General features: G+C 36.9%; 1 protein-coding gene across 1 annotated transcript; it reads right to left on the reverse strand.

The window, feature by feature from the left end:
• Positions 1-815: 815 nt before the first annotated feature.
• SNX2 (sorting nexin 2) lies at positions 816-59,571 on the reverse strand. The gene is given in 15 exon segments (NM_001038519.1): positions 816-1,299; positions 2,804-2,875; positions 2,999-3,079; positions 4,196-4,339; positions 10,540-10,745; positions 12,145-12,238; positions 12,491-12,604; positions 13,560-13,635; positions 19,752-19,830; positions 22,622-22,763; positions 24,170-24,213; positions 24,559-24,625; positions 25,915-26,078; positions 29,934-30,051; positions 59,417-59,571. Coding segments are annotated over 15 exon segments (1,560 nt in total). The 5' UTR covers positions 59,525-59,571; the 3' UTR covers positions 816-1,248.
• Between the last annotated feature and the right edge of the window lie 12,518 nt (positions 59,572-72,089).

The following is a 72,089-nucleotide window of genomic DNA, read 5'->3' on the forward strand; positions in this document are numbered from 1 at the left end:
GCTAAAAATTTCAACTAAAAGAAGTGCACAAACATCGCCTGAGGAGACTCTGCTACGTTAACTGTGTTCAGTAAGCTGTTAGAAAAGACTCAGTTACACATACATCTTACCCTTCCAGAAGGGAGACACAACTGAGGAGCATCTTTAAGAAAAGTCTGATGCTAGTCACAACTTAAATTTTCATCAACATCAAGGATTATATAACTGCCATGTAAACATGATACAGAAATAGGTGAGATGGTTGCCAAAGACAAATTTCACTTTACTTCAAATTTGCTTTGTACCATCATTGGCTATTCATCAAATCACTGGGTATTTTAGCACAGCACTTTTCTCTGTCAACGATGACCACAGATGATCTTTTAGCTTAAAACAACAAAAAAAAGGCAAGGTAAGGAATAAATTAAATATATGCAAAGTCTTAGACTTTGAAGGTAATAGAAGATGAGCAAAATCCATAGGACCTGTAACAGAAACAGATAAATATTTTTTTAATTGTTAAATTGGGCACTTATAATAGGAAAGGATAAAAAACAAGACAACTATTTACTCCTTTACTCAAGACAAAAAGCATCTCTCAAAGATGAACCAAGAGATAAATGTTCTTTGGTTTATGATGATTTTGCAAAAACAAACCTTAATTAACCTTCATTTAGTGACTTAGTAATGAAAGAGTTCAGCTTTTTTGGTCAATTAAAAAATTAATGATCATAGCATCACCTAAATACATCTAAAAGAAAAAGTTTCTTTGTATTAAAATGCTTTCAAAAGACTTCTAATATGTTTACATACCCAAATAATTTGTTACTAATACTTCACAAGGAATATAATTTTATTACTGTAATCACAAAATCATAATTTCTGTACAGGAATGTATAAGTGAACATTAATCAATGCATTGATAATTCACTTCATAAAGAGGGTGAACACACTACAGAACATACTGTAAAGAAAAAATATTGTAAAATTTTCTGGCCTCGCAGTGCACTTTTTAGTGCAAGTATTTAAGACACAATAGTGTTCAATTCAGCAAAGTATTGCAGAATGTCATGCCACAGTCCACTTAATTCAAAGACGGTCAGGACATGCAGCTTGTAATAAAATGTCAGAATATATATTTATAAAAAACCACATGTAATTCATAAAATATATAGTGGTTTATTTAGATGGTTTTTAATGATTTCACTATGGAATTCTGCATAACTGGAACAAGCATCCAAGATCTTCTTAACAGGAATAATCTTCTTGCTAGGCAATGGCTTTGGCCTCAGGTAGGAATGCCTCCCAGTATTTTATCAGCTGTGGATGATAATAAAACATATTCTTATAATCTGTCATATATATATTTCATGAAGCATTAAAAAAATCTAGCTAATAATAAATAACATTTACTAAAGTCTGATTCTTAAAGGGACCATCTAAATTCCCTTATACAGCTTATCAATATAATTAGTTTATAAATTACTTAAAAATATTAACTATTCATGGCTAATTTCAATTTCTGTAATAAAAAACACAATTTAAAAAATACCTAAAAAGTTACGATTAATTTATGCAAAACTGTATATATAAAAAGTTTTGCTAGTGTAAACTATATAAGATTACCTTAAATAATAAAACTGCAATGAGCTTTTCCAATATAAAGTGATAACATCTCCTAATTCAGAGAATATTCACATTTTATGTTATTGCCAGCCAAAAAGAGTGATAAAGAAGGAAGAAAAGAAAACATCCAAGCAAGAAAGGGAAAAGGACACTGGAAAGAATTAGCTGTCGGTCTTTTCTGGATAGTCCAGAAAATAGTACAGATTGACATAAAAAGTAACATTAAGTTTAAAACAATTCTTTTAAAGACAAGCTTATATAAACTAATTTTTCCATTTAAAAAATCTGATTTTATGAACTAAGTACTTAAAATATATTAAAAAAATTGAAGATACAATGTTATCACCTAATTTAAAATTTTATTATATAGTTTTAAAAGAACTGGGGGAAGAAATCCTTCTGTTCAAGATATTAAATAATTTGACATACTACTCAAAGTTACATTAAAGTACACAGGGGAAAAAAATCTCTATTATCTTGTTACAAACTTTTCTTTACTATAATGAAAACCCATGGTTTTCTCTATTTAAGGAGACAAATGCCACTTGTGGTATACAATCAACATGAAACCCAAACTAAAGCAAAAACAATATTCTTTAAAAAACCTTCAAAACTTAGTTTTTAGTTTAAGTTCTAGCTAGTATGAAAGAGAACTTACTATAAGAATATATTTAAACATCTGCAATCAATAGAGAAATAAAACTGGGAAGACAGAGAAAAAAGGAAAAATAGTACAGCATGTTTCTCTAAAGTCTAAAATTGAGAAACCTCTCTCTCTCCTAGGGGTTAGGAGTAGAGGCAAAAAGAACTTCAAAGTGAGTGTTAAGTTGCTCAGTCATGGCCCACTCTCTGTGACCCCATGGTCTGTCCATGGGATTCTCCAGGCAACAATACTGGAGTGGATTGCCATTTCCTTCTCCAGGGGATCTTCCCGACTCAGAATCGAACCTGCATCTCCTGCATTGCAGACTGTTTACCACCTGAGCTACCAGGGGAGCCCCAAGAAGGACTTGAGGATTTCCAGTTACTTTTACTGTACCATTTTATTTTCCCTTTGCTAGCTTTGTTTTTTCTACTCCATTTATTGCTTCTCAAGTTTAAAAGCTCATTTCATTGGTTATCATCTTTAAAATAAAAAAGTATATCAAAAACAAGTTCTAGAAGTCTGTAAGTTATAAAAAAAAAAAAATTACCTTACCTGTTGTTGTGTTTGTACTAATGATTCTAAGTACTTGATAATAACAGTTTTAAAATCTTTCACTCGTTCTTTCTGTTGAAATATAATAAATGGGGGAAAAAGCTCCATTAGTACAGAACTAAATTTGATTTTACCACAGTATCACAGCAAAATGTGACCCCGTTGTCAAGAAAAGTGTAAAATTATTATACTTGCCTCAAATCTTCCCACTTCTTTTCGAATTGTTTTAGAGATCTGTTCAAAATCTCTTTCTCCTTGTTGTACTTTTGCCTCCCACTGACAAAAACAAAAGATAAGATTTTTAACTCTTGCCTGGGAAGAATCATTAGAACTAGTTGTTATGACCACTCATTTAATTTATGCCTAAAAATCCTGAAAGCTCACCACTGGCAAGACCCAGTTTGGCATCACTCAAACTTGTATCTAACTTTCCAGTACTGGAAGTGCATTATCAGCTTAATTTCCATTAATATTTTACTATCAGATATACTCAAGATCAGGATATTATAGTGCTTAATGAATTATAATCTCCACATCTTAATTTAGATGAAAAGATTTTGAATATAAAGTTCACCATCAAATAATTCAGCAATGCTAAGAGTATAATCCTCTCATTTCTTTATACAACTTTAAATTATTTCAAAATATATCAATAATATTTGCCTAATTTCAAGAAAACATGTTCACAATTTATATGCCCATGGAAATAATTAGAAAAATTATATGACATACATTTAGAAAACATTTTTGTAATGGTGTAATGTCCAGATTAAAAAAAAAATGCAATTATGGTCTATTGAAGAGCTATTAGTAAACATTAAACTCACTACAGAAACAATGAACGTTGTGATTAGTGACCAATGGAACAGCTAAAAATAAAATAAATCAAGATTTAAGCAATGGAATGATATTTTCCCACTATGTAACCGAAACATTGGTACATACTCTTCAAAGAGCAGGTACATTTACTTTAAGTAATATAAAGGTTGTCCTACCTCTTCAATTTCCTTATTGAAGCATGGCAAAAGAAGTGTATAAATTATAATAAACTTATACAAATTTACTAAAATACCATATATAATACATATATATGGGGGATAATATATAAGTAATTATCTGAAATCAAATTATCTCAAAAGAAAGGTTAATTTAAATGTTTTCCTTGTATGCTTCTTTATCCATTCCATAATTATGTGAAAGTAACAAAGGCTGCTGGAGATTTTTACGATGATCAAAATGTTAAAGTAATTCTAAAACAGTTTACAAATTATGAAAAAAACTGCTAAGTGTTGAATGGTTCAGAAAAAAATTCATGAAAAATTATGCATATATGAATGACTTAATGGAAAACTTGGGTAAAAGAGATAAGTAAAAGCATTTTGTATTAATCACCTCTCTTATTTCATTTTTAGCTTGCTGTATTTTATCTGGTTTGTTAGCAACCATCATTTTTGCTTCAGTTTCACGTTTTTTGAGCAAAGTAATTTGGGCATCTTCCCATTTCTGCCAGCATTTCACTCGATGGTCAAATACACCCTATAAGTGAATGACATAATAATTATTAACTGGGAGCTAACACTGAAATTCTTTTAAAATACCAGAAGTGCTACATACTGAAAACAATAAAACCAAGTATTTATATGCTATTCTTTATACTAAGATACTGAAAATAAACATGCTAATATCAAAAGAAGTAGATTTCCATACTCATTTACATAAAAATAAAAACCCACCCATAACTGGATGAAATATACAAAATCCATTTCACTAGCCTTTAGGGTTTAAAATCTGGCCTATAACAAGGTTTCTAACAGAGTTTTATGCTTTGAAGAAAGACTTTTTAATAGGAAAATGCTGGTATCCATATCTACAATTGAAAGTTTTCCTACTAAAATATCAAAAGCAGATTTAAGTTTTGGAAATATGTCAGAAAATTGAAAATAGGAAATTGGAAAAGCTGTAAGATAACAAAGTAAAGTAAAAATGTGGTGGAAGACATTATCAATAGCAAATAAAAGAAAAGCCAAACAATTTAAAGGTATAACAAAATGGGGAATGGGGGAAAGAGAGAGAGTCTTATACAAGATGAAAAGGGCAAATGGATGTACATATCTAGTATGCAGAACCTAATGAAGAAATAGACAAAAAAAAAAAGAACAGAAAAATCCAACCAACTCCATGACTTCTTTCAAGGGGTTTGGCAGAGCAAGAACAAGTTACTAGAAGACAGTAATTAGAGATTTCTTTAAAAAAAACAAAAAAACAAAAAGCTGATGGACAGGATGGAATACAACAGTAATCCCTTTTCTAACTTGATGTTGAGGATATATTCATATTTTTTTAGTATTTATTAATTGAATAAATGAATCAAACATTAATAGGTGAAACAGTTATCTTCATTTATTCCAAGTAAAGTGTTCTGGATCAAGAAACAGTAAATTAATAAATGTTCTTATAAGAACTTGATGAAGAAGAAAGCACCTAGATTGTGTATTTTCAAAATGTAGGCTTTGGAAAAAATGAAATTTGGATTCGAACACTAGTTTTGTCGCTTAAAACTTTGAGTAAATTCCCAAAATACCCAAAAAATTGGGTAAATTACCCAAAGTCACTTGACTTTGGGTAAATTCATTTAATTTCTATAATCCACAGTTCTCTCAAATATAAAAGAGGACAATGAGATCTAGATTTATGCACTGGAAATAAAATGAAAAAAGTATACAGCATGCACAGTGACTTAACCTACCAGATGTTTAATAATTAGAAGATACTATTACAGCTTACATATAAGTAACATACACACATAAATGTAGTTGATTAACTAGATATCTACTAGAAGTGCACATAATAATAATTTAGTAGGGAAAAAATAATTGGACTGTATTCAGAAAAATACTAGTTCTGTATTTGTGTATTATAAAAATGTGGGCAATAATATTAAAAATTCCAAGTCAACAGATAGTTCTTAAAGACAATACACATTTTAATTAACCAGGACAAGAGACATACTAGACAAGTGGGGTCGCACAGAGTCAGACACGACTGAAGCGACTTAGCAGCAGACAAGTAAGTTAAAAACACTCTTATCTATAGGCACTGAAATCCGTTTTACTAGATTTGTCATCTCATATCATTTCTCTTCTCTCAGTAGTGAGTCCTAGTGTCCTCTTTGCTTTTCCTGTTTAAAAGACCATATCAGCCTTAAAACATTTCTCATTATGAATTAATTTTGCTTCAGCCAAATTAAAGTGGGCCAAAATCACAAAAGTAACAAATCTAACACAAATACATTCCCAAAGTCACTATCCTTTAAAAGAAGCAATCCCTGAGCCTTACCATATACACAAATTTTAAAAGTAATTTAAGATTTTTAGGCCTAGTTTCCCTTTAAATGGACAGAGCCATATCAGCTCTTTATTTATAAATTCCTCTGTTCAATAACTAAATTTATTATTTAAAATATTTACCAATACAGGGCAGAAACGAACTAAAATGCCCTTTAATTTTAATATTTGCTTAAGTTCTTAACATGTATCAACGGGCCTTTTCAGTGACATACTACCTGAAACTAATTTGGTCTCTGCCCAGTTTATTTCATAATATTCCAGAACCATCACATGTTTACTGTGGTACAGATACAGGAACAATTTTAAAGGCAAAATGATAAAAGTCTGGTTATGTTAGAAAAAAAAAATTAATCTTAACTCCATAAAAATTAACTTTTTCTTCATTTGTCTTTCTACCCTTGTAACACTAGAATATAAAGAGAAAATCAGAACCACACTTAATCTTCTAAAAATGTGATCTTAAAAATCAAATTATTGTTGAGGTTTGACAGAAACCAACAAAATTCTGTAAAGCAATTATCCTTCAATTAAAAAAAATCAAATTATAATGTAATGTAAGCCTCTGCATGGCAAGATACTAATCCACTCTGGTATAAACAGTTTCATCTGTAAGAGGGAAACATTTAGACTGGTGATTCACTTTAGACTCCATACCCCTGGCGATTTTGTGGTACCTATCTGTATGCAAGCTAGTCTAAATTAGATAAGGCTGCAGTTGTAGAGCAGTTTTCCTAGCCAACCAGGAAATTTGAGGCTATAATTTTAATTTTTTCCTATTGTAATTTAATTAATACCATATTCTACTTCAGTGAATCTGAAAGTATGTGGCCCAGATTCCTGGAGTCCTGAAAGAATGCTGATTATACAGACAGACAATGAAGATGCTAAACTTCTTGGGGAATCCATCTATTGATTTTTTTAAAAAATCACATTTTATATATTTTATACATTTACTTTCAGAGCAAGAATTCCTTATAAAGAATTCTAGTGCTGAAAACACTGAAAACTACTACCTCAATTCCTGACCCTACTCAAGAGGTTCATAGGAGGCCAACACATGAAAATGTATGTAACGAGTTTACCATTTAATACATGTCAGTTAACAGTACTACCCAAAATGTGGAGTCCCAGATGTCAGAGGCTGTACAAAAGAGGAAAACAGAAATTTTCTGGCTTAAAGGCCAGAACGGGGGAGTATTTTGAGCAGGTGAACTTTTATCTTTTTTTAAGACCCCAATTTCTCCTGTTCTCAGCACCCTCACTTTAAGCTAGTTCTCAAAGTACTTTAGCTTCAAAATTACCATCATTTTGAAAAATACTCTCCATATGGATAGAACAAAGGGCTAAATAGTATTAAACAGCTATTAGAAATCAGTAAGACAAAAAAATTAAAGAAAACTGGGCAAAGGACATAAACAGTTCATAGAAAAAAGAAATACAAAAGGTTTACCGTTTGTAAAAATGCTTACATTCACAATAACTAAAGAAATTAAAACTTATACCTCTTCAGAGAGTAACATGGCAGTGTTCATGGGTATTTAAAATTCATATATCCACTGGTCAAGTAATTCTACTTCTAGGGATTTTATGCCCAAAGAGTTATTATCAAAATACTTAATATTTAATATTAGACTGATCAAATAATTCAAGGTCTATCTATATGATAAATGATGGAATATGATTAACCATTTAAAAGATTACAACATATCTTTACATAAACTGATAAACAGATCTCTTAGAAATGGAGTGGGTAAAAAAGCAGGCAAAGAACTGTGCATATAGTATGCTCCTTTTTGAAGAAGGAAGAGATGAATGGAGAGAAAAAGGTGGTTAAGAAAAAGAGATAGAAAGAAGGAAAAAAAAGAAAATTAGTTTCATACACATGCATGGCTAATTCTGTAAAGACACCTCACAGTATCTGACTGAGGGAAGAGAGATTAGAGGTCTTGGGTAGAAAAGAAATTTACCTTTTAGGGCTGCTAGAATTATTCTATGCATGTATTACTTATTCAAATACAAACAGTTTAAATTTAAAAACAAAAAATAAAGACCATAAAAATGTCATATAAATGTCATTTATAATTTCTCAATTCCTTTATGAAATTGAGTTGGGCTAGGTTTCAGTAGAAAATCAATCTGAAACAGCTTAATGCATCTTAACGTATAACCTGACCACAGACCATACTGATTTAGTATTTCCCAAAGGGTGTTCCATATATGTGCGAGGACATTAAGTGGACAAGGACAGGGATATCACAAACATTATCTCAAAGACTTAGTTGACTGTGGTACATTTTTCAGTGTCAGTGTTCTGTAGGAAACATTCTAGGATGTGAATATAACTGTAACTTCATGAGATGCAAAAATACAGTAAGAACGTAGAGGCAGTATGAGAAAAGCTGTTTTTGAAGGATGAGCATCCATCACACAGGAAGATTAACACTGAGAGGGAGTCTTCTCCTAGGTTAGCTCTTCTCAGCACGTACTACCTCTCACACAGTGCCAAGTGTCCCTTTTTGAACCCACAGGTTTTTTCTGGAGGTGTTATTCTTTTTAACAGCAGCTCTCATGCTAGTGGGAGTTCTGGAATGAGGTGAGAGCAGGTGGCAGAGAAACAGGAACCATTATCTATAAACTGGACTTCGGTGTATCACTAGTTGCCTGTTTAAAATGAAGTATAAGATCATGGCATCCAGTCCCATCACTTCATGGGAAATAGATGGGGAAACTGTGGAAACAGTGTCAGATTTTATGTTTTTGGGCTCCAAAATCACAGCAGATGGTGACTGCAGCCATGAAATTAAAAGATGCTTACTCCTTGGAAGGAAAGTTATGACCAACCTAGATAGCACATTGAAAAGCAGAGACATTACTTTGCCAACAAAGGTCCATCTAGTCAAGGCTATGGTTTTTCCAGTGGTCATGTACGGATGTGAGAGTTGGACTGTGAAGAAGGCTGAGTGCCAAAGAATTGATACTTTTGAACTGTGGTGTTGGAGAAGACTCTTGAGAGTCCCTTGGACTGCAAGGAGATCCAACCAGTCCATTCTGAAGATCAGTTCTGGGTGTTCTTTGGAAGTAATGATGCTAAAGCTGAAACTCCAGTACTTTGGCCACCTCATGCGAAAAGTTGACTCATTGGAAAAGACTCTGATGCTGGGAGGGATTGGGGGCAGGAGGAGAAGGGGACGACAGAGGATGAGATGGCTGGATGGCATCACGGACTCGATGGACGTGAGTCTGAGTGAACTCCGGGAGTTGGTGATAGACAGGGAGGCCTGGCATGCTGAGATTCATGGGGTCGCAAAGAGTCGGACACGACTGAGTGACTGAGCTGAACTGAATACTCTAACTATCTATATTAACATCTTTAAATAGCTGAAGAGAGAAATTAACCACCAGGATAAAGAGTGACATCTAAGAGTAAATACAAACAAAATTGATAATTTAGCCTAAACCTAAGGAGCCTCTATAAAGTGCTAAGAACCCTCCAGCAATAAACTGTCACTAGCCTGAGAACGGAATCATCTAAAAGATGCATCAGTGTTCTGATTACAGATGAATATCAATTTGATCAGACTTAAGCTGAAAAAATTTTGTGTAAGAAAGCAAGGAACAAGGTTGCATTAACTTTCTAGATGTTTGAATTCAAAGTAAACTTCCAGTTCCCCTTATTCCATAAACTAATGTTCATAACAATACTTCAAAGACACCATAAGATCTTAAAAAGTATATTCCAAAACATGTAACAGACAAAATAACAGTTCAATTATCTGAATATTAGAGATATCTGTAAAAGACTAATTTTTATTAGTTAATAGGTTTACTTTCTCAATTATTCAGAAACTTAAGACTGCTCATCCTCAACCATTACAACTTGAAAACACAGTTCTTTATCTAATCTAGTCCCATGTCATCTATAAATACGTGATGACCACACCAAATGTTTTTATCATCTAAATTCACGCTAAAGTCACCGTTAAATGTATTCACGCAACAGTCAGTCAGTTCTGGTTTCGTCTGATTTATTATAACTTTACTAATGAGAACAGAGTCCAGTGGTAATGTCAGCTCATACTAGAAAGAGTAAACTAATGCTATCAGTTAGTTGCAAACTTCTATATGTAAATATGTAAGTAAGTATGTATTGGTTTTACCGTATTTGGCATCTTTAGATCCCTTAAAAAAAAAATCAATTCTGTCTATGGTATTAAGTCATGGGGAAGAGAATATTAAGTTATGAATAATCATCTTGAAATCATTTTATACATACTAGTATAGTATGTAATTTACATACTTAAATGCATGCCTAATAGGAAACCACATTCTTCTTATAAGCAAAACAGTGAAGTATGAAAAATTCAAGGAAGATTACAAAATAAGGCTTACTTTCACTGCAGCAATAAGACGAATGTAGTCACTAAGTAGTTCTGAAAACATATAAAAGTCAGCAAAAGCTTGTTCTTGATGTAACTGGTCTATCTTCTCCTCAACCTCTGCAAGCTGAGACAAAGCTCTAGATAGAGCAGTATGATCTTCAGAATTACCTAACATGGCAGCACTTTTAGCAAAGGCAGCTGTGTTGGCTGAAAGTTCTGAAATAGAAAAGCATTCATTTTTAGTGTTCACTAGTGAAGTTCTTAAATATTGCATTGATATTTTACATTCTCTTTAAATTTTATCTATTTACAAGCTGCTCAAATATTTTAAAATAACACTGTAAAGCAATATGCTCCAATTAAAAAATAAGAAAAATATTTAAAAATAATAAAAACAGTCATTAAAATGCCTTGGGCATATAAACGTCAACTGTTCAGAGCTCTACTGAAAATTTAGAAGTACACTGCCTATACGCCTAGGGTATAAACTATGTTTAAAAATTTGATATAATAATCTCCCTTCCCATTCTCCTCCTAAGTGCTTCTCTGTCTAGTCCTAAAAAAGACAAAAAATAAATATTTTTATATGAAAAGCACTGGGAACACTCACAATTGATTTGTATTACATTATCTGGCCTTTAAACATGTATTTATCATTGAAAATAACAATTTTTATGAGATTATTATTTAGCACACAGGAAGAAAACAAGGCAAAACTGTATATATAATTCACATAAATCTTATTCTTTTTTCCTTTGTGTGCAACACCAAAGCTTAGTGAAATATTAAGAATTTTTGAATGTGATCATTTTAAACACATCAAACAGAAAAACAGATGTCAAGAACTAACGATTACTTTGCCTGGATTTGCTCTGTTGCTCTGCATTTCATAAAGTTCTCTTAAAGAACCATAAAATGTTCCCTAAGAGAGAATATAAATAGGAAAAACTGTTATAAACCACTTTCAATGAGAAATATATTAGTAGATTTTTGTAATTACTTTTTTTTGCAATGTATTACTGATAATGGCACTTACAAGTAATAAATTATTTACTAAGTGGTTTAGAACGTGTTCTAGAAAGATAATTACTTACTAAGTGTTTCAGAAAGGTAATTCTAGAAGTCATGTATTCTTTAAAAATAAAACCAAAAACACCTCACAATGGAATAAAAAATTAGAACTCAAATTTTTAATGAATTTTAAATACTCCCCTTTCTGGGTTTTTTAATACTGTGGTTGAAAAATGAAGCAAATGCTTCACAGTTCTTTAGGAAATATAGGCACAAAACTACATTTTAAAGACAAATTTCAAGTATCAATTTTTGAATTTCATTCTTTAATTATTAAGAGCTACCAATAAGACATCTTCATTCATTCAGTATATGCTTAACAAAGAGTTAATTATCAAGCAGTTTTAATCTAAAATTCAAAATATACAAACCTAAGATTTTTCTCCTAAACTAGAAGATTAAAATACAAGAAAAAATATTAAGTAACAAAGTTGAAACAGAAAACATCCTCCTAAAACTATTCATTTCACAACTTTAATAATTTTTAATAAAATATCTGAATTAACTTACAGTGTTAAACATATAAATAACAAGACAAACAAACCTTTTCTATGACAGACCAAGGCTTCCACACTGGCATGAAGTTTCCTAAGTTGCTGATCCAGATTTTCAAATTGCTGCTGCTTTTCTTCAAACCACTAAGAGAAAAATGAAAAATGGAGCTAATTTAGCCACAACAAACCAGTGTAAATTAGGTTACCAATAGCAAGCTACATTCCTTGTTTTAAAGCAACGAATTAACCATGTATAACCATGGTGGTCAACTGATGTGCTGGGAACTACACTCAATAAGCAAATTAATATCCTATTTTCTACTTGTACAGCTTTAAAATGCAATTGTTGGGCTCATTAATTCATCTCATTATTCAAGTCGAAAAATCAGCTCTTACTGCATCCGATTCATTCATCTTGATTGTCATTTTGTTGACAGCGTCGGCAGCCTTGTTCACCATCCTCAATATTCCTGCTCCACTCAGAGCCTGTGTATTAACTGCTCTAGGCAGCTGGAATTGAATGACAAATAAGGGCAAACAAACCGGTTAAAAGCCTAGAGGCTTAACTGGCCACAAAAGGGACTGCCCCCACATAACACCCCCGAAAAAAAAAAAAAGAAAAAAAGGAGGTTGTATTTTCTTCACTCTCATACATTTCAATAGTGAGATCTAATTTCTCAAATACACTACTTGTACATTCTCAAAGGAAAACTTAAAAAATAGACTTTCCATTTGTTTTTCTTCTGCACGTTTACATTTAGATAGAACAACACTCTGTTTGTCAAAATATATTAAGAAATTGCCAAGCACTTTAACACTGGCCACCTGTTTGCTAGCAGATATAAACTGTTTAAAAGGAAAAAAGGAGAAAGTCTTGAGAAAAATCTCCTTATGCTTAGTCAGGGCTGTGAGATTTGGAATTTTTTTTTTTTTAACAACTCTGGAGTTCAAGTAGATTAAAAAAAAAGTCTCATATGGTAACAATTAGAGGATAAAATGTGCCAAATATAAAGATCAGCATGTTTATAATTAAAGTTCTTTCAAATCACACATTTCCCTTTCAAAACCTTAATAAGACTATTAGAATGTAGACATACAAACCCACATTCAACTATCTTTAAAATGAGGTCTGAATAAACTTATTTAATGCCTAAGCAATGACTTAGGGTATTCAGAATTAGACTATTTGTAAGCTGTTCTTTTAAATCTGGTTTTAATATATTTCAAGAAAGGGAATAATCATCCTACAATTATTGATATGAAGATATTCTACTATGAATTTAGTTAATTAAAGCTAATTAAAGCACTAAGCAAAAAAACAAAACACAACATATTGTTTTATTCCATTTATTAATGCAGCTGTTTACTGAACACATATACTTATACTTATACCTATACTTATATAAATTACTGATAATCATAAATGAGAACATTTACATATAAAAATTTAAAGCAGAAATAGTACCTCCGAACTTTCTAAGAACTGCCTTAAATCAGGATCCTGTAGTAAAGTTGGATGCTTTACTGTTCTTTGAAGATACCTAGATTTAAGAATAAAATGCTCCTTTATTTATCAGTAGCATCTTATTTTAAATCTTATTTCAACAAAAGAATATTTAAAAATTAAAAAAGATGCCTTCTGTTTGCTTCCTATCAGTTTGCTTTCACTCTGATTATGTAGAATTTTACAGTAATTTAATATTAATAAGCTTTGCATTCATCTTTTGAAAATTCATAATTACATAAAAAGAAAAATTCATAATTATGTAAAAAGAGGCACAGTAGGGGGGTAGGGGTAGGAATGGAGAGAGGTTAAATTACTTACCAAACTTCTCACTGCAAAATATTAGAGTTAGGGTATATATGTAAGTTTGTGAAACAACTCTATCTTTTGGCACGTCAGTATGTCCCCAGTCATTATTATCTATATTCTAGTAATATATATATTACTAATTAGTCCAAACTATTTTTTTTAATTGTCATCATTACCAAAATGGAGAACAGCCTACCAATTTTTTCCCCCTTGGCAGTAGATTTAAATTATCAAATCAGTTTTGATCCTCATTTGACAAGGACTAAATTTTTTTCAACATTTCTATTTCCAAGGTTTTGCTATTTTTGATGTTTTCCTTATACAACATCACATAAAATAAAAAGTAAAGAGAAAAATCACTACTTAAATCACTATCAGCTTACTTTAGTAATTTTTCTTTACGAGAAAAGGTCAAACCCTGACAGTTACAATACATTACCAATCCTTCTTTCATAAGAAAAAAAATTCCACTATTTCAATCACTGCTACTTATCTAATCCCATTTTTTAAAAATTGCTCTTTCCCCAGATTAATAATTACATGCAGTAATGTTTCTATTATTTTTTTAAATTTTATTTTATTTTTAAACTTTACAACATTGTATTAGTTTTGCCCAACATATAATAATTAATATGCCTTTATTCTATTTATACAGAACAGATTATAGAATATGCCTAAGAGTTTCTGGGAAAAAAAAAAGCTCAAACGTTAACATTTATATATTTTTATATATTTAAATAAAATATTTACCATATATATTTTCACCATATATATATATATATACCATAAAAATATTTTTATATATTTAAATAAAATATTTACCATATTAAACTTCATTTTAAGTCATCAGCTCATGTAAGAGGTCATTATAATAGAAGTGGTATTTAATAGATATGTACAGTACAATCTACACTGTGGTTTTAAAAATTATTTATTTGCTGCTTAGTTTATGAAACTAAAAAAAAGTACAGCAGGAACGCTAATCCTGTAAGTTTGAGAAATGCTGATATTTTTCCACTGGAATTTTACTTAAACAGTTTTAACACTGAAGTTGTCCAGTACTACTCTAGCTGAGTTATTAAGTCCAGTACTCTTCCCTGGAAAATCCCATGGACGGAGGAGCCTGGTGGGCTGCAGTCCATGGGGTGCTAAAAGTCGGGCACGACTGAGCAACTTCACTTTCACTTTTCACTTTCATGCATTGGAGAAGGAAACGGCAGCCCACTCCAGTGTTCTTGCCTGGAGAATCCCAGGGATGGGGAAGCCTAGCGGGCTGCCGTCTATGGGGTCGCACAGAGTCGGACACAACTGAAGCGACTTAGCAGCAGCAGCAGCAGGACTGTGTACTGTTTAAGAGCAGTTTGCATAAGTTGTTCATCTGAGTGCACACAACAGCAGATAAACAGCAAGCACTTAAGACATTCATAAAATGAACAAGCAAGGAAGTACACAACCTTTAAGAAAAACTGCAGTACTTCAAACATAAATGGAAATAGCTAATACTACTTATATTCTAAAATAACTTTTTAAAGTGAGTTCTAGTGAGAATTTTTGAGTGAGTTCTATTAAGTGAGAACACTAGTCTCATGCAATATTCCAAGAAAAAGAGTGTTTCTATAACCAAGAAAGTTTGAAATATATTACATACATATTCCTTTAAGATTCATAGTGAATAGCAGCATATTAAATGCTGTGAGAAGTACTGCAGGAAAAAGATCTGGTTTAACTTTGTTAAAGCTTACATTAATAAACCTCAACTGACAGTAAATTTCTTTTTTTTCACCTTAAAACATACTAGCATTTTGAGGAATCAACGTTGAAAAAGACAATAAAAAAAGACAATAAAAAGACAATACTGTCTTTTTCTACGTTCTAGAAAAAGACAATAAAACTTTCTTAAGAGTCACACGAAAATAAAGAGTAATCAACCACTTTAAAAAAGTATTAAACTTACATAATGTTAAAATTAAGAAAAGAAACATAAAACGGATTTTTAATTGATTATTTGTAACTATACACCAATTCAGAATTAAGGTCAGAGAAGGTTATAGATACGTAGAAGAAAGATAAAGAACAAAAACAAATGTAGGAAGAATACACTGAAAATACAACGCAAAGAGGTACTGGGGGGAAGAACAAACACTGAAAGAAGACATAAATGAAAGACGCTAGGAACTGATGAAAAGTAAGTATCAGACTCTGCAAGAAGTGGTCAGCAGTTAGTTAAGATTTGTGCTAAGGAAAGGTCATCAGTATATTTACAATCACTAAGGGCTTTCAACTGCTTCCCTGGTGGCTGAGATGGTAAAGAATCTGCCTGCAATACAGGAGACCTGGGTTTGATGCCTGGATCTGGGAGATTCCTTGGCACCCCACTCCAGCATTCTTGCCTGGAGAATTCCATGGACAGAGAAGCCTGGAGGGCTATAGTCCATGGGGTCGCTTTCAAATTTCTACTTACTTACCAACACAAAATAAAGCAGGTTATACAAAATGCTTGAGAGAAACAGAGTTGAAGATATTTCTCTTGCTTTAGACTCAAAGATATGTGCTAACAAAGAGAGACCAAGAAGGCAAAAAGAACCTGTGTCTCTGATGACATTCATTTGATGATGATGAATATCTGATGATATTCAACAAACATATCTTGAGCATTTACTACACATCAGTTACTGTTCTGAGTACTCAGAATGTATCAATGAACAAAAGAGAACAAGATTCCTTTCCTACTAAAGCTTATATTAGAAAAGAAGACAGACAACAAATCATAAAAATAATGTATGAGATAAGATGGCAAATGCTGTGGAGAAATGAAAGGACAAGTAGAGAAAGGACAAGTAAATGGGATTGGTGAAAGTGAAAGTTGCTCAGTCGTGTCCGACTCTTTGCAACCCCATAGACTATACAGTCCATGGAATTCTCCAGGCCAGAATACTGGAGTGGGTAGCCTATCCCTTCTCCAGGGGATCTTCCCCACTCAAGAATCAAACTGGGGTCTCCTGCATTGCAGGCGGATTCTTTACCAACTGAGCTTACTACGGAAGCCCAATGGGATCAGCGGTTGATGGCAATTTAAATAGAATAGGTCAGAAAAGGTGATACCTGAATGCCTGAATTTTAAACAGGTAATGGAATTAGCCATGTGGATACCCCAGGAGCAAAAGCTTTATAGGCAGTGCCACAGAGGGTAGGGGAGTGAAAACCCAGGTGAGAAAATGCCTGGGATCTATGAGGGGCAGCAAAAAGGTGAGTGTGGCCTAGAGCAAAGTGATCAAGGAAGATATGATATCAAGTACGTAACAGAGTGAGCAGTGCATGTCATGGAAGATTTTATAGATCATTATAAGGATTATGGCTTTTACTGAGTGAAATTAGATGCGTGTATGAGTGGGGATGATGCATAACCACCAGATGACACTGGCAGTTATATTACAAAAAGAGTAGAGGTACGAGGATGGAAACAGGGAGATCAACGTGGAGTCTACTGGAGTTAATTCCAACGTTTCAACTGGTAGTGAACGGAAGAAAAAACTGTTGTCCAGATATCAAAAGGAAACAACAGGATTTCCTGATGAACTTGATAACATTAAACATCTGCCTACCTCCAAACCTTCTGACATGAGTGGGTTAATCAATCTACACTAACTGTTGAGGCTTTGCCAGCTGGGTTTGCAGGTACTTATTATGATACACTTACATTTTTAGAGAAAAGGAACAATGAATTTAGGTTAAATAACTGGTCCAAGACCTCACAGATAGTGTGCAGTGCATAATGGAGTGCAGGTTTCAACAGAGAAAGGATTCTAAAACCCTATACAGTACTTCATACTACTTTACATTTCTCAGTTTATATTTACAGAAGTGTATCAGAGAATCCCAGGGATGGTGGAGCCTCGTGGGCTGCTGTCTCTGGGGTCACACAGAGTCAGACACGACTGAAGCGACTTAGCAGCAGTAGCAGCAGCATCCTTACTATAAAGCAAACTCAATATGCTCATAAGGTAACACATGAAGCACTCATAAGAAAATCAAGTGAGCTATCTTTAGGATACTTAGAAGATGTAGTTTCTGCTTACTGAGTGTGGCACAGGAGGAATGTTTGGGTTCTTAACCACTCCCTTTCTCTTCTCATATTTTAATACCAGATATTAATCCTTTTGCTCAAGACAGTCATCTGGATTCTCAAAGTTCAACGAATAAATAACTATGTAAATGACTACTAGACCATATATGAAGAAATACATCCTTGACCTGCCAGATCCAACTAGGTCATGTATCCCATAGAAATGCCTAAATATTTAAATTTTAAGAAATGCCACAGAAAACTCACAATAAAAATCATTCCAGTTCCTCTGCTTCTGTACCTTTACACCTGTATTTTCTTTAGTTATCTTTTCTAATGTTGAATGAACTCATAATACGCTTTATCACTACTGCAAATTCTACTAAGGTACTGATAGTATTTAACAAGTAATATTTACTAGTCAAGAAACTACCTTCACAAATATACTAGGTCAAGCTTCAATACTTCTGTAAAACTCTCCTCAGTGTTACATAGTGAATGAAGGTACGGTTTAAGTACTATGCAATGCATTCAAGTTAAAAGAAAAGGTGAGTGGAGAACCAAATATGTCCTTGGTACAATAAATCTTCATTAAGTTTCTTATCAAAGATGTCATCCAAAATATTTCAAATTTACTCACAGAAAAACAGGACTGGAAAGGCTTCTCAAAAGGTCATGGTTATACTTTCAGGAAGAACTAAGTGAAATCAAGGCAGTACATTATCTGTCTTTATTCTTAAACATACTCAGTCTATGACTTCTTTCACCACAGAATCAATTCTAATGCCTAAATTAAACTTCTATTGATGCAATTTAAATCTTTTTCCAGAGTGACTGCTAGTCTCACAGACACAATCTCATCTTTTAAGTCTTCTCTAACATAAGATTTTAAGTTGCACACTAGCTTTTCTTATTATGAATTGTTCAAACCTGACTTTACTGTGGCATTTTTTTAAAACTGAAATAATTTATTACTAAAATCCAGAAATATGTTGTCTCAAAAAGAGTTTTAAAAACTAATTTATATCCTGTAGATATAATATGCTATTTCCTAAAAACTGTCCTTATCTACTCTAACCACTAATTTTAAGCCAAGAGAGAAAATAAAACAAATAAGCAAATTTGATTAAAATTAAAAACAAAAAAACCTATGAAAGTAGCAAGTACTTTAAATCTAGGTAATTACCAACTATAAGGTGAACTTTAAGATAGTTTTGAACTTGTTTTCTCACATTTTCAGCACAGAAAGGAAGAAATGTTAAGATTCTGGGAGTAGATTCCTCCCATCCATTTCTCTTTGAGTTGGCCACAATGAACACGTCTTCAAAGCTATAGGAAATGTGTCAGGTCAAGAAGTATAAAAGAAGGTACAACATATATATCTATCAGCCTTTATTTAACTATACAGTCAGTTCAAGCACTGACTAACCCTTTTGTACTCTCAAGTCACAATCAACTATAAAGAATTGAAGGAGGGAGCATAAACCTAATTTTTCATTGCATTTAATAATATTTCAATATCACTAACTATTCAAAAGAAAAATTAATGTAGATGAAAACAAGTATCACTTTGTTATGAGAATAGAACTGGAACAAGGATACAGTACCATATTTTTTAATGAACCAATTTTCTTTAAAAAAGCTTATAGCACTCTTAAGAGTAATCGAGCAGTACTTCAGAATTTTCATACTTAATAATATACTTGTGCCACTTAGTGGAATCAGACTTATATTACTGAAGTAAAAACATAAGAGTAATAAACATAGCTGATCAGAATTACCTTTCAAGAGCTGCTCTCCGTTTTTCTACAAATTCTGTGGATGATGAATCTTCTTTACCCACCTTGACCTTGGTCATGCCTTTGAAAAAATTGAATGAGATTCATGATTTTCTACTACCGAGAAACATTCTTCTAAAATAATTTCTGCATAATTTGGCTTCCCTGGTGGCTCAGAGATGGTAAAGAATCTACCTGCAATGCAGGAGACCCAGGTTCAATCCCTAGGTTGGGAAGGTCCCCTGGAGAAGGGAATGGCTACCCATGCCAGTATTCTTGCCTGGAGAATTCCACAGACAGAGGAGTCTGGCAGGCTACACAGCTCATGGGGTCACAGAGTCAGACGCAACTGAGTAATTAACACTTTGACTTTCTGAATAATTTAAAATATATTTGAACTTGACAAAAAAGTGTCAAAAATTGTAACTAGTATCCTATGTTTAACAGATTAATATATATACTGGGGCAAGTACTTTTAATGTAAACCATAAAAGAGTACAGCTAAAGCAGAAGTTGAGCTATGTCTGTAGCTTTCCAGTTTGGAATCCTTATTTTACTTGATATATATTATACTCCTGGTAAATTAAAATGTGTTTGATTGCAATATGCATAATGGAGTTCAAATTCATGAGTTTAAGCTCACTTGATATTTTTATCTCTTATGAGCAATAATTAAGTCTTTACTTTTGGTACTAGAAAAATAAGTGTAATCTGTGAATATGCTAAGTATTTCCTCTGCCACAGATTTTAAGAACATGCTCTTGTTTGTTTATCATATCTGGTTTTATAACAGCTGAAATAATGAGCTCTTTCACAGAACCTCTCTGAATTTAAAAAATAAAGTCATATGCAAATTTTTTCTTAGTTAATGTATTCATTTTTAAAAACTGATGGACAACATGAAATTTTAAAAATGACTACTTCTCTACTTGATTTTCTGCCAAGAACTTCACAGAACAACTTGTTATCCACCTTTAATAATTGCTCAAACTTTATGCACACATTTAGAGGAAACTAACTTGACTTTATCTTTTATTTAACTACATTTATTTTTCCTGCTAATCTCTTTACTTGTATCTTTTTTAAGATATAAGTAAAGGCATTTTATATGGTTGCCTCAAATTCTTCCAATCTTTTCAATCCTTTTAATCTAATAATTGGTGGAAGGTTGAAGACTATTAGAGGAAAATATTAGTTTGAAACACAGTAAACTTGGCATGAAAATTGAGTTTTAATTTTTTTTTCCCCCTGGCTCAATGTTTAAAGACTAGTGAATCTAGTCACCAAAATGAGAAAAATTATTTTGTTTTTCCTCTTTTGATATATTAAAAATGGTTGTACAACTTAAAGCTAAAGAAAAAAGGATATTAATAATTAATTTATGATAAATGAAACAAGTTCACTACACAGATAATGGGAGGCCGAAGGATACCACTGCAACAGTTTAGAGAAATAAAATTATTAACTAGACTAGCAGTTCACAAAGCATGGTTAGAATATCTGGAAGCATTTTGAGACCTTTCTGAGGAGTGGCAGGGGATGTGTACAAAAACCTATCTTCATAATATACCATGCTGTTATTTTTGTAATTTTTACTTTCATTCTTTAATGAGAACTCAGTGGAGCTTTCCTAAAGTTATATGATGTGTTGTATTACAAAAGATAGAGTGCAGAAGCAGATGTGAAAATAAAGCTATTTTCTATGAAGTCAGAGATTAAAGATTTTGCAAAACTGTAAAAAAACAAAAAAGCCAAGCCATTCTTATCATTATTTTTTTGCCTTACAAAAATAATTTTTCACAAAAACCTTATTTGTTAATAACAGGTTATGAGTTTATTATTTTTGAGTCAATTAATAAATACAATTTAAAAATTCTCACATGTAAGTATCAAGAGGTATAGCTCCAAAAGCAAAAGCTCTTTAAAGGCCCTTCAATATATCTGAATACACAAGGGGTCTTGAGACCAAAAAGCTGAAGAACTATACTAGATCTTTGAATTTTAAAAATGAGGAAGAATATAAAAATGCTTTTGACTATATCAAGATTTCAAAATCATAAAAGATACAGATAAAACTGCTTTTCAAATCAAATGTTTAAAGAGGAAAAAACAGTAACTTAGAATAAAACTTATTTCAAATATATTTCAGAATAACAATCTTATATATATAAAAAATTGATTAAATAAAAACCTATGACTGGGAAACTGGTTCAAATGGTGGAGAAGGAGGATGTGCACTCAACTTCTCCTGAGAGAACACCAAAAATCTTGACTGAAAAGAAAGAGTGGAAAAAATACTATAAAATTTTAATGGTGGGACAATAGAGGTTTTCCTCTTTTGTAATATTCTTCATATTCTTAACTCAGTAAGGCTTTATTACCTGTAAAAGTGAAATGTTTTTAAATGTTAAATTGAGGTATGTAATAAAATAAGATGAGTTTAAATAGCTCCTTTGTGAGCAAGGCTAAATCAAATCTTTTTGTACAATGTATAGCTGAGCATGGAACATCTCCAAGTCCTCAGAAAAATGTTAATATGCTAATAATATTAAATATTCTCTAAATGTTACTCAGTAATAAGGTTCTAATAACCCTAAAAGGGTTTTTAATTGCTTCCATCTTGCTAAATTCCAACTTAATATTTACAATCATCACATTGTATAAATCAAAATCCTTAGGTATTAGAAAATAAAATTTTTAGCTATACACTCTTCAGTTGATAAATGACTATCACAAATAGAATATTTAAATTCAGTATCTCTTAAGACATTGATATGTCATGATAGTGAGTGATTATGGAATACACAAATCCATACAATTAAAATTGAACGAGTACCAGTAACAAAAATCCATTTTTAAAGATTCATACTTACCTACTATACTCTTTTCTGGAGCTGGTGGCACAATATAACCAACATGTAAATACTTGCTTGCTAATTTGCTATGCAAACCGAGAAAGTCACTAAATCTTCTTTTAACTGAAAATTCACTTTTGCTGAACATGGAAAGAGAAGTCTACAAGTGAAGAAGAGGTATTTCAAATTTTGAATACTGAACAATTATTTAAAAATTAATGTAATACATAATTGTGAATATGCATACACACACACAGAGGTCTACATAGCAAAAAAAATAGCTAACTATTGTGAAACAAAGATTTCTAACAACTGAAAAAACCCCAAATCACAGTTGTTGCTGGTTTGTTTGTTTTTTTACAGAAAACACCTGCTTTATTCTACACTTAACTCATCTCACCGACTCTACCTGTATTTACGCTAATGATTCTTGACCTCTGATCTTTACCTCTAGCCTAGATCTCCACTGGGCTTCAGTCTGATACATAGTCCAAGGGAAAACCTCCATTTAAATTGCACTGCCACCTCAATTTCACCATATTTTCCCCTGCTGGAAAAGTGAAGGGAACTTCTCTGTATTGTTTACTATTCTAGCTTTTGGAAGACAGCCTGACTCCAAGGTACATAAATAAGTATCTGTTTAATGAATTAACAGATTTCACTCCATACTGCGTTCCTCTCTTTGTATTGCCTTTTCTCCAGGATCATTCCAACAACCACAGAGTTCCTCTAGACAAAGACTCAGGTTTCCCTCTTTCCTCACTTCTTACATCCAAGCTCTACTGATCACAGCTCCTATATAACTCAAGAAACCATTTTCTTCACTCATCCCCAAAACCAATTCCTTAGTATTAACTATCACTTCTCACAATAGGACTGCTGCAGACCCCCTGTCTTTAAGATTTGAAGGTCTACAATCCCTTTAAGAATTGCAACTGCCTCAAACTGCCTCAACTAGAGATCCTGACCTTTCTTTTTATCTTGGCCGCACTGTGCAGCACGTGGAATCTTAGTTCCCTGACCAGGGACTGAACTCACACACTCCCCAGCAGTGGAAGCACAGAGTCTTAACCAGTGTTCCACCAGGGAAGTTCCCTGACACTTTTATCCTCCCAATCCAAACTGAGTCAGAGAGAGCTTTCTAGAACAAAAATCTCATTGTGCCACACTCTTGTTTGAACTTCAATGGTTTTCCATCATACAATTCCTAATGTGGCTATTCATAATAAAGGCAGGCTTACTGCCAAACAATTTAACCTGGCACTACTTCCTGCAGGTCCTAGAAAGCACAATGTTTTCTTATTTCTGGCTTTTACACAAGCAAATCCCTTTGCCCCCTCTCCCACCCGCAACACTTCTACTTTGCCTAGATTAGATCCCTTCCTGCATAGCCTCCCAGAACTCTCTCTCTACCAAACCACTCACGACTCACTGTGACTGTTTATATGCAACTTTTACTGGATGATAACCTTGTAAAGACAGTGATCACGTACACTTTAATCACTGTAGTATCCTCATACTACACAGTGAGGGCTCAGTATTTTTTTAGAGGAGCAAAAGGCTTACCTTTGTCGTTACTCTATAAGCCATGTAAGCATTCATGCCATCACCTATAAGAAAAGCCAAGCTATTAAAAATCATAAGCTTAACACACAAGGTAACTATGGAGGTAATATATTAACTTGATTGTGGCAATCATTTCATAAAATATTAAGCTATCACATTATGATAATTGTGATGTGTATAACATCCTAAATACACACAATTTTTATTTGTCAATTATTTCTCAATAAAGCTGGGAGACAATACAAACCACCAAGCTGCCACAAATTTAAAAATTAGAAGCACCAATTTTAATATTGTAACAATGCATGTAGTTAGGAAAAACAGCACATTAACAACCAAGTTAATTATCAAAAAGTAGCAAGTACAAAATATAATAAATGTTGACTCACCAACTTTCTCTGGATCTGATACACCAATTTCTATATCAAAAACATCTCCATTTGCTTCTTCTTCAATCTAGGAAAATTTTTTTGGTATTAAAGATTCCAATTTGTATTATCATAACAGTAGTAAGTATAACTTTTACCATCTATCTTTTATTAGGATCACTGCCACATCAAACAATTTGAGAGTCACTCAGCACTCCATTTCTGAAAATCAATGAAAGCTTTTACATTTCCTGTCTATGTGAAAAATACACACACACAAAAAGACAATAGGAAAAGGATAATTGAGAGAAGCAACAGAAAATCTTGTGTTCCTCTGAGTCCTCAGATGTAAAGAAAACTTCTGGAGGAATACTGTGGAATATTTTTGTTCAATCTTCAGATGCAGATTATGAAAATAATTCCTTAATTATTTTTAGTATTACTATTTTTCAAAGCTGTATCTCTCCTCTTTAAAAACCAGGAAGCAGCCATTACTTTTGCCAGTAGAATCCTACATACTTGCAGAAATTATGATAAGCAACTTGAGCATCATGATCTCTCTAATTACCTAGTAAACACATGTTCTTCTTGAAGCCAATAAAAGCACTACAAAGCTCACTGAGGAAAGAAGCAGGAAAAATGATAAACCTATGAGACTACAGAGAAGCACTTCTTATGCCGTTGTAAGTAAGCAATCCCTGTTAACAGTAGTTCTGAGGGAAAGGTTTGTTATTTTCAAGAAAAAAACACAGGAACTGTTCAATCTTTCAAAATTTAAAAGCAACATTAATATTCTAAGACTTCAGAAAAGTATGTTTTTCTAATGATAATTTTTTTCAAAGTTGCCCTACTGCACAGATTTTTGAAAAGTAAGCCTTATCTGAACTGTAACATATATAAAGCATATAAATCCTAGGTATACAGCTCAATAACTTTTACAAAGTAAACACATCTCTGTAACCAGAACCGAGATCAAGAAAAAACACCATCATTACACCCTAGAAGGCCCTCATGCTTCCTCTCCACTCAGAACACATCCCCTGCTCTGCCAACACAGTGTCAGTCGCTCAGTCCTGTCCGACTCTGCAACCATATGAACTGTAGCCAGCCAGGTGCCCAAGTCCATGGGACTATTACGGTAAGATCACAAAGGACAAACTGCCTGACTTGAGAAGGAAAGTGATGTACTCAAGTTATTGGGTTAAAAAGTGTGGGGATAAATTTAGAAACCAAATCACCCAACCTCTTTAGTGTTCTTTTTGGAAATGTCTAAAAGGCTTTGATTACAAATGACGGACAGGAGAGAAACACTGGGTGGGGAACAAAAAAAAAGTTATTATTTACATATTAATTTAGAATATAAACATTTTTCCATACCTCATCCCTGGATCTATCAAAGATCACAGGAGCAGACATACTCTTTGATTCAATTCTGGGAGCAATGAGTGTTGTGGGGGTCACAGGTGTGACTGCAGGAGAAGGTTCGGAGGAGAGTATAGGTTCCCTTTCTGGACTGTCCAGAGAAACTTCCTCTGTAGCTTCTAGATATAAATTAAACAAGTTAGTTGAGGATACTGGTAACAAGTAGAGCAGGCAATGAATTATGAAACATTTGTATATAACCCATAATATCAAAATATTATTTTAAAATAATTGTTATAAATAATTTATGAATCCATCCTTAGTGGTTTACTTAAAACTTTAAAACCAACAGTGATTTTGTTGATTTTAGGAAGAATTCCAGTAAGTCAACATAGTTATCTATTCTAGTGGTATAAAGCTAGTAGGAAAGCAATGATGTGAATAATTCCACATTCATTTGTGTTTGGATCTATAATATATCTAATACTTGCGGTAACTTACCTTCCAAAATCTTGTATTCAGGCTAACATTATGATTCTTTTATACACAAACACAAACTTTATAGCGGAAAGCTGCTCAGAACTATCCCAAATGGGATTAAAAATCCGTTATGGGAAGTCCACAAAGTTAGTAATCTAAAGCAATTAACTGCTAAAGATTACTGGATATTAGCTGAATACACAAATATACACAAAGAAATAGGTGTTTAGGTTTGCATTTAAAGTACTTGTTCACTTGAAAAATCTAAAACTAAATATATTTATAAACAAAACAAATCAATAAACTGAGTGTCTAAAAGCTATGTAACATTGTGCTAAATGCAATGAAGAAACACAAAAAGATGTAAAGTACCATACCTGCCCTCAGGGAGTTTATAATCTAGTCAGGAAAATAAGACACAAGCATGTGGAATGTTAAATAATAAAAGACAAATAACAGCCAAGAGAACAATATAAAGAGCATAACAAAACATTTACCTGCTATATGAACTATAGAACAAACCATAATTTGAGTTGAGATGGGAGAGAATAAGCTAGGCTGAGGAAAATAGGGAATATTTTATGAAACTGAACTGAAAAGATCTGAATGGATTTAGAGAAAAAAATGAGGGAAGCATTCCACAAAAGTGAAACACAGTTGACCCTTGAACAACATGGGGGTTAGGGCCACCAACCCTCTACACAGTCAAAACTCTGAGTATAACTTATATCCGGGCCTTCCATATACATGGCTCCTCTGTTTTAGAGGTTCCACATTCTTGGATTCAATCAACCTCCGATTAAGGTGTACTGTAGTATTTATTAATTTTTAAAAATGCGTATTAGTGGACCTGAGCATTTCAAATCCATATTGTTCAGGAATCAGTCATAACTGAGTAAGTTAAAAGCAAAGCCAGAAAAGTAAAATTTATAATCAGTGGCCAAAATAATAACCACAGTTCTGCTGGTTTATAGAACTGATACCAAGAAAAGGCAGGCAGGACTAGATCAGTGAATGAAACACGACTAGATCAGTGATTTCTAACCTGAGGTTCTTAGATTCTACAAAGTTTGAGAAAGTAGTAACAACAGACAGTAAGCCATTTTAATACCTCAAAAAGTATATCAGTAATAACATGTTATTTACTTGAAGCAGTAAGATACCTCTTGAATTTCTGAGGTATTAAAAATGTCTACTTTGAATTAAAGAGGTACAAACTACTATGCATAAAATAAATAATCTACAAAGATATATTGTACATCACAGAGATTACAGCCAACGTTTTAAAACTATAAGTGGAGTATAAACTTGAAAAACTGTAAATCACTATATTGTACACCTGAAACTTACGATACTATGTATCAACTATACCTCAATAAAAAAATAAGTCAAAGTTTTTCTTTTTATACAGAAAAAAGTCCCATATATACTAAGTATAAAGATTAACATTTCCTTGAGAGAGACACTTTGAAGGTAAGTGTAAATTGATTATGTCAATGTCAGCTAAGTAACAGTTCACTCATACCACAGACACCAGAGAATTTTTCAAACAAAGGAATACTTGTTAAACTTTGGATTTGGTATAATCTGCTGAAGAGAGTAAGTGAAATATACTAACTACCCTGGCAGAACCAAGTTCTAAAAGTCTAGGACAATTTCAACACTGGCAACTTGTTCACTCTCACTTACTCCTCTAGGACCGTTTCCTACAATGTGTTCAGTGAAGCTTAGCGCAGGATGGTACTGATGGTGGAAAGGGGCTCTCTAGTTACCCATGTTTGGTGAACATCCTGTAAGTAAGCTAGTAACAGTAACAAAGTCATGCTTGAACTTTTTCTGACGCCACTTCTGACATAATAGTATTTGAGATGCTACCCAAAGTATACTGGCATACATACCAATTACAATCTAATCTCTTAATGGTTTTAAAATCAGAATGGCTAAGTCACTAGACCAATACCTATAGTTTCTTCTCTTATACAGGTCTTAGGAAACCTAATGATGTCATTATGAAATGTAGCTGAGTTTAAGATAAAAGATAAAGCATAAAAAGTGTCTGCAGATAACAAAAGAAACAGATGGATATTTTTATTGCTTCATCTCTGTTTCTCCTTAAAAACAAAAACACTGACACTGACCATGGATCAATCACTATGTTTAGTATACTCTGCACTAGGTACACTAACACAAAAAAGATTTTTCCAGTTGAGCCTCGTGGGCAAATATTACTGCACAGCCCTGACGTGGCAAACTGTTTGATCAGCAGGGCACACTGTAAACAAGAAAACCATCTTTCCTAGGCAGAGATACAGAGTTCTGCTTTAGAGTTTCAGCACACTCATTAACATAGAATTCTGAGACTTAGAGACTCTTCAATACAATGGATAATCCAAGTATTCTATTTATGACCCTCTACTATTAGAGGAATAACCACAATTTTAGATTAGCAGCTACTTTTGTCATCTTTCAGATTAAAACATAAATGCCATGAAGAAACTTCTAAGGATCTCCTAGGAAAAAGTCAAGGAAAGAAAAGAAAAAGGAGTATTACAATTTTGGTTAACTGTCATACTCTAAGTTGTTAGGTAGCTACAGAAAAGGGGAGGGGGAGGCTGGGTAAATGATTGTCTTCACATTTTAATTTTCTGACACGAATTCATAAAATACATGAATTCATCTGCAGTGAAAACTTTTCACACATTAAACAGGAAATTATATGGACCTCTGTCATAGAGGACTGTATTTTTAAATATACTTATATTAAAAAAATACAGGATGGTTTCAATATTCAGCCACTATAAAAGCTGAGGGAGGATACATTATCAAGTTTACATTATCAAGTTTTAACTCAAAGAAAGCCAGTTTAGGTAAATTAAGCTCTCAAACACACAAAGACTTACTATTGCAATTATTTGTGCCATTAATTCTAAGGCAGATGCTGCTTTTTAATAGCCAAACATTAATTTGTATTTAAATTTTAATCTTAAAGCAGGTAATTGTTTTGAAGAGGGTCCAATTTTTTAAAGGTAGAAAGAGACTACACCAAATCCTGCCCCCATATCAAAAATAAATTCCTGAAGCATCAATTTATTCACTTAAAATTGAATCAAAATGGAACCCATGGTAAATACTAAAACATTTTTAAAACAGATTTCAAATATATATAGATTATGAATAAAGTAATTCTTAAGTTCAGAGTTTAATTTTGCTTTGTGAAAAATTGTAAGTAAGAAAGAATATAATCATTGCTATTTCTCAAAGTCTGAATGCCACAACCATTAGTTTGTGTCCAAGTACTGCTCGAAATAATCAAATTATTCATGTGACTTATTTCCAAACACTTAAAACCAGAAAGGATCACATTCGTGCTTCTCACAACAGTCTTTATTTTTCACAAAGCAAAGTAACTAAAATTTCCTATCCTCCTAAGTCGTTAACAAGAAAAGCCATCAATAGTACTTCACAGAAAATGTTAGTTTTAAGAGAATATTTTGATAGGATATATGCTACAATTGACAATTACTTAAAAAAAAAATAAAGCTATTTACAATTACCTGCAAAAAGATCTTCTCTGTCATCATCTAGCGCAACTTCTGCAGGTTTTGGACCATTGGAGTTTGTACTAATATCTTCTGCAAGAAAGCTAGCTGGATCCGGAGATGATGGACTTGACTGTTAAAAAAATAATTGATAATGGATTGCCATGTTTGTCTGTTATAATTATGTCTCCAGGTACTACAGAAATAGAACACTCTCCTGATAAGCAGAGAAAAAGAATAAGAACATCTATTTACAGTTCCTCCTCTGAGGGTAAGAAATAACCAAAAACACACTTTCACTCACCTCCTTTCTTAACAAAGTCACTTAAGATTTAAAAGAGAAAATCTTTTCCAGTCACCCAGTTAGCTATACTAATCTGTCAAGTTTAGTTATAATTAACAAAAACAAATTTTAATGTTTTATACAGTATATATCATATAATAGTAAAAATCAGACCTTGCAAATATGTTGCATGAATAGTAAGTTCAAATTAATACTTTAAGAAAAAGGTTTAGCAGTAGTTGACTTAAGACTACAATTATTCTAAAATTTCTGTATTTTCAAACTAAAAAATTCCCAATTATTTACATTTCAATGAAGCTAAAGGAATATTTTTATATTTCTGAAAGTACAAAAATCAGCAAAATGGAATCAACACTGTAAAGCTTTTAGATTTATCACAGTTTCCTTATAATGTTTAAAACCAGTACTTAAAAAAAATACATAACATAAAAGGAAGCTGTATATAGCAGAAGTGCACAGCTATATATTTTCAAAACCCAACACACCTGTGTAGTCAGCACCCAGATCAAGAAAGAGAACATTATCAAATCGAGAAGCTCCACTCGTGCTCCCCCCCATTCTTTACCCTCTCCCAACCTAGGCTTCCACCAACAAGGATTCGTTTTTCCTGTTTTTGCTCTTCACAGAACTAGAATCATCCAAAACACATTTTTTTTTTCTGTTTTGTTTTTCTGATCTTAATGCTCTGTATACAAGACTCTTATATTGTCGCATGTAATAACAGAACACTCATCTTTGTTGATGTAAATATTCCACTGTGTAAATATACCACAACTGATCCATTCTGCTGCTGATGAGCACCTAGGTTTTCAAATTTCATTACCAGTTTTTTACCACTACCAGCAGTGCTGTATGAACTGTCCAGCACATGTATCTTTTAGCAAACAGTGAACAAATTTCTGTTCGTTATGTACCTAGGAGTGGAATACCTGAATCACAGGATAGGTAAATGTTCTGCTTTAGAAGATATCGCTAAAAATCTTCTAAAGCAGTTATATAATTTACACTCCGCCCAGTAATATAGGACTTCCCTGTAGCTCAACGGTAAAGGATCTGCCTGCAATGCAGGAGACCAGGGTTCGATCCCTGGGTCAGAAGATCCTCTGGAGAAGGGAATGGCAATGCACTCCAGTATTCCAGCCTGTAGAATCCAATGGACAGAGAAACCCGGAGGGCTACAGTCCATGGGGTTAGAGTTGGACATGACCGTGTGACTAATACACACACACCAGTAATATACAGAGCTTCCAGCTGCTTTATATCCTGTCAACACTTAAATATATTTCATGTTTTCACTTAAGCTATTATGGAGAGTATAAAGTGCACATTACTGTGATCTGAATTGGCATTTTCCTGATGAGTAACGATGGCGAGCAGTTTTTCATATGTTTAACAGACATTTGGATATCTTCCTTTGTGAAGGGTCTCTTTAAGTATTTTCCCTATTTTTCTATTGTTGTTATTGATTTGTAGGAGTTCTTTACATAGTCTAGATAGAAGTTCTAGATATGTATCACATATGTATGGAGAATAAAATTTTCTCCCAGTTTGTACTGTTGCCTTTCCACTTACTTAATGGTACATATTAATGAATAAAGTTATTAATCAGTTCAGTTCAGTCACTCAGTCATGTCTTTTGAAACCCCATGAATCGCAGCATGCCAGGCCTCCCTGTCCATCACCAACTCCTGGAGTCCACCCAAACCCATGTCCATTGAGTCGGTGATGCCATCCAGCCATCTCATCCTCTGTCGTCCCCTTCTCCTCCCGCCTTCAATCTTTTCCAGCATCAGGGTCTTTTCAAATGAGTCAGCTCTTCACATCAGGTGGCCAAAGCACTGGAGTTTCAGCTTCAACATCAGTCCTTCCGATGAACACCCAGGACTAATCTCCTTTAGGATGGACTGGTTGGACCTCCTTGCAGTCCAAGGGACTCTCAAGAGTCTTCTCCAACACCACAGTTCAAAAGCATCAATTCTTCAGTGTTCAGCTTTCTTTATAGTCCGACTCTCACATCCAGACATGACCACTAGAAAAACCATAGCCTTGACTAGATGGACCTTTGTTGACAAAGTAATATCTCTGCTTTTTAACATGCTGTCTAGGTTGGTCGTAACTTTCCTTCCAAGGAGTAAGCACCTTTTAATCTCATGGCTGCAATCACCACCTGCAGTGATTTTGGAGCCCCCAAAAATAAAGTCTGACACTGTTTCCACTGTTTCCCCATCTATTTGCCATGAAGTGATGGGACCAGATGCCATGATCTTAGTTTTCTGAATGTTGAGCTTTAAGCCAACTTTTTCACTCTCCTCTTTCACTTTCATCAAGAGGCTCTTCAGTTCTTTTTCACTTTCTGGCATAAATTATTAAGTAGTAAGGGTAAATTATCAATTTTTCTTTAAGGCCATTTCTAATTAATAACATTTGTCTGATCAGTTTTTTGAGTAACGATCCCCTACGGCATAAGGACATTTCTTTACAGCTTTCAAAAACAGTTTAAATTCCTTATGGGAAAATTTTTTTTTTTTCCCCTTATGGGAAAATTTTAAAAAGCAGTTTTCTTTTCTCTCAGGAGCTCATTACTACATCTCCAAACTCTCACAAAGGTAGGCGTCAACTCACCTTAGCATGTTTTTCTTGAAGGAACTTAAAAACAAATAAGCTTTTCCTATAAGCTTTTTCCAGAAGATGTTCCTGACAACCCTCTAATTGAGTATGGTTGAGTGGTATATATGCTTCCAATGCATATCTGTTTCTTTTGTCATAATTTCTCTATTACATTATCTATTTATAGACTAACAACTCTGTATGGAAAGAAGAATGTCTTATTTTATTTCTTTTTACCAGGTTCCTGGCAGCGAACACTCAATGACTATCTGTTAACTCAACTCTAAGAAAATAACTATGAATGTGTGTAAGAAATGGCAGTAAGTCTGTCAACCAGACTGTTTACAATAAAGTTTGAAATGCCTTTAAGTATATATACATAAAAATAGCAGAGTGGCTCCAACACCCATTCACAGAAGAGGAATTGCTGCAATTTGAGGAATAGCTAAAAAAAACATCTACCCCGAACATTACATTTAAAGAAAAACTAAGGGCTTTCTCACTAAGAGCAAGAACAAGGTAAGGATGTCTGCTGTCATTACTGCTTGTCAACATAACGCTGCAAGTCCAAGCTAATGCAGTAAAGATAAAAAAGGAAATAAAATCCAGAAGAACTGACAAAGGCTTCCAGAACTAATAAACAATTATAGCAAGGTTGCAGGATACAACGTTAACCTACAGAAGCTAATTACTTCTATATACCATCAACAAATAGAATTTGAAATTTAAAAAGAAAAAAATACCATTTACATCAGCACCCAAAACAACTAAACACTTAGGAAGAAATCTAACAAAATATGCACAAAATCCCTATGAGGAAAACTAAACAATTCTAATGAACAAAATTAAAGAACTAAATAAATGGAGAGATATTCCATATTCATGAATAGGAAGACTCAATACTGTCAAGATGTCCATTCTTCCTGACTTTGAACCACAGGTTCAATGCAATACCAATCAAAATTCCAGCAAGCTATTTTGTGGGTATCGACAGAATGATGACAAAGTTTACACGAGAAGCACAAAACCCAGAAGAGACAGTACATTACTGAACAAGAAGAACATAGTGGGAGGACTGCAGCTCCTGACCTCAAGACTCACCATGAGGCCACAGGAACTGACACAGCATGGGACAGGTAAAAGAGCAAACAGACCAGTGGGACAGAGAACCTAGAGATAGACTCACTCACTATCAGCAAGTCCTTCACGGATGGCAGTCTTGTGGCCAAGGGGCTTGTGTAACTCAATGAAGCCATGAGCCATGCCATGCAGGGCCACCCAAGAAGGACAGGTCATGGTGGAGAGCTCTGACAAAACATGGTCCACTGGAGGAGGGAATGGCAAACCATTCCATTATTCCTGCCTTGAGAACTCTGTGGACATTATGAAAAGTCAAAAAGATATGACACTGGAAGATGAGCCCTTCGGGTCAGAGGGTGTCATATGCTACTGGGGAAGAGTGGAGAAATAGCTCCAAAAAGAAGGAAGAGGCTGGGCCAAAGTGGAAACAACACTCAGTTGTGGGTGTATCTGGTGTTGAGAGGTAAGTCTGATACTGTAAAGAAGAATAAAGTATAGGACCTGGAATGTTAGGTACATGAATTAAGGTGAACTAGACATGGTCAAGCATGAGATGGTAAGAGTAAACACTGACAACTTAGAAACCAGTGAACTAAAATGGATGGGAATGGGTGAATTTAATTCAGATGACCATCAGGTTTACTTCGGTGGGCAAGAATTCCTTAGAAGACATGGAGTAGCCCTCATTATCAACAAGAGTCTGAAACGCAGTTGGGTACAATCTCAACGACAGAATGATCTCAGTTTGTTTCCAAGGGAAATCACTGAACATCACAGTAATTCAAGTCTATGTCCCAACCACTAATGCTGAAGAAGCTGAACAGTTCTATAAAGACCTACAAGACCTTTTAGAATTAACACCAAAAAGAGATACTTTTTTCATCATATGGGGATTGGAACGCAAAAGTAGGAAGTCAAGAGATACCTGGAGTTAAGAGGCAAGTTTGGCCTTGAAAATGAAGCTGGGCAAAGGCTAACAGAATTTTGTCAAGAGAGCACACCTGTCATAGCAAACGCCCTCTTCCAAAAACAGAAGTGACAACTCTAGACAAGGACATCACCAGAGGGTCAATACTGAAATCAGTCTGATTATATTCTTTGCAGCTGAAGATGGAGACGCTCTCTACAGTCAGCAAAAACAAGACCTGGAGCTGACTGTGACTCAGATCATGAGCTCCATATGGCAAAATTCAGACTTATTAAGAAAGTAGGGAAAACCACTAAGCAGTTTAGGTATAATCTTAATTAACCCATTCTGACTGTACAGTGGAGGTAACGAATAATTCAAGGGATTAGATCTGATACACAGAGTGCCTGAAAAACTATGGATGGAGGTCAGTAACTACACAGAAAGTGGTGACCAAAAACCAGCCTAAAGAAAAAGAAATGCAAGAAGGCAAAGTGGTTGTCTAAGGAGACCTTACAAATAGCAAAGGAAAGAAGAGAAGTGAAAGGCAAGGGAGAAAGGGAAAGAGTTCCACAGAACAGCAAGGAGAGATAAGAAAGCCTTTTTAAGAGAACAATGCAAAGTAACAGAGGAAAACAACAGAATGGAATAGTTTAGAGATCTCTTGAAGAAAATTGGAGATATCAAGCGAACATTTCATGCAAGGATGAGTAAGTAAGGACCTAACAGAAGCAGAAGAGATTAAGAAGACATGGCAAGAATACACAGAAGAACTATACAAAAAAAGTCTTAATGACCCAGATAACCACAATGGTGTGGTCACTCACGGAGAGCCAGACCTCCTGGAGTATGAAGTCAAGTGGGCCTTAGGAAGCATTCAGTTCAGTTCAGTTGCTTAGTTGTGTACGACTTTTTTGCATCCCCATGGACTGCAGCACGTCAGGCTTCCTTATCTATTACCAACTCCCAGAGCTTACTTAAACTCATCTCCATTGAGTTGGTGATGCCATCCAATCATGTCATCCTCTGTCGTTCCTTCTCCTCCTGCCATCAATCTTTCCCACCATCAGGGTCTTTTCAAATGAGTCAGTTCTTCACATCAGGTGGCCAAAGTATTGGAATTTCAGCTTCAGCATCGGGTCCTTCCAATGAACATTCAGGACTGATTTCCTCTAGCATGAACTGGTTGGATCTCCTTGTAGTCCAAGGGACTCTCAAGAGTCTTCTCCAACACCACAATTCAAAAGCATCAATTCTTCAGTGCTCAGCTTTCTTCACAGTCCAATTCTCACATCCATACATGACTACTGGAAAAAACAGAGCTGACTAGATGGACCTTTGCTGGCAAAGTAATGTCTCTGTTTTTTAATATGCTATCTAGGTTGGTCATAACTGTTCTTCCAAGGAGCAAGCGTCTTTAATTTCATGGCTGCAATCACCATCTGCAGTGATTTTGGAGCCCCCAAAAATGAAGTCTGTCACTATTTCCATTATTTTCCCATCTATTTGCCATGAAGTGATGGGACCAGAGGCCATGATCTTAGTTTTCTGAATGTTGAGCTTTTAGCCAACTCTTTCACTTTCATCAAGAGGCTCTTTGGTTTTTCGCTTTCTGCCATATATGAGGCTATTGATATTTCTCCTGGCAATCTTTATTTCAGCTTGTGATTCAACCACCAGCATTTCTCATGATGTACTCTGCATATAAGTTGAATAAGCAGGGTGACAATATATAGCCTTGACGTACTCCTTTCCTCATTTGGAATCAGTCTGTTATTCCATGTCCAGTTCTAACTGTTGCTTCTTGACCTGCATACAGATTTCTCAGAAGGCAGGTCAGGTGGTCTGGTATTCCCATCTCTTCAAGAATTTTCAATTTATTGTGATCCACACAGTCAAAGGCTTTGGCATAGTCAATAAAGCAAAAATAGAAGTTTTTCTTCAACTCTCTTGCTTTTTCGATGATCCAACAGATGTTGGCAAGTTGATCTCTGGTTCCTCTGCCTTTTCTAAAACCAGCTTGAAAATCTGAAGTTCACAATTCACGTATTGTTGAAGCCTGGCTTGGAGAATTTTGAGCATTACTTTGCTAGTGTGTGAGATGAGTACAATTGTGTGGTAGTTTGAGCATTCTTTGGCACTGCCTTTCTTTGGGGTGGGAATGAAAACTGACCTTTTCCAGTCCTGTGGCCACTGCTGAGTTTTCCAGATTTGCTAGCATATTGAGTGCAGCACTTTCACAGCATCATCTTTTAGGATTTGAAATAGTTCAACTGGAATTCCATCACCTCCACTAGCTTTGTTCATAGTGATGCTTCTTAAGGCCCACTTGACTTCGCATTCCAGGATGTCTGGCTTAGGTGAGTGATCACACCATTATGGTTATCTGGGTCCTGAAGATCTTTTTTTGTACAGTTTTCCTGTGTATTCTTGCCACCTCTTCTTAATATCTTCTGCTTCTGTTACGTCCATACCATTTCTGTCCTTTATTGAGCCCATCTTTGCATGAAATGTTCCCTTCATATCTCTAATTTTCTTGAAGAGATCTCTAGTCTTTCCCATTCTGTTGTTTTCCTCTATTTCTTTGCACTGATCACTGAAGAAGGCTTTCTTATCTCTCCTTGATATTCTTTGGAAATGGGAATATCTTTCCTTTCCTCCTTTGTCTTTAGCTTCTCTTCTTTTCTCGAGAAGAAAAGCTGTTGTCTGAAGGCCTCCTCAGACAACAATTTTGCCGTTTTGCATTTCTTTTTCTTGGGGATGGTCTTGATCACTGCCTTCTGTACAATGTCACAAACCTCTGTCCATAGTTCTTCACGCACTGTATCTATCAGATCTAATCCCCAGAATGTGTTTGTCACTTCCACTGTATAATTGTAGGGGATTTGATTTAAGTCATACCTGAATGGTCTAGTGCTTTTCCCTACTTTCTTCAATTTAAGTCTGAATTTGGCAATAAGGAGTTCATGGTCTGAGCCACAGTCAGCTCCCAGTCTTGTTTTTGCTGACTGTATAGAGCTTTTCCATCTTTGGCTGCAAAGAATGTAATCAATCTGATTACAGTATTGACCATCTGTGATGTCCGTGTATGGAATCTTCTCTTGTATTGTTGGAAGAGGGTGTTTGCTATGACCAGTGTGTTCTCTTGGCAAAATTATATTAGTCTTTGCCCTGCTTCATTCTGTACTCCAAGGCCAAATCTGCCTGTGACTCCAGGTATCTCTTGACTTCCTACTTTTGCATTCCAGTCCCCTATAATGAAAAGGACATCTTTTTTGAGTATTAGTTCTAGAAGGTCTTATAGGTCTTCATAGAACTGTTCAATTTTAGCTTCTTCAGCATACTGGTTGGGGCACAGATTTGGATTACTGTGATACTGAATGCAAGCATTACTACCAAAGTTAGTGGAGGTGATGGAATTCCAACTGAGCTACTTAAAATCCTGAAGGATAATGCCGTTAAAGTGCTACACTCCATATGCCAGTAAATTTGGAAAAGAAAGCAGTGGCTACAGGACTGGAAAAAGTCAGTTTTCATTTCAATCTCAAAGAAGATCAATGTCAAAGAATTTTCAAATTATCACCCAATTGGGCTCATTTTTCACATGCTAGCAAGGTAATGCTCATAATCCTTCAAGCTAGGCTTCAGCATTACGTGAACCAAGAAATTCCAGATATACAAGCTGGATTTAGAAAGGCAGAGGAACCAGATATCAAATTACCAACATTCGTTGTATCACAGAGAAAGCATGGGAATTCCAGAAGAACATCTACTTCCACTTCATTGACTATGCCAAAGTGTTTGACTGTGTGGATCACAACAAACTGTGGAAAATTCTTAAAGAAACAGGAATACCAGACCACCCTAACTGTCACCTGAGAAGCCTGTATTCGAGTCAAGGAGCAACAGTTAGAACTAAACATGGAACAACATTGACATTGACACTGAAGTCGCTCAGTCGTGTCTGACTCTCTGCAATCCCATGGGCTGTAGCCTACCAGGCTTCTCCGTCCAAGGAATTTTCCAGGCAAGAGTACTAGAATGGGTTGCCATTTCCTTCTCCAGGAGATCTTCCCGACCCAGGGATCGAACCAGGTCTCAGACGCTTTACTGTCTGAGCCACCGATTAGTTCAAAATTGGAAAAGGACTGCATCAAGGCTGTATATTGTCACCCCGCTAATTTAACTTATATGCAGAGTACATTATGTGAAATGCTGGGCTGGGTGAATCACAAGCTGGAATCAAAATTGATAGGAGAAATATCAACAACCATCACTCTTGGCAGAGAACGAAAAGAAACTAAAGAGCCTCTGGAAGAGGGTTAAAGAGAAGAGTGAAAAGGCTGGCTTAAAACTCAACATGTAAAAAACTAAGATCATTGTGTTTGGTCCCATCACTTCATGGCAAATAGAAAGGGAGAAAGTGGAAACAGTGACAGAGTTTACTTTCTCAGGCTCCAAAATCACTGCAGATGGTGACTGCAGCCAAGAAGTTAAAAGACACTTGCTCCTTGGAAGGAAAGCTATGATACATATAGACAGCATATTAAAAAGCAGAGACATCACTTTGCTGACAAAGGTCCTTATAGTCAACGCTATGGTTTTTCCAGTAGTAATGTACAGATGTGAGAGCTGGACAATAAATAATGCTGAGCGTCAAACAATTGATATTTCTGAGTTACGATGTTGAAGAAGACTCTTGAGAGTCCTTTGGATTTCAAGGAGATCAAATCAATCAATTCTAAAGGAAATCAACCCTGATCATATACTGAAAGGACTAATGGTGATTCGACTCATTAGAAAAGACCCTGATGCTGGGAAAGACTGAGGGTAGGCGGAGAAGGGGGCAAGAGAGCATGGGATGGTTGGATGGCATTGCCAACTCAATGGATGGGAGTCTGAACAAACTCTGGAAGATAGTGAAGAACACAGAAGCGTGGCATGTTGCAGCCCATGGGACTGCAGAGTCAGGCATGACTTAGTGACTGAAAAACAACAGAACAGCCAAATGATTCTCAACAAATGAGCAAAGGCAACATAATGTGGAAAAATTAGTCTCTTCAACAAACTGCTGCAACAACTGAAAATCTACATGTAAGAAAAGCATCTAGAAACAGAACTTACAGCATTCACAAAAATCAACTCAAAATGGATCATTGACCTAAAGATAGAGCACTAAAGTATAAAGTGTCTCGAAGATAACTCAAGAGGAAATCTAGATGACCTCATGTTTCATAGTAAGTTTTTAGATGTAACAGAGGTACAATCCATGAAAAAAACATTTGATAAAGCAGACTTCACCAAAATTAAAATAAAAACTACTCTGCAAAGGACAATGTCAAGAAAATGGAAAAACAAGCTGCAGACTGGGAGAAAATATTTTCAAAAGACACAGCTGATAAAGCTTTATTATGCAAAGCATACAAAGAACGCTTAAAACTCAACAATTAGAAAATGAACAACCCAATTTAATAAAAGGCCAAAGACTGTAACAGATACTTCACCAAAGATAAACATATGGCAGATAACCATAAGAAAAGATGTCCCACATCATATGTTATCAGGGAAATGCAAACTGAAACAACAGTGAGACACACTACACCTCACAGTGGAGTCACTCCAGACACCTATTAAAGTGATCAAAATTTCGAACACTGATACCACCAAATGCTGATGAGGATGTGAAGCAAGAGGAACTCTCATTCACTGCTGGTGGGAATGCAAAGTGGTACAACCACTATGGAAGACCATTTTGGCAGTACATTTATAAGATAAGCATACTCTTATGTGTTCCAGCAACTGTGATCTTTAGTAGTCATCCAGGGGAGCTGAAAACATACCCACACAAAAACATGCACATAATGTTAACAGTAGCTTTAATTATAATTGCTAAAATTTGGAAGCAATGAAGATGTTCTTCAGTAGGTGCCTGGGTAAGCAAACTACAGTACATCCAGACAATACAGTTTGCATTGTATTATTCAGACCAAAAGGAAATGAAGCAGCTAACCATGAAAAGACATAGAGGAAACTTAAATGTGAAAGAAGCCAGCCTGAAAGACCTACATATTATATATTTACAACTATACTGCACTGTTGAAAAGGCAGAACTATGGAGATAGTAAAGACTAGTGGATTGGGGGAAGGGTGGGATGAACAAGCAGAGCAGAGAGGAATTTCAGGACAGTGAAACTACTCTGTAATATATTGTAACAGTGGACACATGTCATTATACATTTGCCCAAACCCAGAGAACGTACAACACCAAGGGTGAACCCTAATGTAAACTACGGATCTTGGGTGATTGTGATTTGTCAGTGTAGTTTTACCAATTGTAGCAAAGGTACCACTATGGTGGAGGATATTGATAATGCAGAAAAACGCATGTGTAGGCACATTATATGGGAAATCTCTATACTTTCCACTCAATTTTGCTATGAATTTAAAACTGCTCTAAAAGGTAAAGTCTATTTTTCAAAAGACATAGCAGCAGAGTGGCATTTGGTTTCACAGAAAAATGCTTCGAATATGCCACTATATAAAAGAAATGGTTACCTATGAGTACGACCCAGTTTCCTGACACTACTCATTAAAAATAAACGCTGCTGGGCTTCCCTGGAGGCTCAGTGGTAAAGAATCTATAGGCTCAGTGGTAAAGAATCTATCTGCCAATGCAGGAGACACGGGTTCAGTCCCTGATCCAGGAAGATCCCACATGCCGCCAGCAACTAAACCTGTGCACCTAAACTACTGGGCCTGTGCTCTAGAGCCTGGGAGCCACAGTTACTGAGCCCACGTGCCACAACTAATGAAGCCTGCGTGCCCCAGAGCCCATGCTCCCCAACAAGAGAGCCACCACGATGAGAAGCCTGTGTATCACAACCAAAGAGTAGTCCCTGCTTGCAACAATTAGAGAAAAGCCCTGCAGCAATGAATGCCCAGCACAGTCATAAAAAAAATTATAAAAAAAAGAATAAACACATACTCTTTAAAAACCAACCAATCAATACACAAATAAATATTGTTTTTTGCAGCTGGTCCTCTCTTTGTGGGGGTCCAACAGATTCAATCAACTGCAGATTGAAAATATTTTTTTTAATTTCAGAGAGATTCAATAAAGTGGATTTTGCCACACACCAGCTTGTGGCTCAGCTGGTAAAGAACCTGCCTGCAATGTGGGAGACCTGGGTTTGATCCCTGGGTTGGGAAGATCCCCGGGAGAAGAGAAAGGCTACCCACTCCAGTATTCTGGCTGGAGAATTCCACGGACTATATAGTCCATGGGGTCTCAAAGTGTCAGACACGACTGAGCAACCTTCAGGGCTTCCCTGATCGCTCAGTTGGTAAAGAATCTGCCTGCAATGCAGGAGACCCTGGTTTGTTTCCTGGGTCGGGAAGATCAGCTGGAGAAGGGATAGGCTACCTACTCCAGTATTCTTGGGCTTCCCTGGTGGCTCAGCTGGTAAAGAATCTGCCTGCAATGGGGGAGACCTGAATTCGATCTCTGGGTTGGGAAAATCCCCTGGAGAAGGGAAGGGTTACCCACTCCCGTATTCTGGCCTTGAGAATGCCATGGACTGTATAGTCCATGGGGTCACAAAAAGTAGGACACTACTGAGCAACTTTCACTTTCACTCCAGCAACCAATTGCACAGCTGCTGCCACTAAGTCACGTCAGTCATGTCCGACTCTGTGCGACCCCATAGACGGCAGCCCACCAGGCTCCCATCCTGGGTTTCTCCAGGCAAGAACACTGGAGTGGGTTGCCTTTTCCTTCTCCAGTGCATGAAAGTGAAAAGTGAAAGTGAAGTCACCCAGTCATGTCCACGACTCTTCACAACCCCATGGACTGTAGCCTACCAGGCTCCTCCGTCCATGGGATTTCCTAGACAAGAGTACTGGAGTGGGTTGCCGTTGCATTTACATTGTATTTACTATTTATAAGCATTTACACTGACATAAGTATTATAAGAAAATTTGAGATGATTTTAAAGTATATGGGAGGATGTGTATAGGTTATATGGAACACTATGCCATTTTAAATAAGAGACTTCCCAAAAGGGATTTTGGTGTCTGTAGTGTGTCCTAAAACCAATGCTGTATGGATACTGAGGGAGATTATACTTGATTTGAGTAAGAAACAGGCATTAAGGGCCTATATAATAGACCTGGGTACTCAACTTGATTATTAAGAAGAGATTTTTATTTTTAAAATGTCAAAATTTCCTGGGGATCAAAGTTCTGGATTTTAGTTTTGCCTGCACACGAACTTGTCTAGGGTTACATAAATTTCCTTGCTGTTGTTGTTCAGTCACTAAGTCGTGTCCAACTCTTTGCAACCCCACGAACTACAGCACACCAGGCTACCCTGTCTTTCACTATCTCCCAAAATTTGTTCAAACTTATAAGAAGTACATCAGAATTGCTATAATGGTGCTTCCCCCCCCCTTTTTTTTGACTACCCACTTTACTATTTTACAATTTCTAAATCTAGAGTCATCTAACTTGATTTCTTTTTGCATTTCTTAACTTTGCTTGATAATAACTCTGAAAAACACCAAAATTTGTAAAAATTACATGCAATCTCAAAAACAGTCAATCTCAACTCAAGGCTATTATTTAGTGCTTGTGTAATAAACCTGTGATCAAATTTCAAGAGAAAAGACAATCAACAGATCCTAACCCCCAAACAGATATTGCAGTATTAGCCAAGAAAACTTTTCCAAGGTTTTCGAGCTATGCTCCATGAGATAACGGTAAATATATCTGAAGTGAATAAAAAAATGAATGTTTGCAGCAAAGAAACAGAACCTACTAAAACAAACAAAACAGAGAAAGAAAAGAAAGAAAAAAGGAAAACTCCAAAACTAAAATCAAAGTATCTAAAAAAGTTACAGATTGGGTTCAATAAAAGAATGTAGATGACACAAAAGTATCAGTGAACTTGAAAATAAATCCATATGAAGTACCCAATATGAATAATCATGAAAAAAAGTTGAATAAAATGAACAAGACCTCAGAGATCTGTGGGATATTAGAAGGTCTAACATTTATGTCACTGAAGTCACTGGAGAGATGAAAAATTTCTGCAGAAATATATACAGAAAAAAAATGTTGAAAATTCTTGAAGCTGAAGGATATAAATGTATAGGAGCAAACTTCAAGGAGGATAAAACCAGAGAAAACTATGACTACAACATATTATCACATTGCTAAAAATAAAACTATTAGGGGAAAAAATGAAAGTAATGAGAGAAAAAACCCACCATTTTCACAGGGACATATCAATTTTAATGACTGTAGATTTCTCATCAGAAATCATAAGACTAAAACAGTCTAAGAATAGTTTCTGAGTGATGGAAAAAAAACTACCCAAAACAGCAAAAATATCCTTCAGGAATAATGGTAAAATAGTTTTCAGATGAAGTACAAATAAGATAATTCATCATCAATAGACCTGGTCTAAAAAAAAATGCTAAAAGAAATTCTTTAAGCTTAAGAAAAAGTTATACAAAAGGAAACAATGAAAGAAGGAAACATAACAGGAATGCTAAATATCCAAATAACAAAAACTACTTTTTCCATCTTCAATTTGTTAAAATAGATACGACAATTCAAAGTAAAAACTGTAATACAGGATACAATTATAACACACGCAGACTATTAATAACCTAGGATGTATTCTTATCATAAATAAACGTTCACACTATGCTAATATCTTGGATATTCATAGCTCTTTGACATCAAAGTCACAGAGAAAGAAAAACTAGAATGTTTATGTAACAGAAAGGACTCTTTCCTACCATTGGTTAATACCTGGGAGTGGAGAACAAGATGGGAATGGTGTGGACCGTGAACAACTCCAGTAATGGCTGGGTGGCAGCAGGCACCCCTCTGTGGGCAGGCTATGAGGTGTGCACTTTATATCAGTGCCCATCCATCAGCAACACAGTGCCCTGCTGCTCTGCTCACTGAGCAGTCACTTGGTAAACACTCTCAGGACTCACTTGCCTCTGCCTCCGCCTGTCCATGTCTCTTTCAGTTTCCAAGTGGGTGCAGGAAGAGCTGTTCTCAGCTGGACAGAAAGGAGTATGAAGAGAGTGGCCACTGAATGAGGAAGTGATGGTAGAAGAGTAGTGTAACAGCTTCTGGGTGATCAGAATTATCCAAGACAGGTTATTCCACACAGGTATTGAAGAAACATATTTAACCTCTTTCTCCCCAAAAGATTAGGTCTGTTTAATATCCAGTATAATAAAGACTAGACTTCCCTGGTGGCTCGATGGGAAAGAATCCAGCTGCAATGTGGGAGATGCAGATTTGATCCCTTGGTTGGGAAGATCCCCTGGAGAAGGAAATGGCAACCCACTGCAGTATTCTTGCTTAGGAAACCCATGGACAAAGGAGCCTGGCAGGCTACAGTCCGTTGGGGTCATAGAGGAGTCAGACATGGTTTGGCAATTAAACAACAACAATAAAGATACTGTATTTTCTAGAGCAAAGAGCAGGGAGACATTGTCCATTATAAATGATTTAGGTTCTGTAAACTCAAGTTTCTCAGCTATGACACAAACCAAAGGCTGGTGCAATGTTGGTCTGGGCCCCTCTGTCTTATCATGCTGGCAAGAGAGGGGCAAGGTAGAGTCACAAAGACACTTCTGCTATTTGCTATGTGCTGAGTATAAAATCCTTTATTATGTCAACTTCTAGCAACCTTAAGAGAAATTAATCTGTCAGCTTACCAGGGAAGTAAAATTTACCCTTTACAGTTCTTAAAAGAAAAAGTCAGTGATCTTGAAGATAAGTCTTAGGAAATATTCAATCTGAGTAATAGGGAAAAAGAAATAAAGACAATGAACAAAATCCTAAGGATCTGTGAAACAATATAAAATGTTCAACAATCACATTACTGAAGCCCTCAAAAAGAGCAGCACAAAAAGTTTTTTCAAGAAGTTATGGCTAATTCTCCAAATCTGGTGCAAGACATTACTTTACAGATCCAGCAACATGAGAACTCCAAACAGGACTACTTCAGAGAAAACTAGATAGAGTCTCATCATTAAAAATGGCTGAAACCTAAACATTAAAACTAAAAACTTGAAGCAGCTAAGGAAAAACAAACAAAAATTACACTTAAAGAAACAGAAGAACTGAATATTTCTCATCAGAAATCAGAGACCAGAAACAGTAGCACAAAATCTTTAAAGTGCTGAAAGAAATGCCAATGCAGAATTCTATATCCAGCAAAAACACCCTTCAGGAATGACGGTGCAATAAAGTTATTCTCAGATTAAAGAAAACTATAGGACTCTGCCATCACTAGATCAGCTTTTTTTTTTATAAAAAAGTGCTAAGTTCTTTGGCCTGAAGATACATAATACAAAAAATGTAAATACACTAGTTATAATATAGAGGTGGTCAGATTGTGTATAAAAGTAACAACTCACAACAATACACTGCCTACAAAGCCCTACTTTAAAGATATAAGTTAAAACTGAAAGAATGGAAAAAACATGCTATGCTACCAAAGAAGAGCTGGAGTGTTACATTAACAGTAGATAAACTTAAGAATATCATCGGCAGTAAAGAGGGGTTTGTTGCTGTTGTTTAGTCGCTAAATTGTGTCTGACTCTGAGACACCATGGACTATAGCCCGCCAGGCTCCTCTGTCCATGATATTTCCTGGAGCAAGAATACTAGAGTGGGTTGCCATTTCCTTCTCCAGGGGATCTTCCCAACCCAGTGACTGAATCAGTGTCTCCTGCTTGGCAGGTGTATTCTTTACCACTGAGCCACCTGGGAAGCCCCAATAAAGGAGCAGTATCATATGATAAAAGGATCAACGTGCCAAAAATTGCAATAATACTAAATTGTAGTAATTAATACAATAAATACAGATAATAAGAGAAGATAGAGAACACCTGGAAAATACTAGAACACCTGGAAAATACTATCAGTCAACTTCACTTTTAGAGAATATTTCAACAATAACATCAGGACTTCCCTGGTGGCTCAGACGGTAAATCATCTGTCGACAATGTGGGAGACCTGGGTTTGATCCCTGGGTTGGGAAGATTCCCTGGAGAAGGAAACAGCAACCCACTCCAGTACTCTTGCCTAGAAAATCCCATGGACAGAGGAGCTTGGTGCAGGCTACTGTCCATGGGGTCGCAAAGAGTCGGGCACATCCGAGCGACTTCACTTCATTTCACACATGTTTTTCAAGTATGCACAGACTATTCACTATAAGAGGTCACATTCTAGGCCATCAGACAAACCTTAACAAATGTAAAAGAACTGAAATCATAAAACATTCTCTGACAATAATCAAATAAACAGCTATCAGTAACAGAAAGCTATCTAGAAAATCCTCAAATTTTGGAAATTAACACTTCTAAATAACCTGTAAGTTAAAAAGGATGTCACAAGGGAAACTGGAAAACAGTTCAAACTCAATGAAGACAAAAACAATATTAAAGCTTGTGGGAGACAGCTACAACAATGCTTCAGAGAAATACATAACTAAATACTGGTACTCAAAAAAAGCCTTTTATCAATAATCAAAGCTTTTGTTTGACAAAACAGAAAAGCAAACCAAACAGCAAGCAGAAGAAATTAATAAAATTAAAAAGAAAATAAAAAACAGAAATCAAGAAACCAAAAACTTACTCTGAAAAAGAAAAAAATCCCAATAAAATGACAAAGCTTTTGCAAGATTAAAACAAAACAATAAAAAGCAAACAAAGAGATGACATAAATTACCAATATAAGGAATAGAAAGGGAGGGGCATCACCCATAGACTCCATGGATACAGTAGTAAGTATGGAGTATTCTGAAAAACTTCTGCCCATAAATTTCACAACTTACACGGAAAGGACAAATTCCTTTAAAGTTCATATACCACCAAAGTTCATCAAGAAGAAATACTTTCATAACTATCAGAGACACTGAATTTGTAGTTAAAAATCTTCTAACAAACAAAACTACATGTTCAAATGATTTCACTAGCAAGTTCTGCCAACAATTAAGGCAAACATAAGACTAATTTCACACAAACTCCTCAAGAATACAGAAGAGGAGAAAACACTCTCCAGTTCATTAATGAGGTAAGCATTTCTGATATCCAAAATCAGACATTACAAGTAAAATAAAACAACATCCAAGTATCTGTTACAAACACAGACACAACAGCAGCAAAACACTAGCAAACTGAGTGCAGCAATAAATAAAAAAATAAATAAACACATTATGACTGTGTGGGAATTCAAGGTTTACTCAACATTTGAATATCGATCAATACCTCTATCAATAAACTAGAGAATCACATGAGTATATTAGATGCAGGAAAAGCATTTGCCAAAATCAATATCCATTCATAGATACAAAATTCAGAAAACTAGGAATAGAAGGGAAATTCTTTAATCCAATAAAAGCCATCTACCAAGACAATACTCTAGAAAGAAAGAAAAAATGAGCATTTTCCTCCTATGAGCATGAAGCGGGAAAAGATACCCACCATCACCACTTCTATTCAATATTACACTGGTGGATTCAGCTAGTGCATTAAGGCAAGAAAAAGACATAAAGATTAGAAAGAAATAAAACTCACATCACAGTCAACATGACTGTCTACATAGAACATTTCAGACTCTAAAACTCTACTAGAACTAGTGTCTAGCAACAGTTGCAGAAAACAGAGAAAATGTGCTATTAATGAGTGAATGTAAAAGATATAAAAGCACCAAAAAGCCATAAAATAGGTATAATGAAATGTGCACTAGATCTGTATGCTGAAAAGTAGAAACACGAATGAAAAAAACCAAGTAAGACCTAAAAGGAAAAAAAAGAGAGAGAGAGAAATAGTATACTTATGGCTTAAAGGCTCTCAATAGTATTAAGATGCTAATTCTCCCCCAAACTAATCAACAGGTTCATCGTTATCTCAATTAAAATCTCAGCAGGAATTTTTGATAGAAAGCAATAAATAGGTTCTAAAGTTGTACGGGCAGGCAAAAGAACAAGAATAGTCAAAAAACAATTTTGAAAAGAACAAAGTCACTAGATTCACACTATTTGATTTCAAGACTCAGTTAATTAAGACAACATACAACTGGCAGAAAGACAGTCAAAAGACCAACTACACACAATCCAGAGACAGACCCACACGTAAATGTTCTATGGATTTTTCGATAAACATTCAAAGAAAACCCAAGGAAGGATTTTTTTTTTTAAGTTCAGCTTCTTTATCTTAATACAAATCTTAAATCTACTTATGTTGTTTCATGTACTGAAAAACATAGTCAACTAACTTAGGGTTTATAGAGCATTCTGCTCAATATCAAACTAAATATATTCTTTTCAAGTACACACATACTGTTTACCACAAAAGACCATATTCTGAGCCATAAACCAAACTATAACATGACTATCTTTCAATAATTGAGATTTTATATGCAAAAAAATGAACCTCAACTCATAAGAAAATTAACTCAAAATCAACCAAGTCTAAATATAAATAAGCTAAAACTTTAAAACTTTTAGAAAAAACATAGGAAAAACTTTTGTGACCTTGGACAATGTTACCCAAGGATTTCATATGCAACATATAAGGCATTATCAATCAAAAATGGATAAAACAAGTCAGACTGGGAAAAAAATACCTACAAAACATATCTGATGAAGGATTTATATTCAGAATACATGAAAAAATTCTCAAAACTCAATAAGGAAACCTATTTTAAATGGGAAAAAGATATGAAAGAAAACTAAAGACAACTTTCAGATGGTGAATATGTAAGCAAAAAAGTACTCACCATCATTAATCATTAGGGACTGTATACTGAAATCACAATGAGGTAACACTACATATCTCTTAGAATAATTAAAAAGCAGTGGTATGCTGGTATATATTTAGCAATCAGGTCTTTGGGAAAGAAGACCCTGAATTTTAGCTTTCGCTGATTTCTGTGGCATAAACAATTCCCTCTGTGGCTGATTACTCCTTACTGAAAATGGAGCTAGTAAGATACTTTACACCACACAGATACAATAGACACATTAATTCATGAGCTCAAAAACTAGTAAAACACAGTAAAGAAATAAACAAGTGACAAGTTGTAAATATTTACTGCCTTTTATAATATAATTTATGTCTACGTAACTTTTAACAATGGCTGTTTACTAAGCAGCTTACAAAATTCCTGAAAATTTAAAGATCAGTTCTTTCAAGCCAGCATAAGTCAGATGTGTGGATCACAACAAACTGTGGAAAACTCTTAAAAAGATGGGAATACCAGACCACCTGACCTGCCTCCTGAGAAATCTGTATGCAAGTCAAGAGGCAACAGTTAGAACTGGACATGGAAAAACAGACTGGTTCCAAATTGGGAAAGGAGTACATCAAGTCTGTATACTACCACCCTGCTTATTTAACTTACATGCAGAGTACATCATGTGAAATGCCGAGCTGGATGACTCACAAGCTGTAATCAAGATTGCTGGGAGAAATAGCAACAATCTCATATGCAGATGATACCACTTAAACAGCAGAAAGTCAAGAGGAACTAAAGAGCCTCTTGATAAATGTGAAACAGGAGACTGAAAGAGCTGGCTTAAAACTCAACATTCAAAAAACAAAAATAATGGGATTGGTACCATCAGTTGATGGCAAATAGATGGGGGAAAAGTGGAAAACAGTGACAGAATTTATTTTCTTGGGCTCCAAAATCACTACAGATGGTGACTACAGCCATTAAATTAAAAGACGCCTGCATGTTCCTTGGAAGAAAAGCTATGACAAACCTAGACAGTATATTAAAAAGCAGAGACATCACTTTGCCGACAAAGGTCCATACAGTCAAAGCTATGGTTTTTCCAGTAGTCGTGTACAGATGTGACAGTTGGACCAAAAAGAAGGCCGAGTGCCGAAGAACTGATGCTTTCGAATTGTGCTGGAGAAGACTCTTTAGAGTCCCTTGGGCTGCAAGGAGATCAAACCAGTCAATACTAAAGGAAATATATCAGTACTGAATATTCATTGGAAGGACTGATGCCAAAGCTAAAGCTCCAATACTTTGACCATCTTATGTGAAGAACTGACTCATTGGAAAAGACTCTGACGCTGGGAAAGATTGAAGGCAGGAGGAGAAGAGGCGACAGGGGATGAGATGGTTGGACGGCATCAATGACTCAACAGACATGACTTTGGGCAAACTCCGTGAGATGGTGAAGGACAGGGAAGCCTGGTGTGCTGCAGTCCATGGGGTTTTAAAGAGTTGGACAAGACTTAAGAGACTGAACAACAAAGCATGCCACTGCCTGAAACAGAACTGATACTAACAAATAGTGACAAGGATGTGGAACAACTGAATTCTCAGCCATTGAAGGGATTTCCCTGGTGGACCAGAGTGGCTAAGATTCAAGCTGCCAATGCAGGGGACCCATGTTTGATCCCCAGTCCGGGAACTAGATACCATATGCTGCAACTAAGAGTTCGCATGTCATATTAAAGATCCCGCATGCTACAACAAAGATCGAAGATCCCAAGCACCTCAACTGAGACCCACTGCAGCCAAATAAATAAATATATATATATATTTTTAATGGCTCAAAACACCATTGAAACCTGTCTCTTTTTCTTCTTTCTCAGAATGTTTTATAGTGTTATTAGATTTCAGAGATAAAATGAATGAAAACCTGAACAGATATTAAAACAGGCAAAACCAGCTGCACCTAAGGTTCCTTCAGGCGATTCTTCAGGATTCAAACACTCAGTAAATATACACAAAGCTCTCTAAGTAGGAATAAGCTTTCAATATTAAGGCAACTTTTATGATGGGAGGAACATACCATAACATGCTTTCGTCTTGAAGAATCACGCTTTTGTTTATCAGTTTTTTAAAGAGTAATTTTATTTGTTTCTTTTTGGCTAGGCTGAGTCTTCCCTGCCGTGCAGGCTCTTCTCCCGTTGCTGTGCTTGGGCTTCTCACTGAGGTGGCTTCTCTCATTGCAGGGCGCAGGTTCTAGGGCACCTGCGCTTCAGCAGCTGGGGCATATGGGCTCAGGAGTTGTGGCACACGGGATTCGTTGCTCCAGAGCATATCATGATTTTGTTTTAGTGAAACCATATACTATTAGTTCTCAGACTTGGAGAACTCTGTCTTAATGGACATGGTCTTGAGTTATATTGAGCTGGCCAAAAAGTTCACTCACTTTTTTCAAATGAACTTTTTGGCCAACCCAATATTATTACTACAGATACCTATTATAATTTGAGTTATATTATTAAAGAGCCATCAACCTGTAAGACTAAAAATAAATAACTTCATCTCCCTTTGCCTTATGCCCCCACCCCAAACCTTTCTAGCCGAAAGTTTGGCAGTTTCTTAGAAAGTTAAACATGTATTTACCACAAAACCAGCCATCCTACTTTTAAGTATTTTCCCAAAGGAGATGAAAACTGTGTTCATACAAAAATCTGTACATATAAGTTTATGTCATCTCTATTCATTAATGTCCCAAAACTGTAAACAACAGAAATGTTCTTCAACAACAAAAAACTGTGATGCATAATACAATGCAATACTAAATTCAGCAATAAAAATGAATGACTCTTGATACATGCAACATCCATAAATATCAGATACTTTAGGTTAAGTTAAAGAAGCCTTATTCAGAAAGTTTCACACAGTTTTGTTTGTACAAAATATAATTCCATTTATATGATTCTATTTATATGAAATTCTGGAAAAGACAAAACTACAGGCAAATACAGATCAGTGAGTGCCAGAGGCTGGGAATGGGTGGAATTAACTACATGAGAGAATTTTTAGAAGGTGATAGACATGTCATGCATCTTCAATGAAGTGGCAGTGAACTTTACTGAGGTAAATTTTATCACAACTAAAAACTATCATCACAGGGAAAAAACACAAGAGTTCAATTTTATAGTAAAGTGCACATTCAAAAAATTAACATTAAAGACAAATTTTAGGAGTTCCCTGGTCGTCCAGTAGTTAGGACTCCATGTTTTTACTGCCAAGGGCCTGGGTTCAATCCCTGGTCGGGAAACTAAGATCCTACAAGCCATGTAGCATGGCAAAGGAAAAAAAAAAAAAAATTATTCTATTTCAGGAAAAAAATGAAAAAAGTGAGCACCTCTGCCTCAAGCAACTACAGAGTAACATTTTTTTTTTTTTTATAGGCACTAGAAGTAGTTCAGTCCTTATATTTAATAGTTTCCAGGGCAAGTGGTCAACTGGTTATACCTTGTCATAAATCGCTTTCTAGTATTTCCCATGCAGTGGTCTTTAAATACCTGGTCACAAAATGTCTCTCCTCTGAAACAGGTAATTCATAATGAAATTTAAAAAAAAAACTTTTTAAAGATGGATGCTGACCTAAAGATTAGAATTAGGAAAACAAGATACATGCTTTTACTACCTGTTGTGCTGAAACAATAAATACTCAACTTCAGTTCTTTATCAAAAGACTCTTTAGTTTTTCTCTACTTGCTCTCTGTTGATGCCATCTACTTTTCAAGGTTTCAAAGATCACTTCTACACAATTAAGTCACTCCAGGTTTCTATACTATTTCTGCTGCTGTTGTTTGCTATGCCGTGTCTTACTCTTTGTGACCCCATGGACTGAAGGACGCCAGTGACAGGCCTTCACTATCTTCTGGAGTTTACTCAAATTCATGTGCACAGAGTCAGTACTGCTATCCAATCATCTCCTCCTCACAGTACCTGGTACTGTTTGTGTGCCACGCACATATTTCAGTTACACACATTATCACCTGGTATTGCAGGTGTTTTTCACAAAGCTGTGTTTATCATGCTGACTCCTGTTCACTCATATACTCCATGAGGACAAGGACTAGATTTCCACAGTTCAATTTAGTGTCACCAGTCAATAAATTGTATTGAATCTGTATCTCTACTCCATCTGGGATTTCTAGCAGTCTGAGAGTCTCTTCATTGATGTAACTTATTCCCAAATGAAATAAATTTATAACTCCTTCCCCAAGACATTCAAAGCGTTAAGATGGCCATCTTTTACTCTTGTTACTGTATCAACTTCCTTCTCTCCTTTATTGATCGCACTATTCCTCTTGAGGTCTTTAACCTTAGACTTAAAATAACCTCCAGCTCATCAACCTACCAATGATACCTCCTACAAATTTATCCCCCAAACTGCCAGAACATTAAGCTTCCAAGGCAATCATATTACTGCCCTGAAGGTCTTGTAGGGCTCTAATGCACCTATGTAACAATTTCAAAGCTCTGCACAGTCTCATCATATAAACCTGTAACATCCTATATAGAGCCACTCAAAATTATTTATGGTTCCTTACAATACAGACTGAACCGTAAGTGACATTTGCTATTTTCCCACGTTGAAAATTTCATTCCACCCTTTAAAGTCTCTCTTAAATATTACCATCTCAGTGGCTGTTCCTAGCCAGTAGAAACATTTATGTTCATCTACCATGTGTCAGGAATGCTGATAGGAGTTAGCAATCTCCCCCAGTCCACTGGGACTTTCAGTGAAAATAGGTGTGTTTTCAGAACATAGTCACAATCTCTTTGGATCTGAGTTTTCTGTACTTCTCTTTCTTCTTCACCAGAGATTTTCTTTCCTCAAAGATCTGCTGATATCTAGTTGATCTTTGTACTCCCACTATCATCTAAAAAATACAGCAGAGAGTAAATAGTCAAGTATTTACTGAAATCAACCAAGTACAGCATCTACGGAGCAGGCATGGGGTTACATGGTGGGGAAGGAATTCTAAGACCTGTGAACCTCCCATCTGGAAATTTCATTTGAAATATTCTATAAACTCTATCATGCGACAGTGTTAGGGAAACTGTGGTACTCAGCTTAACTTCAGTTGACCTTAAGATGAGAGGCTAGTACAAGAACCAACTGTAAACATCTACAGTCAACCAATTTTCAGAAAGAGTGTCAAGATCATTCAATGGACAGTTTTTCAGCAAATGATGCTGTGACAACTGGATTGCCACAAGCAAAAAAAAAAAAAAAAGAGTTTATCTCACATCATATACAAATACTCAAAACAAATCAAGCCGAAACTATAAAACTCTTAGAGGAAACCTTCATGATCCTGGATTGGGCGGGAGATTCTTATATATGATACTGAAAGCATGAGCAACAAAATAAAAAGTAGATGAACTGAACTTCATCAAATTTTTAAAAAACTTTGTGCTTCAGAGGACACCATTAAGGAATGAAAAGACAATTCATGGAATGGGAGAACATTTGCAAATCATGTATCTGACAAGGAACTTGCATCTAGAATACACAAAAAAATTCTTATAAATAAAAAGACAACCCAACTAAAAAGTGAGCAAAGGCTCTGAATAGACATTTCTTCATAATGTACAAATGGCCAACAAGAACATGAAAAGAAAATATAATCTTTAAGAACATCTAATATAGTCTTAAGTCTTAAGAAAGACTTAATTTAGTCTTTAAGAAAATATAATTAATCTTACTGTTGATATATGTATGTTCTGGTATACAGATGTCATTTTTGTTATCACAGCACTACAGTGAAACACACAAATAAAAACTTAAATTCATAAAAAAAGAAAATATAATCAAAACCACACTAAGATACCATTTCTCAAGCATTATGATGGACAGAATAAAAAAGTCAAATTACAACAAGTATTGGTGAGGATGTGGAAAAATTGGTTCCCTCATACATGGCTGGTGGGTATGTAAAACGGTGTGGCCATTTTGAGAAACTACTCCAGCAATTCCTCAATTGATTAAAAGCAGAGTCATCATATGTTCTAGCAATAATAATGATATGCAAAATGTGGAAACAATGCAAATGTCCAACAAATGACAAAATGGATAAACAAAATAAGGTATATAAGGTATAGCCACACAATGGAATGTTTTTCAGGGATAGAAAGGAATACATACACAGACTCTGAAAACATCAGGTTAAGTGAAAAAAGTCAGTCACAAAAGACCACATATTACATGATTTCATTCATATGAGGTCCAGAATAGGGAATATATAGATAGAAAGTCAATTAGTAGTTGCCTAAGGTTGAGGGCAGGGGGGTTTAGGGAATGGGGATGGGGGTGATAGTTAAAGGGTACAGGGTTTCTTTCTGAGGTGATAAAAATGTTGCAATATCTGTGAATATACCAAAGCCCACAAAATTGTACATATTACATGGGTGAACTGCATGGTTTATGAACTAAAAAATGAACAACATTGCAAATCAACTATTAATTCACTCCAACAAAAATTAAAAAAAAAAAAAAAAAGGAACAGGGCTTCCCTGGTGGCTCAGTGGATACGAATCACCTGCCAGTGCAGGAGACATGGGTTCAATCCCTGATCCAGGAAGATTCCACGTGCTGTGGAGCAACTAAGCCTGTGTGCCATAACCTAGTGGTTATAGACCTGTGCTCTAGAGCCTGGGAGCCGCAAACACTGAAGCCCGCATCTAGAGATTACTACCTGGAGAGGAGCCCCCGCTCTCACAACTAGGGAACGCCCTCGCATAGCAACAAAGACCCAGGGCAACTGAAAAAAAGAAAAGAACAGGCATGTAACACATAAATTTCCTGTCTTACTACTTCATGCTACTTTAGGGCAAGCACCTCTTAACCTTAGAGCTGTATCATCTTTTTTTGTTTGTTTTAAGGCAGCATTGCAAAACCATCTAAAGCCTCTCAGTTACCAAAAACAAAACAAAACAAACAAGCTTTTGCCAGATTTTTTTCCCTTCTCATTTCTTTCCATGTCCCCTATGCCAGCCCTTTACCACTTTGTTTCACAGTCACAACAGAAACACAACTAGATGTTTCAAATATGCTTTAACTACTGAACATGGCTTTATGTGACTGTTCTTCATTTTGAAAAGAAAGGATTTTAATACTGGGATTAAAATATACTCACAGCATACATATACACTAAGTTGTACAGTCACTACAAGGTTAACAATTATGATATTGAAGCTGTGTATAATTTTTTACTTATATGGATTTCAATTGACTTTTTTACTCCTAATGCCCTCAAAGGAGAAAGTTCCTACATGAACATTTTTAAAACTCTTTTTTTAAAATAGATGTCAATTTTTATGTCTATTATACTTTATAGCTTAGGTAATAACTATTCAAAGCAGATGACCTGCATCAGAATCACCTGGAGCTTTGCAACTCATCCCTGTCTATGGACTAGCAGCAATGTCACAATGAGAGTTTGTTAAAAATGCGGAACACTGGCTTATCCCAGCCCAAAAGAATCAAAATTTGCACTTTAACAAGATCTCCAGGTAACTGACATATGAAGTTTGAAAAGCAATGATAGAGAACACTCAGGAAACATGCAGATTCTAGTGAGGCAAAGGTACCTGCATTTTAAACAAGAATCCTGTAGTTTCTCCTCCACACTGAAGTTTGAGAAGCACTATTCTATTCAAAAGAAAAGTGACATGCTGAAAAAATATTCCTTTACAGCAGCTTTGGTATACTAATAAGTACTGCTATGTACCCTTCCCAAAAATAGCTTGAAAAGCAAAAAATAATAATTCTGAATTTATAAGCTTCACAGTTATACTACTTGAAAATATCCTGAGTCTCATGAAATAAAGGGTTTAGATGACTAATCAAAACCAACATTTTAGAAAGCTTTCATAATGCACTAACCACAATACATGTATTCATACTCAGAACTCTATAGACTTTAACTGGGGGGAAAACACACACACACACACACACACTTACACACACAACCTTATTAAACAGGCCCATCCAGATGGGAAAAAGAAACTGTAGTTCCTTTTACTCAACTTTACAAAGATCTCAATTAAAGAGAATGCTTAGTGTTCACAATATTCTAGTTTACACTATGTTAAGTTTATTCTGATCCTTGTTGGTGGAAAATCTTTGTAGTCCCACAGGGAATCCAGGTCTTACAATCCTGCATAGACATTACCTTTCAAAACATGTTAAGTAGCTGTAAAGTATAAAGGACTACAAGGATACTATCCCCAAAAGGTAATTTGCTGTGCACGACAATTTTTATTAAATCTTAGGAGATGCTGGTTTTGACAATTCATTCAACAAATATTTGCAAAATGCAAATGTTCGAGATTTTGTGAGGAACACAAAGATGAAAAAGGTACTACCCCTAGCCCCCAAAAGCCTATAATCTTGAGGAGAGGTGAGGTTTGGCCAGGAACACGCATATACAATTAGCAGAATATGGTCAGTACTGAAAACAGTCAGGGAAGTTACCAGTTCCACGTAACTGAAAGCTAAATAAAGGATATGCTACAATAATTTTCAATTAATTTGGTGCAGAGTGGATCAAGCTAGGGAAGCTTATTAAAAAAGCACTTTATAAGGAAGTACAGTCTAAGGTCAGACGGTTAAGCGTCTGTCTACAATGTGGGAGACCCGGGTTCAATCCCTGGGTCGGGAAGATCCCCTGGAGAAGCAAATGGCAATCCACTCCAGTACTACTGCCTGGAAAATCCCATGGACAGAGGAGCCTGGTAAGCTACAGTCCATGGGGTCGCAGAGAGTCGGACACGACTGAGCGACTTCACTTTCACAGTCTAAGGTAAACAACTCTTTGGGAAATTTGCTTGTATTTTAATACACATACACACACTTAAAGTTCGGCTATCAGGTGTGTGTGCTCTCATCAAAGGCAAAGCAACTGAAACATGAACTAGATTCAGGAGGCCCAATACAGTTAAGTTCATAGAGGGCGTTTCCTTTGACAAAAACAGGAACACGTAGCTTCAGAGATCGCTGATCATGCGAGAAAAGAGGAAAAAGGAGTGAGGATCTGTTATTTCTCCCCTGGTAACTTAAAAAAAAAAAAAAAAAAAAACTTCCCCCAGTGCCTAGCAGTTTCCTGGACTACTCCCTGCCTTCAACTTTGTATTTTATCAACACTATGATCCTTAAAAGGCTTAGAAACTAAAGACAAACAAAACCGGCCAAATTCATTTACCTATTTAACAGTCTAAAACAGAGGTACGTCCCTCAAGGGGAACTAGCAGTCCTTGAAGGTCCAGGACCGGGAAAAGTGCACCCACACGGTCCCTCCAGCGCCCCGGCCACTCAGAGCGCTCTCTTCACTGCTCTCCCTTTTCAGAGGCACACCCTCCCTTGGGAAGGGAAAAGCAAGCACCTCTTCAAAGAGGCTGCGGGGGTTGCCCCGCAGCGCCAGGAGGTGTGCTGAGACCCAAGGCAAGACCTTCAGAGCTCTGGAAGGAAAGGCGCAAGTGACACCGCGGAGGGCCAGCTGAGCGGGGAAAGGACACTCGATGCTCTGTCCGGTCCTGGCCCTCAGGGGATCAGGTCGGCCCCCGGCCCCGCAGTTCGCTCTCCTAAGCAGGCCTGGCCGCCCAGGCCAACTCCAGCCCAATGACAGGTACGCGAGGTGGGGCCCGCGTCACAGGTGTCGCCCCAACCAGGTCCTTGCAAACCTGGGGGTTGGGGGGTGACGCGGAGGGTCAAGTCGAGGCAGGGCAAGCACCAAAAGGTGAGATGCGCGGCAGCAACGGAGCGAAGCACCCACGGCGACGCGGTCTCACCTCCAGGGTGGAGACAGTGCTGGTGAACAGGTCCTCTCCGTCCTCCAGCTCTTCAAAGTCGGTGGGCTTCCCGTCCCCTAGCGGAGGAGGCTCCCTCTCGGCCGCCATCTTCGCTCGCCCAGACGACTGCGCGAGCGGGACCTCGCGGACCTGTCACGTGAGCACGCACGGCTAGGCTAGCGCGCCGGCCGCCGGGCTCCCCCTCCTCCCTGGCCCGCCGCGCGCGGCCCCGCCCAGCGGCGCGCGGCCCCGCCCCCGGCCTCTTGCAGGCGTCAGTCCGAGCGCGCGGCGCTCATCCCCGCCCCTTTGCCTCTTCTTCCACCCCCACGTCTGGTCCCGGCTAGTTTTTTACCGCCCACTTGCTCTACTGACTGTTGTGGAAGAATCTTGGTGTTCTGTTGCCGTGTCCCCTTCTTAGCGGGACTAGACCAAACGACTTTTGTTGTCGTTACCAGTTTTAAATCTTCTTTAGGAAGTGGAAGAGCTTGGGGACCAATCTTTGGGTTTGGGTTATGCACAGACTGAGGCCAAGATTGAGGATTGGCAGGAGAGAGAGACATCTCTCTTAGATCTGTGGGCTATCCTGTAGAACTTTCTGACATGATGGTAATGTTCTGTCTCAGTACTGTCCACCAGGGCTTCCCTCGTGGCTCAGCGGTAAAAGAATCCTCTTGCAATGCAGGTGTAGGTTCCATGCCTGGGTTGAGAAGATTCCCTGGAGAAAAACGGCAACCCATTCCAATATTCTTGTCTGGGAAATCCCATGGACGAAGGAGCCTGGCGGGCTACAGTCCGAGAGTTGCGAGAGTTGGACACAACTTAGCGACCAAACCACTACCACCATTGTCTACTAGAGTAACCGATGGGCTTTGCAGATAGCAACCTGAGGTTAGTATTTTGCTGGAGAAGAAACCTTCACAGGGATTCTTTACAAATTAAGTATATAGAAGCCTTTAGCCCTCAATGGCCGGGGAGTTAGAAGTCCTGGGTTTTACTGGCTATGTACAAGACTTACTTAGCATCACTGTAATTATTATTGTCTTTTGAAGTGCATTGAGCAGAATGTTTTCCTAGTCGCTAGGATTTCTTCCACCCCTATTTCTTAATTTTTAAGATCATTGTCAAGAAGCATCAACCCAAACCACAACTAATTTAAATAAGTATATCAAGGTCCAAATGTTGCTTGGGTGAGCTGGATGCATGGGCCAGTTGTCACTATCATGCCACATCACCATCACCACTGCCGCCGGCCTGTCTGGAATAATCAGCTGTTGAGGCACATTTCCCCGCCTGCATTCCACCACTTATAGACAGTCTGTGGTCTGTCACTGATCAGAAACTTTAATCTCTTTTGAAAGTTCACAGTCTGGCTCGAAGTGATTTTTCTCTGTATCCTGTTTATCTGTGCCTCTGTTTATTGCTTGCTACTTTCTGTCTTATGCTATGGTCATTTATATTCCCAGCATATCTTTTTTTACTGGACATCTGAATTAGTTGAAAGGTAGGTCCAGTCACTTGTAACAGAGAACCACATTAAAAGAGGCTTTTTAAAAACTGTAGTTTAATTATTCCTCATGTAGGATGACAAAGGATCCATGACATCATCCAGGGATTACAAACTCCTCCTGTTGTTCTGCCCTCCCTAGGAATAGAATGTCTTCCTTATGGTTCAAGTTGGCTCACCACCACAACCATATTCGAGCAGACAGAAAAGGAATAAAGGGAAATGGAATGACATCCCATTCCCTTTAAGAACATGGTCCAGAAATGGCACACACACTTCTGTCCATATCCCTTTGATCAGCTTATTAGTTGCATGGCCATTCCTAGCTGCAGGAGACTAGGAAATACTATCATTATGTGCCTCCCCCACCCCTAAAAACTAGGGGTTCTCTTACTCTGGAAGAAATGAACACTACTGTAGGAAACCAGAGGTCTCTGCTATAAAGCATCCATTCACTCTTCTCATGGTAGAAAACCTGAATTTCCTTCTGCATAATCATTCTTTCCCACTCTCAGCTAGAAGTCTCCTCCAACTCAGGACTGGAGTATATGACCTAGGCTTAAGTCAAACCTAGCACTGACTCCCTTGGCCCTAATGATTGGTAGGAGGTCAGATTTGGTGACATTTCCCCAAACTCTTGGCCGCTTTGATTGTCTTACTTTCTCTATCCAATCTAAACTCCACTGGGACTATAAGAATTGTCTTGCTCTTTTTCTTCCTCAGTCCTTTGCTTTTCTGTTTTATCTTCTCTGAGATCCCAAATCCAATCATCAACTTCTGTAATCTTATATACATATTGCCAAGAACATTTTAAAAAAGTAAACCCTAGTCTCAACTGGAGATTCTGCAAGTCCATGATTCTTAACCCAACTCCTCACTGCCTAGATATCATCACTGGCTTCTTTCATAAATCTTTCAACTATTCTTTCCAGTAGAGGTTCTAGAAATTCATTTTCTCATCAGGTATCCCATCACCATTTCTCCTCATTTTGATCAAATGACTTAGCCTGCTCATTCAATGACAAAAATAAAATCTGCCAGTTAAAACCTTCAGTCTTCAAGTAGGATGGAAATTCTCTTCTCTCTGTGCTCCCATCACTCACTGTGTATGTTTCTATAACATCTATTATACTATAGTGTGATCATAGCCACTTTTCTATCACCCTTGATAGTCTACAGGATTGTTGCATGTCAGGGCTCTTCCTTATTTGACTTTGAATCCTGGGTAGTCCTCTTGTTGAGTCACTCAGTTGTGTCTGACTCTGGAACCCCATGGACTGTAGCACATGAGGCTTCCCTGTCCTTCACCATCTCCTGGAGTTTGCTTAAACGCATGTCCATTGAGTCAGTGATAGCATCCAGTCATCTCATCCTCTGTTGTCTCCTTCTCCTCCTGCCTTCAGTCTTTCCCAGCATCAGGGTCTTTTCCAGTGAGTCAGCTCTTCATGTCACGTAGCCAAAGTATTGGAGCTTCAGCTTCAGTCCTTCCAATGAATATTCCTTTCCTTAGGGTTGATTTCCTTTAGGATTGACTGGTTTGATCTCCCTGCTGTCCAAGGGATTCTCAGGAGTCTTCTCCAGCACCTAAGTTCAAAAGCATCAATTTTTTGGCATTCAGCCTTCTTTATTGTCCAACTCTCACATCCATGCATGCCTACTGAAAATACCATAGCTTTGACTAGACAGACCTTTGTTGGCAAAGTAATGTCTCTGCTTTTTAATATGCTGTCTAGGTCTGTCATTACTTTTCTTCCAAGGAGCAAGTGTCTTTTAATTTCATGGGGGTAGTCACCATCCACAGTGATTCAGAGCCCAACAGTCTATCACTGTTTCCAATGTTTCCCCATCTATTTGCCATGAAGTAATGACTGGATACCATGATCGTTGCTTTTTGAATGTTGAGTTTTAAGCCACCTTTTTTCACTCTCCTCTTTCACCTTCATCAAGAGCGCTTTAGTTCCTCTTTGCTTTCTGCCATTAGGATGGTGTCATCTGCATATCTGAGGTTACTGATATTTCTCCTGGCAATCTTGATTCCAGCTTGCTTTGTCTAGCCTGGCATTTCTCGTGATGTACTCTGCATATAAGTAAAATAAGCAGTGTGACCCTGACCTAGAGGACAGGGTAGTCCTCTACTAGTCATCAATCACTGTAAACCAAATTATACCAAACTTAGCAGCCTAAAATCACAAATATTTATTTTCTCATAATTTCTGTGGGTCAAAAATCTAGGTGCAACTTAGCTGAGTGCCTCTGACTCAGGGTTTCTCACAGGACTGCAGTAAAGGTATCTAGCAGAGTGGCAATCAATTCAAGCAAGACTCAACTGGGAGAGGACCTGCTTCTAGGCTCACTCATGTGACTGGTGGCAGGTCTCAGGTCCCTGCTGGCTGTTGTCTGGCGACCAAGTTCCTTTGCATACAAGCCTCTACATAAAGCTTTTGTTTTGTTTTTATTTATTTTTAATTGGAGGATAATTGTTTTACAATATTATGTTGGTTTCTGCCATACATCAACATGAATCAGCCATAGGTATACATACGTCCCCTCCCTCTTGAACCTCCCTCCCACTTTCCACCCCATCCCACCTCTCTGGGTTGTCACAGAGCACCAGATTTGAGCTCCCTGCCTCATACAACAAATTCCCACTGACTATCTATAAACCACAAGGTTTTTCAAACAGCATGTCAGCTTGCTTCCCCTACATGAGGACTCTAAGAAAGACAGAGTGAGCCTGGGAAGGACAGGAGAGGTGAACAAGACAGAAGCCAGAGTCTTTTTGTAACCTAATCTCAGAAGTGGCATCTCATCACTTTTGCTGTGTTCTGTTCTTTAGAAGCTCACATTACAGGGAAGGGATTAAATGGGGGATATGACTAACAGGAGGCAGGGATCTTGGGGGTCATTTTAGAGGTTGTCACACACCCCAATAGTGTTTAAGTACTCAATAAAATATATAGCATGCTGTTATTACCTTCTGTGAATAAATGAATGAATATATGAAACTCAGAAGAGAGGGCTAAATGGAAGATATAAATTTGGTAGTTAATACCACTAGTATATGATATGACCCAGGTAGTCTGGGAAGCACAACCCTCAGGATCGTGAAAGAAGCAGGTAAAGGAAGAGTGGCATAAAGAAAACTAAAGAGCAGCAAATAGATAGAAAGCAAGGTAGGAAGGAGGCAAAAGGAAGTAAAGGAACAAAAGAAAAGAGTGTTTGGCAGTATCCATTGCCTTGGGTACATTAATAAGGTGGTAACTGAAAAGGCGAATGATTAATGAGTACAAAAAATGAAGACAGCAAGTTATAATGGCTAATTTTATGTGTTCCTTTGGCTGGACCACGGTGCCCAGATATTTGGTGAAGTATTACACGGATGTTTCTGTGAAAGTGTTTTTGGGATGAGATGAACATGTAAATCGGTGGCCTTTTAGTAACAGATTACTCACCGTTATGTGGCTGGGCCTCATCCAATCAGGTAAAGGCCTTGATAGACCAAAGACTGACCTCCCCCCAAGCAAGAAGCAATTTTGCCAACACACCTCTGCCTTTGGGGTTGAACTGCAACTCTTCGCTGAGTCTCCAGCCCACTGACCTACCTTATCAGATTTTAGACTCACTAAAGGCTTTCCTTATTGATGAGATGGCTAGAGGACATCACTGATGCAGTGAACATGAGCTTGGGCAAACTCCAGGAGATGGTGAGGGACAGGAAGGCCTGGCATGCTGCAGTCCATGGGGTCACAAAGAGTTCGCGTGACTGGGCAACTGAACAACATCAAAGGGCTTCCCAGGTGGCGCTAGTAGTAAAGAACCCACCTGCCAGTGCAGGAGACATAAGAGACCTGGGTTCCATCCTTGTGTTGGAAAGATTCCCTGGAGGAGGGCGTGGCAACCCACTCTAGTTTTCTTGCCTGGAGAATCCCAAGGACAGGAGCCTGGCAGGCTACAGTTCATGGGTGGCAAAGAGTCAGACATGACTGAAGCAACTTAGCACGCATGTATGCCAGCCTCTATAATTGCATAAGTCAGTTCCTTAAAATAAATCTCTCTCTCTATATGTAACACATCCTGTTGGTTCTGTTTCTATGGCAAATCCAGACAAATGCACATGTATAGACTATTCTTTTAAAATATATAAATGGAAGCAATAATAGAATAGGTCAGTAACTTGCTGAAGACACAGGCTTACTTTTTTGTGTGTATGTTTTATTTTAATTAGATTTAAACATGTTTGTATATTATGGAAAGAGGTGAAAAGACAACAATAAGATGAGAATATAAGAATAGAGAAATAATTGGAATGGTTGAGATCTGAAAGCATACAGGCAGGAATAGGATAAAAGCAAGTAGAAGACTGTGCCTTAAGAAAGAGAAGGTTTACTTCATCCTTTTGTATGGAGAAAGAGACATTTAGAGCCTGTATTAGCTTTTGCGCATAACAAATCATTCCAAATCTTAGTCACTGAAAACAACAATCATTTCTTATTTCTCATGAGTCTGCAGGTCTACAACTTAGCTCTGCTGGATCAGATGTGGCGAATCTTATCATAAGGTTTGTTCATTTATCTGTGGTCAGCTGAGGGATAAGTCTAGGGGCTGGCTAACAAGGCTGCTTTGGGATAGGACAGTTTAGCTCTGCTCTATGTGCTCTCATACTCTTAGACTGGGCTTCTTTTCTCTTTTATTTCTCTCACTCTCTCTCTCTCTTTTTTTTTGTTTTGTTTTGTATTTTTAGTCTGGCTTCTTTGCAAGGCTATGATAGGATTTCAAAAAAGAAGGTAGAGACATACAGGTACTTTGTAATCCTTCACAATAGAAAGTCACATAGCCAAGCCTAGGATCAGAATGAGAAGTGACTACAAAATTATAGGGCAAAGGGTGTGGAAAAAGGAAGTCATTAATTTGGTTCATTAATGCAATCAGTTTACCACAGGGTGGATGCAGTTACAGACTTGTTAATAAGTAGAGCGGCTGCTGCTGCTGCTGCTAAGTTGTTTCAGTCGTGTCCGACTCTGTGCGACCCCATAGATGGCAGCCCACCAGGCTCCCCCATCCCGGGGATTCTCCAGGCAAGAACACTGGAGTGGGGTGCCATTTCCTTCTCCAATGCATGAAAGTGAAAAGTGAAAGTGAAGTTGCTCAGTCGTGTCCAACTCTTAGTGACCCCATGGACTGCAGCCTACCAGGCTCCTCCGTCCATGGGATTTTCCAGGCAAGAGTACTGGGTGGGGTGCCATTGCCTTCTCCAAAATAGAGGGACAGGAAATGAAAAAGTCCACACCCAACTTTATTTATAAGACTAGAGATCTCTTCAAGAAAATTAGAGATACCAAGGGAACATTTCATGCAAAGATGGGCACAATAAAGGACAGAAAGGGTATGGATCTAACAGAGGCAGAAGATATTAAGAAGAGGTGGCAAAAATACACAGAAGAACTATACAGAAAAGATCTTCATGACCCAGCTAACCATGATGGTGTGATCACTCACCTAGAGCCAGACATCCTGGAATGTGAAGTCAAATGGGTCTTAGGAAGCATCACTATGAACAAAGCTAGTGGAGTTGGTGGAATTCCTGTTGAGCTATTTCAAATTCTAAAAGATGATGCTGTGGTAAAGTGCTGCACTCCATATGCCAGCAAATTTGCAAAACTCATCAGTGGCCACAGGACTGGAAAATGTCGGTTTTAATTCCAATCCCAAAGTTAGGCAATGCTAAGGAATGTTCAAACTATTGCACAGTTACACTCATCTCACATGCTAGCAAAGTAATGCTCAAAATTCTCCAAGCCAGGCTTCAGCAGTATGTGAACCATGAACTTCCAGATGTTTAAACTGATTTAGAAAAGGCAGAGGAACCAGAGATCAAATTGCCAGCATCTGTTGGATCATTGAAAAAGCAAGAGAGTTCCACAAAAATATTGATTTCTGCTTTATTGACTATGCCAAAGCCTTTGACTGTGTGGATCACAACAAACTGTGGAAAATTCTGAAAGAGATGAGAATACCAGATCACCTGACCTGCTTCCTGAGAAATTTGTATGCAGGTAAAGAAGCAACAGTTAGAACTGGACATGGAACAACAGACTGGTTCCAAATGGGAAAAGGAGTATGTCAAGGCTGTATATTGTCACCCTGCTTATTTAACTTATATGCAGAGTACATCATGAGAAATGTGGGGCTGGAAGAAGCACAAGCTGGTATCAGGATTGCTGGGAGAAATATCAATAACCTCAGATATGCAGATGACACCACCCTTATGGCAGAAAGTGAAGAGGAACTAAAGAGCCTCTTGATGAAAGTGAAAGAGGAGAGTGAAAAAGTTGGCTTAAAACTCAACATTCAGAAAACGAAGACCATGGCATCTGGTCCCATCACTTCATGGCAAATAGATGGGGAAACAGTGGAAATAGTGACTGACTTTGTTTTGGGGGGCTCCAAAATCACTGGGGTTTGGTGACTGCAACCATGAAATTAAAAGACACTTGCTCCTTGGAAGAAAAGTCATGGCCAACCTAGACAGCATATTAAAAAGCAGAGACATTCCTTTGGTAATGATGGACAAAGGTCCGTGTAGTCAAAGCTATGGTTTTTCCAATAGTATTCTTGCCTGGAGAATCCCATGGATGGAGGAGCCTGGTAGGCTACAGTCCACGGGGTTGCAAAGAGTCAGACACAACTGAGTGACTTCACTTCACTTCACTTCACGTATGGATGTGAGAGTCGGACTATAAACAAAACTGAGTGCCGAAGAATTGATGCTTTTGAACTGTGGTGTTGGAGGAGACTTCTTGAGAGTCCCTTGGACAGCAAGGAGATCCAACCAGTCCATCCTAAAGGAAATCAGTCCTGAATATTCATTGGAAGGACTGATGCTGAAGATGAAACTCCAATACTTTGGCCATCTGATGCGAAGAACTGACTCATTTGAAAAGACCCTGATGCTGGGAAAGATTGAAGGTGGGAGAAGAAGGGGACAACAGAGGATGAGATGGTTGGATGGCATCACCAACTTGATGGACATGAGTTTGAGTAAGCTCTAGGAGTTGGTGATGGACAGGGAGGCCTGGCATGCTGCAGTCCATGGGGTCACAAAGTTGGACACGACGGAGCGACTGAACTGAACTGATGAAAGTTAAAGTTGCTCAGTCGTGTCTTACTCTTTGTGACTCCATGGACTGTATAGTTCTCCAGACCAGAATACTGGAGTGGGTAACCTTTCCCTTCTCTAGGGTATCTTTCCAAATCAGGGATTGAACCCAGGTCTCCTGCATTGCAGGCAGATTCTTTACCAGCTGGGCCACAAGGGAAGCCCAAGAATACTGGAGTGGGTAGTCTATCCCTTCTCCAGCAATTCTTCCTGACCCAGGAATCGAACTGAGATCTCCTGCATTGCAGGTGGATTCTTTACCAACTGAGCTATGAGGGAAGCCCACGTATAAAATATATTTATTTATTGGGATAGGAAAGGTTAATATATAAGCAAAAAGAAGTCAGTACCAGCATAGATGGCAATTCCAAATATTTTCAGTAGATCTTGTGAAGATTTGATGAGACCATTCACTAGGGACATATGGGGAAGTGGCAAATACTACTGGAAGCCTATGGAGGCTGTATGTTTCTGGCAGCAATAATCCCAACACTTATGTGATTTTCTCCTATAGTCTGGCCCTGGAGGTGAAGGAGTGAGGTGGATGATAAGGCTGATTCAAGGCTAGATATTTTGGGGATGAGCTTGGTGGGGAGAAAAGGCAGCTAAGAATTTTGAGGTTCCCTCAACAGGGAGGAGTGACCAGAATCAGATGGTTTCCAATGACAAGGAGGGACAGCAAGTTGCATGAATCTCCAAGAAGAAGAGACTTTTTCCAGAGGGGATTAAAAATTGATAGTATTAAAGTGATATTTAGGTCTTCACTGGTGGTTCAGCAGTAAAGAATCTGCCTGCAATGCAGGAGCCACAGGAGACCTGGGTTCAATCCCTGCAATGGGAAGATCCCCTGCAGGAGGGCATGGCAGCCCACTCTAGTATTCCTGCATGGAGAATCCCGTGGACAGAGAAGCCTAGCGGGCTACAGTCCTTAGGGTCGCAAAGAGTTGGACACGACACGACTGAAGTGACTTAGCACATACATAAAGTGATATTTCGGAGAAGGCAATGGCACCCCACTCCAGTACTCCTGCCTGGAAAATCCCATGGGCAGAGGAGCCTGGTAGGCTGCAGTCCATGGGGTCGCTAAGAGTGGGACACGACTGAGCGACTTCACTTTCACTTTTCACTTTCATGCATTGGAGAAGGAAATGGCAACCCACTCTAGTGTTCTTGCCTGAAGAATCCCAGGGATGGAGCCTGGTGGGCTGCCATCTATGGGGTCCCACAGAATCGGACACGACTGAAGCGACTTAGTAGTAGCGGTAAAGTCATATTTAGAACCTATATGAACTATATTTTTGGTGAAAAGTGACATATTACTCCAGGCAAGGAGGCTGAAGGAACTTTCTGGGCAGAGAATGATGATGTAAGAGCATTTGGATGGGAATTGGGAGTCTGGAGGCATAGAGAAAAGAGTGAAGATGGTAGGCAGCCACGGACAGACAAGTGTGTAGGAGGTAATGGGGAACAAGTTGAGAAGACCTAAGCAGATCTTGTCCTTGAACATAGCTTCTGGTGAGTGAAGTGGCATACAGGGTAGCAGTTATGAAAAATCAAGATTCATTATGATCTTCTTTCCAATTGTATCGGGAAAGTAATCATTTGGTTGCTTAACTTTAATGATAATTAAGTGAAAATATTTAAGCTTCTTACTGGAAGATAATGAAAGACTTCACATTTGTTAAAGGAAGGAAGGAAGTCAGTGAAGCATCATGTTTTCTTTATCACAGGTCATCAATGCCAACAAACTGCCATGACTCTGAAAATTTCAGCAATCCCCTAAATAGTGAGATTGCTACTAACTCTAAAATGATATATAGTTATGACCCCCATATCTCTCACTCCCTGAATGGCACAGACTCTTACAGAATAAAACAACCTTTCAAAATAACTGTTTCTTCATTTCCATTTCTTCTTTTTTAAAATAATTAATTTAAAATTTTAATTCAAGTATAGTTAATTTATAATGTTTTAGGTATGCAGCAAAGTTACACATATATACATGTATATGTATTTTTTTCAGATTCTTTCCCATTATAGGCTATTATATGATATTAAATATATTTCCCTGTGCTATATGGTAGGTTCTTATTATTTTTTATGTACAGTCCATGTACATACATGTCAGCATAGACAGCATATTAAAAAAGCAGAGACATTACTTTTCCAACAAAGGTCCGTCTAGTCAAAGCTATGGTTTTTCCAGTAGTCATGTATGGGTGTAAGAGTTGGACTATAAAGAAAGCTGAGCACCAAAGAATCGATGCTTTTGGACTGTGGTGTTGGAGGAGACTCCTGAGAGTCCCTTGGACTGCAAGGAGATCAAACCAGTCAATCCTAAAGGAAATCAGTCGTGAATATTCATTGGAAGGACTGATGCTGAAGCTGAAACTCCAAAACTTTGGCCACCTGCTGCAAAGAACTGACTCACTGGAAAAGACCCTGATGCTGGGAAGGATTGAAAGTGGGAGGAGAAGGGGACCAGAGAGAATGAGATGGTTGGATGGCATCACCGACTCAATGGACATGAGTTTGAGTAAACTCTGGGAGTTGGTGATAGACAGGGAGGCCTGGCGTGCTTCAGTCCATGGGGTCACAAAGAGTTGGACACAGCTGAGTGACTGAGCTGAACTGAATTGATGTACATGTCAATCCCAAATTCCAGATTTATCCCTCCCCTTCTTTCCCCTTTGGTGACCATAAATTTTTCTCTGTCTGTGAGTCTATTTCTGTCCTGTAAATAAGTTCATTTGTATCATTATTTTCAATTTCACGTGTAAGTGATACAATATGATATTTGTCTTTCTCTGTATCACTTAGCTTCACTTAGTATGATTATCTCTAGGTTTATCCTCTTCACTTCTATTTTCTTTTTCCTTTTTTTTTTTTTTTCAGTTCTATTTCTTGAAAACCCTAAAGGGAGACATGAAGACTATAACACTCCAAACAAGAAGTCTTTAACCTTTCCATTCCCTCCCTTTGCTCATACTATAAACGACCTCTGTACTTCTCTCACCCCAATATGCCCCTGAAAAAAATACCTCATCCCATGTCTCTGGGCCATGTTTTCCTGCTACCAGCATTCCAGCAAACTTTTCTGGCTCCAAATGTCCACAGGTCCACAACCACAGTCGTGGCCAACTTCATGGCCCTGAGAGCTTTGTAGCCAACGTAGCACCCTGCACTCAGAAGCACCTCATGCTTAGTTTAATGCTTTGACATCAATGTCTTGAAATTCTTTACAAGTCTAAACTCTGGTCCCTGCAAATTATATAGCAGGTCCTGACTCCAGTCTGCCAGTTATGACAGCACCAGAGGACAGTGGGAGGATTGGGCATCCTGGGTCTTCCAGGGCAGGTCAAGAGAACTGCCTGAGTGGTACTGGTGGCTTTTCCATGTCTCTCACCTACTGGGAGGAGCAGTAGCGAATGTTGTAGACACTTACATATTAGTCATATTAATAAGTTTTGTCCTATCACACATTCTTCTGAGGATAAAAAGTTCAGATATAAATTATATCATACAAGTGTATATGGTTAAACTTACAAGGATGAGAGCATGTAAAGAAAGTCTTAAAGCAATTTTTCAGTAGAATAGAACACTGCCAACAAAATAAGGAAGAGACTATTTGATATTTCTAAGAGATGCATTTATAAATACATACTTTGAGGGATGGAATTATTTGCTTGGTTGAACTGAAGTGGGAATGGAAACTATTAAAACTGGGGAAAAGATCAAAGGAAATAAGATACGGTGTTGGGGGTCAGGTAAAGAAACTGGGTCAAAACCAAAAGGAAATAAAACTAAAAATGAGTTACTGCAACCTCTTGTTTAAAAAATTCTAGTCATGAACCCTGTCTCCTATATCAGAGACTGCCTTGTTCCAATGAAAGATTACATCTTTTTGTCTTTCATTGGCCTTAACATGGTACCATACACATTGTACTCCTCAGTCAGTATGTTGTTTAATTGAAAATAAAGCTAAAAAAGAAACAAAACCAGTTCTTTTAGAT

Source organism: Bos taurus, chromosome 7 (genome assembly GCF_002263795.3).
Source record: "Bos taurus isolate L1 Dominette 01449 registration number 42190680 breed Hereford chromosome 7, ARS-UCD2.0, whole genome shotgun sequence".
In the NCBI taxonomy this organism is placed as follows: domain Eukaryota; kingdom Metazoa; phylum Chordata; class Mammalia; order Artiodactyla; family Bovidae; genus Bos; species Bos taurus.